The 72,089-nt window shown below is 31.7% G+C and overlaps 5 protein-coding genes across 5 annotated transcripts; 2 read left to right on the top strand and 3 right to left on the bottom strand.

Moving 5' to 3' along the window:
* Window positions 1-17,664: 17,664 nt before the first annotated feature.
* On the top strand, window positions 17,665-19,447 carry LOC133038429 (uncharacterized). The gene is made up of 2 exons (XM_061116581.1): window positions 17,665-18,520; window positions 18,732-19,447. Exons 1-2 carry the CDS (start codon window positions 17,665-17,667, stop codon window positions 19,445-19,447), a joined length of 1,572 nt encoding a protein of 523 aa, XP_060972564.1.
* On the top strand, window positions 19,015-20,210 carry LOC133037971 (uncharacterized). Its single transcript, XM_061115823.1, has 2 exons — window positions 19,015-19,522; window positions 19,610-20,210. The coding sequence occupies exons 1-2, from the start codon at window positions 19,505-19,507 to the stop codon at window positions 20,063-20,065; spliced, it is 474 nt and encodes a 157-aa protein (XP_060971806.1). The 5' UTR covers window positions 19,015-19,504; the 3' UTR covers window positions 20,066-20,210.
* A 309-nt stretch (window positions 20,211-20,519) lies between these two features.
* Window positions 20,520-22,355, bottom strand: LOC133037970 (uncharacterized). Its single transcript, XM_061115822.1, has 5 exons — window positions 22,282-22,355; window positions 22,068-22,178; window positions 21,610-21,969; window positions 20,994-21,514; window positions 20,520-20,896 (listed from the first exon to the last, which is right to left on the bottom strand). The coding sequence occupies exons 2-5, from the start codon at window positions 22,116-22,118 to the stop codon at window positions 20,710-20,712; spliced, it is 1,119 nt and encodes a 372-aa protein (XP_060971805.1). The 5' UTR covers window positions 22,119-22,178; window positions 22,282-22,355; the 3' UTR covers window positions 20,520-20,709.
* LOC133037972 (uncharacterized) lies at window positions 22,318-23,304 on the bottom strand. Its single transcript, XM_061115824.1, has 3 exons — window positions 23,157-23,304; window positions 22,840-23,028; window positions 22,318-22,734 (listed from the first exon to the last, which is right to left on the bottom strand). Exons 2-3 carry the CDS (start codon window positions 22,993-22,995, stop codon window positions 22,390-22,392), a joined length of 501 nt encoding a protein of 166 aa, XP_060971807.1. The 5' UTR covers window positions 22,996-23,028; window positions 23,157-23,304; the 3' UTR covers window positions 22,318-22,389.
* A 16,727-nt stretch (window positions 23,305-40,031) lies between these two features.
* On the bottom strand, window positions 40,032-41,114 carry LOC133038430 (uncharacterized). The gene has a single exon (XM_061116582.1). It carries the CDS (start codon window positions 41,112-41,114, stop codon window positions 40,032-40,034), a length of 1,083 nt encoding a protein of 360 aa, XP_060972565.1.
* Between the last annotated feature and the right edge of the window lie 30,975 nt (window positions 41,115-72,089).

Below are 72,089 nucleotides of genomic sequence, written 5' to 3' on the forward strand. Positions count from 1 at the left end.
TACCCAGAAAAACCTCAAATTTCAATTCTCCAACCAAAACGTTTCCAAACTCAACCAAACTTTCCAGACCTGCTAATTAGACCCTAATAAACATTTTCCAAGTGATAAAACAAAGCTTCATGCATAAAATCAAAATCCACCATTAAAGCTCCAAGCTTTGAGTTCAAAACTCAAACTTGGTTAAACAACACTAACTTGCATTCAAATCAATCCCAACCTACTTAAACATGCATAAAATCACCTCTGAAAACTACAGCAAACATCACAAAACAGCAGCAACAGATTTCAACAATTTTCTTTGAAAACGATAGTTTTGAGCCAAAATTCCATACTTGCTTAAAATCAATTAATCATGCTTTAAAAACCTATTCTATTTCACTCATTCAAACATGATTAAACTTCTGAAAACCACACATAAATCCAGCAGCAACAAGAACCAAAAACAAAGCATGCAAACTATCATTTTCTTCCAAAAATTGCAAGAGACTAAAAGAGAGTTGCTAGAGCCTTACCTTGAGTTAAAACCACAAAGAATTGCTTGAAAAATCCCTAGATGAAGTTGCAAAATCCACAACCCTAGCTGGGTTCTAAGGGAAAAACGAGAGAGAGAGTGTTTGAAGAGAGAGAGATGAATATCTTTTCAATTTTCTTATTTTTTAGAAAAAAGGATAAAATGGGATAAAATGATGGTTTTATTAAATCATTTCAGCCAAAATAAGCCTTAAAAATCTGATTTCTCATTAACATAAAATTCACTAAAAGACAAACATACAAATGGGCAAAAAGACCATTTTGCCATTTCCACCCTAAAAGGCATAAAAGGGTACTTAGGGGTATTTTGGGAAAACTCTAAATTCCCGACTAATCCCGACATTCCCAATGTCTAAATAAACCGTCCCACTATACTAAAATACTAATTTGTGATTCTACTGAGCCATACACCGAGTTCCATGTTGCCGGACACCGAAAATGCAAAATTATGAAATTTCACTATATGACATAAAAATGCATTCTGAATTCAAAAATAACAGCATAATAAATTATTTAAATGGCTATAAATAATTTCATAATTAATCATAATTAACTGCTAATTTCCAAATTAAACTAAGCGGGCTTTACAATGAGTCATCACATAAAGAGTTTATAATGCGAGATGAACAAAAGAAGTCCACATGGAGAACTACTAAACTAATTTGTGAGCAGCACAGTGTAGGAAGGATTCTAGGTGAAATTACAATTTGTTGGATAAATCCAAGTGACGGTTACTAGGCAGTTATGCATTTACCACATGCTGTAATTATATGAAACATGGGAATTATTCATGTTTCATGATTAATTATTAAGATAAGTCCAAAAAAAAATAATTAGCATATGCGAAACCGAATAAATAGGAGGGATAACCATTGTGCAGAGGACGGCCAAAGGATCAAGTAATCACCCTAAAAGAAATTCATCTTTTATTTTTTACATCTCTTGAATTCTACAGTACACTAGAAATAAGAATGACTTGTGAATTATGTAGATTTAACTACAAAATTATATAAATATTTTGTGTTTTTTATTCTATTATTTATTATTCCGCAAAAGCTTTATGAAAGTTATTATTTTTAATTTATAAAAATATCATATTTATTGTTATCATGTGTGTTTTTACTTTATTCACTTGATTATTTAAGAATCCAAGGACTTCAATGAGAAGTTCATTACAATTTTTTTTAAAAAAACATTACTACTTCATGACCTTATATATGTCATAAAATTTTAAATTACTTATTTTCACATATTATGAAGAAGTTACTAATTCTTATCTATTTTTTGTTATTTTGCAAAAGCTCTTGCTGTATTGGTAGGATTAATATGGGCTGAAGGTATCTTATTTTTAGACATTAAAACTTTATTATCTAGTTTTTCTAGAGTATTTCTCTCTCATATTACATGGTAACTTTAATGGTGTGACTCATGGGATTGGTAAGCATGTCCTTAAGATAAGTTACTAGCTTTCATGGATAAAAGAGACCTCTTTTCTTTCTTTGTAATGGTGCTTTCCTATTTTTCAATCAATTAAAGTTATTATAATAAAAAAAATATTATCGTAAATATATTAATAGAATTATTAATATAAATTCTTATTATTTTATATAAATTGAATATTTAGTTGATTGAAAAATATTTTTACTAATGGTTAATGTTATTGGATTTAATTAAGTTAGCAAATTTAAAATTTTAATTTAGTGTTAAAATATTTTTACAATTGATATAGCAGAAAGTTTTACCTATAAATATCAATATCAATATATATAAATGAAAGTTAAAAGAATATGTCAAGTATTTTCTTTCATTTTTTTCATTTTCTTTTAACTTTTTTCAATTATATCAATTTTTGTTATTTTTTTATTATTTAATCATCATTTAATAATAATGTAGCATTTAAAACAAAACCTTAGCTAGACAATATTTTAATTCTAATAATTATTTCTTAACTATTTCTCTTCTTTTATCTCAATTTTTTTATTATTATTCAATTTTAGTGTATAGATTTTTTATTTTACTATATTTGTATACTATAATATATATATAAAAAAAAAAAAAAAAAAAAAAAAAAAAAAACTCAATAAAGATAATTATCATTCCCAAAAAGCAGAAAATAGAAGGTATCTATTTATATCTATATGTCTATGATATATCTTTTATATGTATATAGGAGAACTTTAAAGAGGGTGATGTGGGATCAAATATGAAGTTTTTTTTTCTTTCTGTTATAAAATAATATAAAGTAGATGAGAGGAAAGAAGAAGAAGATGAAAAGAGAAAGAGAAAGTGAATGAGAATTTATGAGTTGTTTATTCCAATGGGGTGAACCCCTATTTATACAAATACAAGAGTGAGATATTAAGAAACTAAGAAAAATGGAAACTAAGAAAAAGAGGAATGTTGATTACAATTAATGGCAATAAATAAAAGATTTGGACATCCACATAATTATTAATATTTATAACACTCCCCCGTGGATGTCCATAATAACTGTCTTATTAAAAATCTTGCTGAAAACTTGATAAAAAAAAAAGAGTATAGTGTAAACTAACTCCCCCTCATTTAAGCATTTGTGGAGATCTTCTAATCGACGAATTTCGATCTTGTCTGCTGTCTTCTCAAATGTTGATGTTGGTAATAACTTTGTGAATAAGTTTATAAGATTGACACTCGATTGAATATGTTCAACACCAATATGCATTTTCTTGAAGCGTATAAAGAAGAATTTCGTGAAATGTGTTCCAACTCTATCTCCTTCAATGTACCATCCTTTTAGTTGAGCGATGCAAGCAGTATTATCCATAGAGAATTGCTTGGGTATATACTTCTTTATAGAGTGAAATCCATATGTTTCCCGAATATGCTATGTCAATGATCTCACTCACACACATTCTCTACTTGCTTCATAAAATGCAAGTATGTTAACATGATTTATTGCTGCCTCGTTAAAAACCTTCCCAGAAAAACCCAGTGGGACAAAATCTGAGCTAGGGAAAAAGAGTACAATGTATATTTCATATTCATAATTATTTGCAAGTTGCCTCGTTAAAAACCTTGCCAGGAAAACCCATTGGGACAAAACCTGAACTAAGGGAAAAAGAGTGCAACATGAATATGTCTCTCCCTCATGCACATATGATCCATAATTCTTTTGGTGATAATAGATCTCATAAGATTATTGTTATCACTTTTAAAATATCACCATATATATCTTTGATCATATATTTTCTATAACTCTTCCAGAGTATGTATGGACTTCTAAATTATAAATGAGGGGTTCGTGGAACATTAGTCTTTATCCAACTAATTGTATCATTCATGTGTATATACAATCTTGTTCATACTAAAATTTAACATTTCAAGTAGATATGAACATAACACATTAATGATAATATAAATTTTCATTTGTGACAATGATGGTACTCCAAGACCACGTATTTGTTCCATCTTGTTGTATGATCTTAATTTCCATATCAAATGATCATATATCTATAATTCTTAATACATATGAAGTACTTCAGGACTTCAATACTAATGAACAAACTTTATACATTTAATTAATATTTCTCGATATTCAAAAGAAATAAAAGTTTGTTTTGCAATACTAATGAACAAACTTTATACATTTAATATTTCTCGATATTCAAAAGAAATAAAAGTTTGTTTTGCAATTAATCAAAAACTCTTCAAGAGTCGATCACAACGTATAATTTACGTATTTATACTGCATAGACAACAATACGTATTTTTCAAACAATAATTTACTTACATGTCTTTATTTCATACAAAGATCTTTGTCATATAGTGCGCGCGACTTTGAATTTATATCACTTAAGACATGTATTAAATTCTTCTAGAATTTTTAGATAAGGCTTATTTCAAATTCTCACTATATTAGGAGCTCCAAATAAATAACCTTTTATTGCAACATTTATGTGACGCTTATAAATCCTCATAAAATATATTCTAGGCTATAATCAAATCATGATTATATTTTCTCAATATTTAAGCCTAACTTCAATCAATCTCATGTCTATGCAAACTTTGTACAACAATTCATTATGTATAAATACATATATGCAAATTTCTCATTAGAAATATTTATTTGCACACCCTACAGGTCTTACTTCACTTTATGTGAGTAAATTTGCCTGGACTGCGTCATAATATTTTGGCCAAAAATCAAAATGTATGTCGATAATTCTCGACAAATCTAATACAATGATCCTTGCTATCTCATGTTAGTTTATTGCATATGCACACATTCAATATTTATTGTCGACAAAAATTTCAATAAATGATAATTTCCTCCCATATTGACATAACTTATAGAGATCTCTTTAAATTACATATTTTCAAATATGTTTATCATTTATAGGTACATATAACGAATCACTTCAGGGATTCAATTATGATGAAATGTGTTATGTCTAACTTCTCTTGGGAGTCTCTTCGAGTACCGTTTTCATCACGGTTATCATTTTAATAATTTATAACATTAAGGTATCTCCATGAGTACCTCTAGATTTAACAACTTCAGGGCAAATCAAATGAACACTTACTAATAATTTCTATATTGTTCATTTACGCTTCAGGCGTTTTCAACTCATTCTATCTCAACTTTGAGTAATATTGATTTGCAGTTGGTATACATCATTTTGAACTATATTGTTCTTATATACTTTGTGCAAGGATCATTTTTCAAAAATTATCATCGATCCCAACTGCTTCTCTCTCCCTGATCGAGAGAATTTTTAAAAATTGTGATATCTAATAATATTAATATACCTGTAGGGATTTCAGTATATCACAATGAATCAATATTTGTTTAAACTCATATATACTATATGACATTGAACTTCAGGTTCAATAAACTTCAGTTTCAAGTTGAATCCTTATGAACTTAATTCATTTCTAAGAATGAGTCATACGTGTATAATTAGAAATACATACATTTTGTAAATGCATGATTATATAATCTTATCACATCGATAAGAAACTATGCAATAAAAATCTAATAATGGCTCAAGACTGTTAAAGAAATATAATTTAAATATTTTCTATGTGCAAATATATGCACATTCTTCTTTTGAGCCTTATAAATTAACATTGAGAAGAATCTTCTGGTTCTTCAACAAAATTTAATCAAATTTTTTGACAATTTATTGCATATGATTGATCATGTCAAAAAATTCAATTCATGAACTTCAGGTTCACTATAATTTGTATTTCAATGAAACTTTCAAAATGTAATGTAAATTCATTACAACATAATCATTACAAGTTTCATTTTTATGTACATGAATAATATAATTATATTATTCTCCAAAATATATACACTCTTCAGGAGTCACTATTATGTTTATCAAACTTTATATTTCTTCAGGAATCACTATCATCAATTCAATGATGTGTATAATTAAAAAAATACATGACAACTTCATCATGTTATTGTAATTGTCAAATAGATATAACCGTAATGTATCATTCATTTTTCCTGGTATCTTTTTAACAAGTCGTCTAATTTATTAATAGACTATTCATCAGTCTAATTATCATGACTTGATATATTATATATTTAAATGTACAATAAGTACATATAATAAGTTATTTCTTATCACTTTCATAACTAGATAAAAGTTATACATCTAGGTACATACAAAGATATTTTACTACTCAAAGTAGCAATTGTATGTAAGACTTCTTCAGGAAGCTTTTCAAATAATCATTTTGTGATTCTTTATCACTTTGATTATATTGGATCACTAACAAATATTAGTAAGTTATATATTCACTTCTTGGAATATGCAAACTGAATTATATAGTAACTATATATATACATATCATGTACCAACAATAGTTTGAAACTATTGATTTCAAGAAATAATAAAATATGTATATATTAATTTACTTCTGGCATTGCTAATATATGTGAAATCTATATTCTTTGAAATAGAATTTCATGTCTATTCATTCTCTTCAGGGAATGATATTTAAATATTCTAAATGTACAATAAATTTGTACAATTCACATTCTATTCAATAATCAAATATACTTTTATCTTGATTATAAGTGTGTCCGTACTACAGGTACGCGACTACTATTATTCAATTCCACACATGATATATAGATTTAATACACTTTGATTGTGTGCGGTATCTCATCTTTTGGTTGTTTCCACTTTCTTCTGGAAATTTTTGAGTAAATAATGTCATCGATTGTTTAAAATCATTACATTCACTTCGGAGAATGACGTTGAACAAGTAGAACATTATTATAAACTTCTTAAAAATTTATTACTTGTTCATATATAAAAAGAAATTACTCAGCAATTTCTTTAATAATATTTCAAAGAAGATATGAATACAATTTTTGCATAATCTCCAAGATGTATGCAAAATTTGATCTTTAATATATGTCACATGCAATAATTTCCAACATTGCAAGTAATAACAATGTATAGTAACATGACTAATACAAACAATCTTTAAAAGTAGTTGAATTCAATTCGTATCATTCTCTGTAGGGAATGATGAACAATAAATACATGTCTCATGTATTTAAATAACATTAGTCATGCTCACTGTTATTCTTATACTTTGATGTTTCAATGCAATTTTCTTAACATTCTTTTTAGGTATTCAAAACCTACTATAAAATTGCATCAATAATAATCATTTTTAATGATTCTTTAGTTGTATTCACATAAATACAATCATTTTTTTTGACAAATATAAAACATTTACTTCAGGAAATGTTTGTCAAAATCTATATCGATATTAGATTACTTTTCATTGTCCTCAAAGAATACAAGAACATATATATAAATATGTATTCATCTCTTTCATTATATATCCATCAACTATATAATGAATATTACGTTTGCATAATCTGTAGGATATATGCAAGATTTTATTGAGGACGCATAATCATCAGGATATATGCAATATTTTATCGAGGATGCATAATCTTCAGGATATATGCAATATTTTATCGATGATGCATAATCTTCAGGATATATGCAATATTTTATCGATGATGCATAATCTTCAGGATATATGCAATATTTTATCGATGATGCATAATCTTTAGGATATATGCAATATTTTATCAATGATACATAATCTTCTGGATATATGTATAATTTATATAGATTTTCTCTATCATATCATAGGCACGCATATATTGTAAATATTATGAATGATAAGAACATAATATATATATATATGAAATCAATAATAAATATATAAAAACATATACATACATATATAATATATAGATATATATATAAAAAGAAAAAAGAAACCAAATGATTCTTGAAATTGTTTCAGTCAGAGGAGTATATATATAAATATATATTTAGTGTATTTTGACTTTGAAACAATTCAAGAACTTTAACAAGATACTTACATTGGGACTTGGGCAGAGACTCATGCTTGAAGCTTGGGCAGAGACTCGTGCTGATAACGTGTTATAAAATAATATAAAGTAGATGAGAGGAAAGAAGAAGAAGATGAAAAGAGAAAGAGAAAGTGAATGAGAATTTATGAGTTGTTTATTCCAATGGGGTGAACCCCTATTTATACAAATACAAGAGTGAGATATTAAGAAACTAAGAAAAAGGGAAACTAAGAAAAAGAGGAATGTTGATTACAATTAATGGCAATAAATAAAAGATTTGGACATCCACATAATTATTAATATTTATAACACTTTCTAATTTTTCAATTTTTTTTTTATATATTTAGAGTTTCTATTATTACTTAAAACAAATATTTATAATCAAAAAATCTATTTGTATTCTTTGCATAACTCCTATATTTATGATTATATATTACTTTTATAATTAATTATTAAAACTATTTATATTCTTCAATATTAAATGAAAAAAAAAACTCTTTATATTCTAACTTTTATTCCTTTGTCTATATATATAGTGTCACATAAGTTAAAGTTTTGTAGACATTGGTGATTTTAAAATTTTTGTTATGTTTTTTTTTTCTTTCAAAATTTTTTTGTTTTACTTTCACATTCCTTGACAATGGCAATGAATTTTTGAAGATTTGTTATATTTTTTCTTTTCATTATTTTTTTTTTCTAGTTCTTAATGTTCTATTTTCAGGCTTTAATTTTATTGGCAAGTCTCTCAAGTGGATATTTTGCACCAAAACTATTAGGTAAATTTTTTCTTACTTTGAAAGATTATGACTAATTTTTATTGTTTTTATTTTCATCATATATCTCTCTTTCTATTAATTTCTTTTTTTTTTCTCTCTCTTTATTCTACTCTTTCTTATAAACTTGATTTTCATAAATATGAATTTTCTATTTTGATCTTCTATTTTAATTTTTTTTGTTTATATATATATATATAGATGTATATATATAGATATGGGTGACTATTTAATGGTTACATTTTTATTGTAACCATATGGTTACATTTTTTTTTAACCTGTAATAGCAGGTTACTAATAGGTAGACTTTCCTTTTTTAGATTTAATTAATTATAATTAACTATTTTTATAAAATAATTAATTAAATAGTAGACATTCCTTTTTTAGAATTATTTAATTATAATTAACTATTTTCTTAAAATAATTAATTAAATATTTAACAAGACCTCTTTTAGCAATTAATATTTATATTTAAATCCTTACTTGAATTATTTTAATAATTAAGCCATTTAATTATAATATTTACAATAAAATTTATTTTTTTACAAAGATTAAACTTCTTTTGACACAAATTAAAATTCTCTTCTTATAATAAATTTTCACATGATTAATTATTTTTAAATGATATTTAATTATTTTGTAGCAATTATATGAACTAAGTATGAGGTCTCAAGCTAATCAATCGATAACAAGCGCAGCCATTTTTTTTCTAAAAAATCCTTCAACTTATTTCATTTTTTACTTTTTAAATATTTAAATAAAAAAATTAAATAATTAAGTGTAATAATTTAAAATTAAGATTACAAGTATAATAAAATTTAAATTATGAAATTATATGTATATAATTTTAAATTATAAAAAATTTTGCTATAAAATTTTAAATAATTTCAGTATAAAAAAATAAATTGCTAAAAGATCCTTATATAGTAATAAATTGCAAAAAATTAATTAATAATTATAATTAATTTAATTTTAAAATATAATTAATCTTAATTAAAGTTTTATAAGGAAATAAATGATTAGGTCACTTTCAGGTTACAAGTTATTTATTATTTATTTTTATTTAATTTCCAAATTAATCACAACCATTTAATAGTAATCCAATGGCTTAAAAAAATGTAACCATGATGGTTACAATAAAAATGTAACCATTGAAACCTCTTCTATATAGATATATATATATATACTAGGTGATTGTTACGTGTCAAGCCACGTAGTGTTAGTTTTATTTAATATTTTAGTTTTTTATTTTAATTAATAATTAAAATAGTATAATTATTTGAATGATTTGTTTTATAAAAATAAAATATGTGTTAGTATATTTAGTAAGTAAAACATAATTGTGTTATAATAATGTATGTTATTAATAGTAAAATGTACATTAATCTTCTAATTGAAAAAAGTTTTATTATCTCATTTCATATCTAATAATAGCTATTTTATCTTCTTTCATCTTCTTCTTTTTTTTAAGCCGTTTTATCTTTTCTAGGTAACTAAAGTGCCATTTCATATCTAATAATAGCTATTGTTACAGCTCATTTCATCTTCTTTTTATTTTTTTAAGCCATTTTATCTTTTCTAGGTAATTACAAAGGGGCAACCCATATACTGTCTCACATTTATATTATCTTCTCTAGACATTTTATCTATATTTTTTTTAAAAAAAATAAATAAAAAAAATTATTAATATTCTTTTTTAAGATAGGTTTGTTAGAGAAATATGTGACTAAGATGATTTTTTTAATTTAAAAAGAAATTATTAATATTTAAAAGATTGTTTGATTTTTTGGGTTTAATTATTGGGTTTATTTATTAACGGGATCAAACCTAATGGTTAAATTTAACAGAATATTCTTTTATTTTTTAAGTATATTCTGTTAAACCAAGAAATGCCGTTAGATAGGCACTTTTAATATATAAAGATATAAACCATAGCATCTTTAATTTGGATAACTATTAAAAGTTGTATTACAAATTCTATTTAATTAGCTTTTGAGGAAAACTTTCAATTCTTCAAAAAATGTAAGTGTTTGAAATTATTAGTAAATTAATGAATTTTTTTAATTTAGTTTGCAGATACACTTTGAAAGCTACTGGAAGCTAGTTATGACCAAAGATTTTTGAAGATATTGAGGAAATTAGAGACTAATTTATTTGGTGGAGGAGTTCAATTAATTAATTGGATAGGATAAATTACTATCCTTCATGTTTTGAACTAGCTAGATTTGGTTGGAAATTTTTTATGATGAGTTGATAAATTATTTGTTTTACTTTATTTTATATCCTCATTACAAAAGTGTTTTATTTTATTCTATATCTTCATTACAAAATAAGTTTTCATGAAATATGTGAATTATTCTTTTTCCAATTCAATTTTGACATTATGTATATTTTAAAAAGTTATAGTTAACGATGTAGATTTTTTTTAAGCCATGCATTATATTGTATTCTATTTAAATATATATTTGTTATGTATAATCCAACATTTTTATCTTACCTCTTTTTTATAAATTTATTGATCGAAAACACACATCTTTTTTAGGATGAATCGAAAATATGCTCTTCAAAGGGTAATATTTGCATATTTATTGCATCAATTTGTATTCTATATTTTTAATTTTCTTATTATTGAATTTATTAGTTTTTTTTTTTAAAAAAAAAAGCAAAAAAAAATAACAATAAATTATTATATAACTCTTAGTTATATTTCATATTTATTTTATTCTCATCGTTAATAATAATAATTAAAACAAGAATTTATTCAATACAAAAATAACTCAGAAACAATTGTATAGAGATAGAGTGGATTTATCATGTAAAGACGTTTAATTCCCTATTTTGGTTGCAAAGAGTCTGAGGTGTAATTTATTCAAGAAATTACAAGTAGCTAATTACCAAAAAAATCAATTTCTTTATTTTCTATTGTTTAAACCAAGGAAAAAAATATTAAAATCTATATTTTATTATTTTGTTGCAATGATATATATTTTATTTTTCAAAATAAGAATATGAAAAGATGGCTATATATATTTTAAAACATATCATGAATAACAATACAAATTACTCACAACTATCTAATATTTAAGGGAATCACCTCATATACTATTTTTTAACTTTTTTTATTTTTATTTTTACGGTTTGTGTTGCTGTGTAGATTGTTATGTGAATTTGGGTTGCTATTTAGGTTACTACATGTATTTCCATATAAATACAAAACAAAAAAGCTGCTTTAAAATGTAAAAATAAAAACACCCTAATATAATATTTATACAAAAATTATATTTTAATTATAAGGAATCTATTAGTTTCACACTTTTATTAATATCATATAATTTTTTTTATTGTTAACAGATAAGTTCCTTTAGTTTATTTTATTTTGGAGAAGCTTATTCATTTTTTGTCATACAATTTGTTTAGTTATGTTTTATCCTCTAAAATAAAAATATGAAAAGATTGATGATATATACATTAAAACATTTACGTTTTTATTATCAAGAATTTATTAGCTTTAAAGTTATATTTATATAGTCATTAGCCTATATAAATCTTTTGCAAGTATATTTCATTATAAGTAAATAATATTGGAGTCTTGAAGTAAAAAAAAAAAATTATGAGATTTTACTTTTATTTTGTGATTAAAAAATTAAAAATAAAAGTATTACTAAACGACACTTATAATATATCAATTTATAATTTTTTTTAAATTATATCATAATAATAACTGGTGGATATGATTAATCAGATTACACTATTTTATTTATTTTATTTTTATTTAAATTTAGAATAATTAATTAATTGGAAGAGTAGTTATAACTAGAAGAAAATCAAATTAGTGATAAAAAAAAGTATAGTTGTGAAAATTAAGTAGTGTATAATTTTTGAAAATTACTTAAGTATATCACTTTTGCTTTTATTGTAAGGATGTCTTTTATATTCAAAAATTATATTTCAATTTTATATATAACAATGTACATTATAATTATATAATTTGGTATATTTTCGATTTTTAGGAAATTCTAAAATAATTCACCGTACTAAAAATTAATCAATGTATAATTTTATGTATATGTGTTCGTAATTTGCTATTTTAAACTTTATTTTTAAAATTGTAAATTATTTTTTTTAAAAAAAATTAATGTTTGTTATAACTACATTATACATTGTCATAAAAAGAATAAATATACAAATATTTTTGTATATGTTGAAAATAAAAAGAGCTCCTACAATAAAAGTAAAAATAATATCCTTACCCAAAAATCTCCTTATAATTTTTTATATATATTTAAACAACTACGCATAGCGCCTTTGTTTGCAAGTATAAATATAAAGTATTGGTCCCATGCTCCATTCATTCAGTTTATATATATATATATATTTTTTTTTTTGTAGGGTAACCGATACAGGTTAAAATAACAAATGTAACAAAGTTACACAACCAGAGGAGAATTTTCTTCCATCTATAGTAGTTTATTGTCTATCCTAAGAGCATGCAGAGATACCCTAGGAGAGCTAGACAATAAAACCATAATATCAGAAAAGAAAACCTCAAAACTGAGAGTTGTCACTTCCGAACCACTAGTAAAACACCTGCAAAATAAAGAAAAATTAATTAATACATAATAAATATTTAATAAAAAAATGAAATTTCCCTTATAAATAAAATAAAATATGAAATTTTATATAAATAGTCACATAGAATTCTCTGACGTAGATACTTATCTATTTTCATCTCCATTCCTGACGGTGATTACACTACATTTGATGTGTTATTATTATACCAAACTGACCTTACAAAATTAAACTAGCCATATAATAACTTTACAAAATCAAAACTAGTCATGTTAGCCTTACAAAACTAAAAATAGTCATACTGACCTTACAAAATTAAAACTAGCCATACTGGCCTTACAAAACTAAAAACTAGCCATACTAGCCTTACAAAACTAAAATAGCCATACTGGCCTTACAAAACCAAAACTAACCACATTGGCCGTACAAAAAAAACTAGCCACATTGGCCATACAAAAAAACTAGCCACATTGGCCTTACAAAATCAATAAAAACAAACCATTTACAAAACTAGATTTATTGCCTTACAAAAACCAAAAAACACGTGCCATAAAAATTAAAAAACCATATTAGTCATAATTAAAATAACAATATTGGTAATTCCAATACCTTTAAATTAATAAAGACAATTTGACTCATAAAAAGAGCAACTACAATAGAGAACTTTCTGTAATGTAAATAAAAGGAAAGAAAATCATGTAACTAAGATAATAAAAAATCATAAATAATCTAAATCATATTTAAAGGTCAATACAAAAAAGCCACCACTCAAGCAATTACATAAATTGTAATTAAAGACTTAACAGATAAAAATAATTAATAAATTAATGATAAAAAACTTATTGTAATGTAAATAAAAGAAATGAGAAAGTAAATAATAAAAATAATAAAGATCATAAATAAGGACTTAAAAGAAGAAAATATAATTAATAAATTAATGACCAAAAAATCCACTAACCTTAAATACAATAAAACAATAAAATTAAATCATTAATAGCTTTATGAAAAACAAAATCATACATTTTAAGTAAAAAATACTAGTAAGAAGATCTAAAATATTACACTGAATTATAAATGGTATGAAAAAATAAAGTGATAATGTAAAAATAAATTTCATTTAATGTAATTTAATGAGTTTCGTAAATCTTTTCCTAAAAAAGTATCATATATAATAATCAAGATCAATTAAGATATTGAAAATAAAATTGAAATCAATCACGAGATAAAATTGACTCAACCATTAAAATGCAATCAAATTCTTAAATTAAATATATCATTAAAGATAAAAAGTCAAAAACCTATTAAGTAAAATTAGCCTAGTAAAACCTAGTATATTATAAAAGCTATTAAATTACAAAAAAAGTAATTATACTCTTTAATTTGAAAGAAAGTCAAAAACAAACATAGGAAAAACGCCGTAAATAAAGAAAATATAATTACTATTTAAAAAATAAGAAAACAAATTAATCTTGATAAATTGACTTTTATCACATTAAAAGACTAAATAAATGAAAAAATAAAACTAATAATCTGACAATTAAAAACTAATTGTAAATATGCTTATAAATAGAAAATTTTAAATATGCTATAATTATAATTACCATAAAAGAAAAAAAGTCAAATTTATTTCTTGATTTGGAATAAAAGAGTCAAATTTAGGCCCAGCGTAGTGGGAATATAGAAAAGAGAGAAGATAATGGAGGTTGCAACTAGAGATAACATGAACACTTTGATACTCATTTTTACAGAAAAACAAAGATGAGTTTAAGTGGGAATATACAAGTCAGTAAGTTTGAGAATAATACTACAATACTAATATATAATAATAATAATACAAAAATAATAAAACCAAATATATATACAGATAGTAGAAGATAAATATATAATAACACCACAATTAATATTTACTCTAGGTACTAATGAGAATACAATCATCACACAGTGTTTTTTGGGCCATGTATCTCAACACCAAAACTACATTATTCTTTGATCTCTTTCATCACTTCCCCTGAATCCAAATACACTACTCAAGCTTTCAATAATTTTTCTAAGTCACAGTATTGAAAACCATCCAAATACAAATTCAGCCACGCATTTAATAAAATTGAAAATTAAAAACCACTTTGAATCTCTACATATATCAAATCGCATCACTGGAAAAAAAAAAAAAATTGATGCAAACTATATGCATACATCAATAACAGAGTGGCAAAAAAACTTGGAAGATCAAATCAAAAAAGAGAAAAACTCTTTGAAAAAATCATACCGAAAAATTGCATAATCCCCAAATTCAAAACCGATTCTCAGTTAACTTCGTAGTAGAGAGAGAGAGAGAGAGAGAGAGAGAGAGAGAGAGAGAGAGATACCTGGTTCAACAGAAGAAGGATGAAGATGTTAATTTTCCCTCAGTGTAAATTCCAGTTCCAGGCAAGGCTATCTTTGCCGGTTAGTCAAATACTTATTCTAGGAATCATGTATAATAGATTTTGATATATAATTTGACGTGATAATCATCAAAAGTTGTTGTTGTACCAAAAAATTCCTTTGTTATTGTTAGGAGAAGATTCATAATTTGGCTCAACATAAGCACACTCCTTAGCCTCTCTCCAGAGAGCTTTAATTATTGGAGTGTCATCAAAATAGTAGTACTCTCCCAATATGGGCTTCAGTTTATATATATTAAATTACCATGAAAGAAAGTAAGAGTTTGGAAGAACTATATGTTTCACTAATTCATTAATTTCTATTAAGGATCTATTTTATTCGTTTGGGATTACCTTATATAAACGGTTGAAAGTACACATATTCGATTTTCTATTTTTTTCTTTTCTATATTTTCTATATGTATAATTAATGTAGCGTTTTGCATTTTTATACCAATATTTATATATGTCTATAGATTAATTTTAATCTAAGATTATTATCTTTAAGGGTATTAATACAACATAAGGAACAGTCATATAATTGACCTTGATAAGATTAATAATGTGTGCTAGATTGGTGCACGTTAACTAGGTAATTTTCTACCCAAACCCGTCGCAAATAATAATAATAAATCTTATATTACAAAAGGATTACCACATTTTGTTAATTATTATATTTCATTTTTTATTTATTGACAAAAGTAAGGTGTGAACTTCCTAATTATTCTATTGGAATAATTCCTAAGCATGAGGACAACATAATATAATCAATAAACAAGACTACAACACAAAATTAATACTCAAATCCCCCCATGTGGTATGTCTAGGAATGTCTATTCCAATATTATTATAACAAATAAGATAATAAGGGGTTCATTGAGACATATAAAAGCTAATAATTAGCCTGCTAGTATATTTGTGTCTGTGCTATGTATACCCAGGCACAACCTCCTTTAAGATCCTAAAAGTAAAAACTCATTATATAGACACTACAGTTTGCTATGCATATATTACATTGATCATAGGGAAATTTTTATATATATACATTATATACATTAATATTACAGAAAAAACGTTAAATGAAAACAATCCACGTGTATGCCGTGACACGTCATCAAGCTTACCGTGATTAGCTTCAATAATTTTGGAACCACCGGCGATGAAGGAGACGCGCCCACAATTCCATATTTCTCGGCCATCTCTGCGCGTGGTTCTACTGTTTAAAACCAAAAGCTATAAATACCATAGGAATAATACACGAAAACGAAAAAACAGAAACCAAACCAACCTTGAACGAAAAAACACCATTGACGGAAAAATAGAGACCTCGACGAATCTGAAAATTAGAGAATCGATCATCATATCTCTCAAAACTGTTGCTGTATACAACAAGCAAATCATCGTCTCTCTAATTCGACCTACAATTCAATCGATCAATAAACCTATGAGCTGATCACAACAAACAAAAAAACGAAAACCAGAAATCGTTGCTTCGAGGAAGAAGAAGAAGTCCGTCCACTACAACATCGTAAACTAAATCTGAATAAGGTACCTATTATACATTACGATACATACTACTGCTTATAACACATTACACCTTCCAATTCCTGAAAACACCTAAAAATCCATCATGTTTGTTAATTCTGTTAAACATGATTATTTGACAATTAATCAGTACTAATCAGATAGTTTACCAGTTGTAATCATAACTGATAGTAAACTAATCAATACTAAGTACTTTAAAAAATACAGTACACTATAAACCTTCGTAATTGTAATCGCTCCAATATTATAGTTCAACATATAGTCATCTAATTAGTAAAACTGCATATAAACCTTACTATAATAAATATAAAATTTAGTTTATGAACATCACACCTATTACATGTTTATTATTTTTGTATATACATAATGTTTACTGTATACAATACTTAACATGATTAAACTAAACAAATCACGCAGGAATATGGATGTTAGAACAGTGATTCTTTTTTACAATGGAACTTGGGTTGACAAAACAACATACGTTGATTATGAAGTCGAAGGTATACTAATTCCAACAGATTGTTCACATTATGAGCTTTCTCACATAGTATACGAAGCTTTAAATTTGGACAGAAACAAATATACGATTGATCTTCAATTTCAAGTAACTGAAGGCATACCACCAATAAGAATCAAAGACGATAGTGGATGCAAGTTTTATGAACAAATACGAAGGAAAAATAATGATGAGACCAAATATCCTATCTGTGTTAACATCTCAACATCCACAACCGACAATGAACACAATGATAGAGTAAACTATACCTACAATGGGGAAACTAGTTTACAAACAAGGCAACTGCTACCAACAAGAACAGAATATGCAACAAAGATGGCAGATTATGTGATTGAACAAACTCAAAAATCGATGGAAGAAAGCTCCGAAGAAAATCAAATAATTTTAAATCCTCAAGTTGCTGAAATACACATTGGCCAAGTTTTTGCAAACAAGGAAACCCTCCAACAAGCAGTAAGCCTTCACTCAATAAGATACAATCAACCTTTCAAGGTAAAAAGATCATCAAAACTAGACTATAAACTAGTCTGTATTGATGATAACTGCAACTGGACATTCTTAGCATCAAAACATGGAAAGACTGACATGTTTATCATAAGAAAAATAGAGCATACTCATACATGTTCATTGGACATCACTTCTGGAGACCATCCTCAAGCTACAAGCAACCTCGTTGGAAAGGTTATAAAAAACAAGTTTGTAAACCCAAAAAGAGATTACACTCCAACAGAAATTGTGGATGACATGGCAGATGATTACAGTGTCTCTATATCTTACCAAAAGCATGGAGAGCTAGAGAAAAGGCAATTGTGGATGCTCGTCGCTGCCCACAAGAATCATACAGTGAGATACCATCAATTTTATACATGATGCAAATATCAAACCAGGTAATAAAATACTTCGTCAACATAAAGTACTAATATGCTATATAGGTATTTATACTATAAACTAATTGGTTACTTTTGAAACAGGAACAATCACAGACCTAGTAACAGATGAAGATAACAAATTCAAATATCTATACTTTGCAGTAGGTGCTTCAATAAAAGGTTGGCAACACTGTACACCAATAATAGTCACAGATGGAACCTTTTTGACAAACCAACATGGAGGCACTTTGTTGATAGCAAGTGCACAAAATGCAAATAGACATATATTCCCACTTGCATTTGCAGTAGTAGATTCCGAAAATGACAGCTCTTGGGAATGGTTTCTTCACAAAATAAAGGAAACTTATGGAGAAAGAGAAGGTCAATGCATCGTATCAGATAGACATGAGAGTATACTAAAAGCAGTAAAAGAGACCTTTCCAGATATAATGCATGGGGTATGTTGTTACCATTTGATGAAGAATATAAAAATGAAATTCAAGAAAGGAGGTGATGAGCTCAAGATTGCAGTTAATAGTGCATCTAAAGCTTACAACATAGAAGATTTTGAAAAGAGCATGCAAGACTTGGACAATATAGATGTAAGAATAAGAGATTACTTGGTGAATGAAATTGGTGTCGAAAAGTGGACAAGACTATATGGCATGAACAGGAGATACAAAACAATGACATCAAATATTGCCGAATCAGTCAATGCAGCCTTGAAAGCAGTAAGAGACCTACCCATCGCAACTCTACTAGAATGCCTACATTCATTGGTGCAAAGATGGTATTGGGAAAACAAGAATAGAGCCTAAAAAACTACAACAACACTGGCAAAAATACCTGAAAAAACATTAAAGAAACAAAGAGATATGAGTTTAAAGTACAAGGTAATTATGTATACAGAAAAATAAAAATTGCTTACAAACATATTTACTCTGTTGTAAACTTAATAATCGTTTACTTGATTAATACAGGTTGAAACAGCAAACCTTCTGGTATACCAAGTACACGACAACAACAGATCTCACATAGTAAACTTGGAGAATAAAACATGCAGCTGCCAACGATTTGAATATGATGAAATGCCTTGCTCTCATGCAATGGCTGTACTAAGCAAAAGGAACCTGTCTTGCTACAAATATTGCTCATACTACTACACGAAAGAAGCTTTTATGGCAACATATGAAGACAGTATACTCCCATTAGGTGAGGCAACATCATGGAATATACCAGATTTAATAAGAAATATTGTAGTCCTCCCACCTAAACATAAGAGAACTGCCGGAAGACCAAAGAAACAAAGATACAAAAATGGACTTGAAGGAAAAGCACAAGTGGTATGCGGTCAATGTCGCCAGAGAGGACACAACAAAAGATCATGTAAAAATGACCCAGTACTAAAACCACCAAGAAAAAGAAAAAGATCATAAGATCCTGAGGTAAAATGAATAAATGTTGGTAACCATCAAACATGGTTACTAAATAGACAGTATACAAAAACAATTTACAATGATAATTGTTAGTTGATAAAGCTTTTCAATGTATTAATACAAACTTTTAATAAAATGATTACAATTCGCTTAGATTCAAGTAAGTTTTTTTTTTGCCTCCTCTATATGAAATAAAATGTTAAAAATAACAAGTTACCAAATATATGTACAGTTACTAACTGTAATTTATTTACAACCATTTTAAAGGTTAATAAACCATCACATTGGTTTATACCACTTAGAATGGTATACAGAAATGTCATTGGTTTATAAGATCAAACAAAATTAAACAAAAATCACATAAAAAAAGCCAGAACACTAAAACTAATTTCTAAATCCAAAAAATTAACATATTGTCTCACAGAAATACATAACATAAAAACTGCAAACATACTGTGCCAGTAAACCAAAAGGTTACTTCAAAATTAAAATAGGCAAGAGTCTCCTAAAATATTACTGTTCCAAACAGTTTCTTAAACAAACACAAACATAAACCTAAAAACAAAACAACATGACATAAAAATACACATAAAGTTCAAAAAAATGTAAACTAGGTTTCCAACATGTTGTTCTATTACAGAAATCTATGGCATCCTTCCTGGATGCTCCGAAGTAGACTCGTACCCACCCAACTCCTTCTTCTTTGCATGAACAAACAGATCAACACACAACTTCTTACGAGTGAATGCAATGTCCAACTTCTTAGGAATCTTATCAATCAATCCATGCATAAAGAAATGAGCATACTTTATGATAAAAACACCACAATCACTACATCACAAAAATAAACCCATAGCAATTGTCAGATAACAAAAAATAAACAATAACATAGAATCATAAATATATAAAAAAAAACAAAGATAGTTACCTATCCTCTTGTTGTGGCAAATTATCAACCACGACAATATCAAACGCATCAGTATCTTTTTTACCTTGCCAGTGCTTACTACTCCTGTCAATATCTTTTCTCCCCTCATAGAAATTAACATGTGACAGTAAGATAGGAATTATTACAGCAAATGCACGAACAAAACTCTCTGAGTTGTTCTTGTACCTCCCAAACCTCATAGAATTCAACACTTTTAAGCATCTCATCTTAATGTCAAGAATACACAATATCCAATGAGCAAGAACAATCACGTTAACAGGCATTAGTACGAAATCAAGCTCAGCCCAGGGTTTATTGCATAACATATAAAAACCCGCTATGTATGCAGCTGCCTTAGAATCCTTCTTAATCGAATCAACATTTTCACCACTTGCAACAAACTCATTATATAATTCAAAAATTTGAGAAGCAAAGAAGCAATCAGTAGTATTACCAGAAATTTTCACAGACTGGTCATACTTTAACTTCTTTCTCAAATAGTAGAAACAAACATCAATATGCTGCAATAAACATAAAACAATCCAAAGTTATAAACAAATATACAGAAAAAGTATACAATAAACAAAAAAAAAAATATATATAATAACACACTAACCGAGCATGACAAGTTCTTCCCACCAGTAAGCAAATCATAGAACCACATCTTATCATCAATTTGACAAACCACAAAATCCAATGGAACCTTAAGCTTCCTATGACATTCTTTAAACTTCTTCACTTTGTTTTTATCATTAAACCCAATCTTAAACCACTGATCAAAAGATTTAGCTTGCACATCATCAATCACATTGAAAAAGCCAAATCCAAAAGCACATGATCCAGGACGTCCACCTTTTGGTTTACCAATACTACCTGAACCAAATTCTGTGGCATACGGACTGTTGTATACAGAACTAGGTTTCCTCTCTCTATTTCCAACTGTAGGAGTTTCTTCCTCCAATTTTATAGACTTTCCCTAGCATTCAAAACAATTACAAACAAATAAAAAAAAAAGTAAGTGAAAAGAAAAAAAAAAACAAACTACCAAATAACATAAACAAAATAAAAATAAACCTTTTTCAAACTGTCTTCATAGGAAACCAAATGATCATTAACAACCTCCATGGTAGATACAGAAAAGCTTTCTTGAGAACCATGCTTCTTCTCAACACCAACAACATCAGTCTTAAAATATCATGCAAAAAAAAAACAAAAAATATGTAAACATAGTAAACCAAAAATCAATACTCAGAACATAATCAAGAATAAAAAAAAAAAGTAAACAAACCTTGTCCAACCCATAGGTAGATAAAACATCAGCATTTGTTGCCTCTAATTTATTTAAATACTTATCCTAAAAACAAAAAATAAAAATAATTAAACATGACAAAATGATTCAAAATATAAAATAAACTAAATAAAAAAAAAAGTATACAGTAAACAAAAAATGACAAACCTTTTTAATGCTTCCCTCATAGGCATCAATCTTTTCATTTATAATCTCCAAAGCAGACACAGTGATACTATCCTCAGTGCCTTGACTATCAAACAACTTTCCCTTACTAGAAACACCTTCAACATCATTTACACTTGCATCTACATCAACTGCTCTGCCCTCAACATTATCTTTATTACTCCCATCTGCAACATCTTTTGCTTCTTCAGTATTCTTTCCCTCAACATTGTCTTTATTTGTCCCATCTGAACCAATAGCTTTAACAGCATCACCACCCCCCAAACCCTGTAAATATACAAAACAAACATAAAAAGCATTTGACAGAGACAACAAACAACATAGTAACAAATCATCTAAATAATGAAAAAACTAAAAAATAAATAAACTTGCCTGGTCATCACCACCATCATCTTCATCCTCCTTAGATTTTTTAACAACATCCTTAAATAGGCCATGATCATCAACAACCTGTTCTTCATCATTCAATTTATCAGTATTCTTTTTTTCTTCAGTAAACCAATCAGGTTTACTAGAAATAAAACTCATAATATCAAATGAAGGAGCATCATCATTAAAAACCTACAAAAAAATAAAAAAAAAACCCATTAAACAATAAAAACATTAATAACATAAAGAAAAAATATTCAAAAAACAAAAAATGTTCAATAAACAAAAAACAATATACTAGTTTACAAAACAAGAATAACCTGAGTATATTGAATATTCTCATCGAGTCCAACAGTTTCAATTGCATCTTGACTTTTCACATCAAAAACTTCAACATCATTTAAATCATCATTCTTGCAACAAAAAAAAAAAGAAAAAACCAACAAAATCAAAATAACATATGAAAAAACAAAGAAACATCTAATAAACTAATAAAATAAACATAATCAAACCTTGCCATTGCTCTCATCAGGACTATCATTTCCATCTTTAGAAATTTTTGCATTTTCAATAGCTTCCTTCAACTCATTAAACTTCAATTCCATAAAAAAAACCAAGCCTTCACTGATCTTTGAGTCAATATACGACTGAAGACTTAACTGCAACTCCTTGAATCTACCCTCCAACACATTATTCAATACTTCAATAGACTCATCAGTCTTCTTTTGCCTAGAAATAAACTCCTTCATCTTACGCATCACACCATCGACATCAAACCCACCAGTAAACTCCTTCTGTACACCAGAAGATCCAACTCTATCAACATTAAACTTTGAGAATGGAACATCATCAAAGTCATCATCTGACTCTTCTCGGCTAATAAACTCCATTCCAGTAAGCACCAATAAACCATTCCTTTCATTTTCAGTAGGCACAATATGTTTTCCTTTCAGCTAGCAAAACAAGAAAAAATAATTAGTTTACAAAATATAATAAAAACAACAAATAAACAATTTACAAAATATAAAAAATACCTTATTTGAAGATAGAACTTTCTTCTCAACTTCACTTGAATTAGGATTTCCAATACTCTTTCCATCTACAAAACCTATATGGTTTACCGGAATCATAGGAACAAAACTTTGCCTTCGAAGCACAAAGGAATGGTTTCATACAACCAAACCAAAAATGCAAAAGGTAAACCAGGAAGTTTATAAGATCGAGGACCCTTTTCCAAATGTTTCCCTTTAACCTTAGCAAGAGGCTTAGCAACACCTTTTCCCTTCATAACACCCCTCAGACCAATCTTTAAATTGTGCAAAGTTAATTCAAACACTGGTATACCCCATGGAAAACTACCATACTCATCGACCCCAATTATGTTCAAAATCTCAACAGGAACTTTTTTTGAGTAAACGCTACTAATCAAACAATTAGTAACAAGGTACAAAACAACCATCTTCACAGCATACTCATCTGACTTGAAATCACTATACATAAACCTATGCTCAACAGCACTAACAGTCACTGTCTGATCACAAAAATATCGATCAACAAAAGCATTTTCTCTGTGTGTATACTTACTCAAATCGGCATCACCAACACACGATAAACCGAAACAACGACAAACTCGGCTAAAGCCGAATCGAAATTCTCATCACCAAACTTAAACCACATTTCTTTTTCATTTTTCTGATATACCTCCCTATGTAAGGCATTATGAACTAATTGAGACTGAAAACCAACAGGATGGCTATCCAAAAAATAACCAAAACAAGTATCACGAAACAACTTACGTTGATCTTTAGTCAACTTGGAATTAATATTTTTGACAACAATGTTATCCTGATTAGGGAATAACATCACTTTTCCCTGAATCTTTTCACCAGGCTTGAAATATAAATCCCATTCCTGTAAAAAAAAATGATATACAAAGAAATCCACACATTAAACTAAAAATAAACATCAATAAACAACTTCACAGGATACAATAATCATTTAAATTTGTAAACCAATACTTTCCACTGTAAACAAAAAAAAAATACACATCAATACCTAAAAAACTATAATAAACCATAAACATACAAAAATAAACCAGTAAGCTTAAACATAAACCTAAATAAACAAAATCGAAAAAAAATTAACAAATAAACTAAAAAACCAATAACAATAACCTAAAAACAAATAATCAAACCTTATAATAAACAAAAACAGAAAATATATTTGTAAGCCAAAACTTTCCATAGTAAACAAGAAAAATACCCATCAAAAATCTAAAACACAAAAATAAACCATAACCATACAGAAATAAAACAAAATAAACTTAAACATAACCTAAATAAACAAAATCGAAACAAATTAACAAATAAACCAAAAAAACACATAAACAGTAACCTAAAAACAAATAATCAAACCTATAATCAACAAAATAGATTACAAACATCATGAAAAATAACAAAATAAAAACAACACCCAAAAAACCACAAATAAAAACCGACTACCATATAAACCAAAAAAAATATTACAAACAAACATCAAAAACATTTAAAAACATAAAACAATAAACTATAAAATCTAAAAATAAATTAAATCCCTAAAAATCGTAAACCAAATACAACCAAATAAAAAATTAAAAATCATAAAAATACCTTCAAATCATTACGAACTTCAACCTCCAAGTCTTCACTATCATAATCCTCAGGCAAATCTTCAGCAACTTGCTTCATCTTTTTCACATTTCGAACATCTTCTTTCTTCACTTTATCAACAACTCTTTTTCTCTTTTGCAATGCCGAGCCACGGCTACCATCCGATGATCCACCAGAACCACCAGAACGATCAGAATCATCACGATCTCCATCATCAGAGACATTTTCCATTTTCTTCTTATCAGCAGCTACCTTTACAGAATGCGAAGGAGAAATTGAAGAACGAGTTTTAACCATTTTTTAGGTTTACAGATGATAATAACAAGGCAATAAACGAAAATGATGCACTCAAACTGTAACACCCTAACTACCTTAGGCGTATTACGTGATTTTTAAACGTACTGTGCAGCTCGTTGCTAATCAACGAGGTTTATGGAAAAACGTGATTAATTAAAATTTTGCTTTTTGATTAAACTTGTAAAACATATTATAAAAGACTCGGGATCCCGATTATAAAAATATTTACAAAAAGTTTCACTGTTTAACTATTACATCAATATAAAAGTAGTCTAACGACAGTTACAAAAATCTCAGCCTTGCTGTCCCGAGGATCGTACGCTCCAGGCCTAACCGCCCCGACATGTACAATCTCATAAGCTCGCTCACGGTCCATCAGCTACAGCCTTGCCTTTACCTACACATGAACATAAACTGTGAGTCGACAGACTCAGTAAGAAAAGCATAATAATATCATACATAATACTAACTGCCGTGTCCAACACGATGCGGAGTCCTTGCCATTGCCATGTCCAACATGGTGCGAGCCACTACTTTGCCATGTCCAACATGGTGCGAGTTTTGAACGTTCGGGGGACGGTACTATTGACAAGTATCCTCCTGATCGGTCGAGCCGGTCATACTCCGCCTTGGTCATACTCCGGCTGTACCGACGGGATAGGTCAATAGCACCGAACCACCAACCAAGTGTCGGCTGATCGGTCGAGCCGGTCATACTCCGGCTGTGGTCATACTCCGGCTGTACCGACGTGACGGGGTTGGATGGTTCGAAGCCTAAATACATAACTAATGTAATCTAGCGGGCTTCCTACATGCACGCTAAACATGTAATCTACATATGCATGCTTGTTATACTAATCTTACGGATTAGATTTCGGGTGTGCGGTCAACTGGCGGCGAAGCCGACGGCGGATTGCGGCTCCTAAACCATAAAAATCACAACGCTATAAGTGACACGCTAAATCACTTCCCGGGGACTAAAACTTGGAACTAAAAGTTTACCTATCGATAAAAAGCATGGCAATACCCCTAAAAACCTAAAAACGAGGAAAACTAGGGTTCGGAAAAATTCCCCAACCGTGAATAGGTTGCCCAACCGGAATTCCGGTTAGGAATTATCGAACCCTCATCCAGAATTCCGGATGCACAACCGAATTAGGTTCCTCGCGAGCAGCCAACTAAAATTCTCATAACTCGACCAATTCAACCCCAATTGGTCCCAAACTTTCCAGACCTGTTCTAAACTATCCCTAGAACAAATCCAAGGCATCAAAACCACCCAGAAAACACATATACAAAAATCACCATTAAAGACCAAGCTTTGAGTTCCAAAAGTCAAACTTGGTTAAATCCACTAACATGCATCCCAACCTAGTTAATTCTACTCAACTAAGCAAGAATAAGCTTCTGAAAACACACAAGAACATCCAGCAACTTCACAGAAACAAAATGAACCATTTCTTTCAAAAATTCATAACTTTTTCACATAAGCATTTAACCAACTAGAACAAGGATTCAAGCATGCTATACAATCTCATTAAACCTAATTATTTCAACATTTAAACAAAGAACAACAACAATAATAATCAGCAGCAACAACATCAAAGATTCAAGCATGCAACACCCATTTTCATCATAAATTTCAAGAGAAACAAAGTAAGAAATTAAAGCCAAGAAATACCTCAATGAAAATTCACTTTGATCTAGCTAAACCACTTGAAATCACCAAGCAAAAACCCAGCCCTTGCACAGCCAAGCCTTGGCCGAAAAGAGGGAGAGAGAGAGAGCTTGAGTGTTTTGAAAATTCCTTTTAAATTTGACTAAGTGTTGAATTTTAAGAAAAGAAGAATATAAATCACATTACTCATTTTATTTCAGCTATGTAATAATAAAATAAACATTTATTTTTCCATTTCATAAAGCCACAAAAGACAAAACACTAATGGGGCAAAAAGACCATTTTGCCCCTCCACCATAAAATCACATAAATCATACTAAAGGGGTATTTTTGGGAAATTCTAAATTCCGGGCCATTCCCGACATTCTCAATGTCTAAAACCCGTCCCCAAATTACCAACATACTAAGTTGTGATTTCTACTGAGCCAAACGCCGAGTTCCAAAATACCGGACACCGGAAATGCGAAATATAAAAACTACTGATGACATAATCATGCATTTCTGAATTCCGTAAATAACAGTAATAAATTATTTAAATAGCTATAAATAATTTCATAATTAAACATAAACAACTGCTAATTTCCAAATTAACTAAGCGGGCTTTACACAAACTCTCTTGCTAACACAAAAATAAACCACCCCAAGAAGAAGAAACCCTAACCCCTATACTCTGTATAAAACGAAAACAGAGAAAAGAAAAGCTCAAAATGAAGATTTATAAAACAAACTTACTTTCCTTTTATACAAACACTTAAAAAACCATAAAAATGGTAAAATACAATATAAAAATAAAAAAAAAAATTACAATCCTCTAAAACCGTCCATAATTTGAATTACACATGCAAAAAAAGTGGCGCGTGAACAGTTGAACACTGCAACATGGAAGACGTGCAGGACGTGATGTGATGACGTCATCACACATCACACGTCCCATCCAGTTATTTAAAAAAAAAAAATTGAATTAAATTGATAACGGTATAAAAAACGGTACATTTTGATATATAAATGACAACACCATATTTTTGTAAAAAGAATGCAATTAAAGTACTGGAATGTAAATTTTCCTTGATCATATGACCATAATAATAACGTCAAATAGAGACGTGATTTAAGCACCCGGAGACTATATTATGTTTGAAGTGTGTCCAGCAAACCCAGCACAAGCAAGCTAAGTAAATTATACATGGATGAACTGAACAATCAATTATATATAACTAGGTAATCACACTTTGCGTATGTATAATAATTTTAATAATTATATATTTTAAATTATTACCTTTTTAAATAAAAAGTTATATTCGTTAATGTGTTTATAAAAATATAGATATCTAATATATATTATTGTACGAAAATTATTTAATTTTTTTAAATAGATACTACATCCCTCTTCTTCTTTTACTTAAATTTGGTATAAAGATTTAGATATAATGTATAAACATTTACCTTCTCTTAATTGAGTTATCATAAATATATAAAATTTAAAGCAATTAGAAAAATATATATATAATTTGTGTATTGTTTAGTTATTAAAAAAAATTATGTATTGCTTGATAAGTAAAAAAATTATGTATTTAGAACATTTAGACAAATTAATAAAGCATAAATATATAAAAATGTAATATATTAAAACATTAAAAGGCAGAGAACTTGTTCTTAGTTGAGCATTACTAAAAAAATTAAAAAAAAAAAAAACCACTACAAAAACCAAGATCTATAACGAGGACAAATATCCTCGTTAGAACTTCAGATGTCCTCGGTAAAAGGTCTCGCTAAAAAGTCCTCGTTAGAGCCTTGTCGTCAGAAATTGGTTTCTACTGAGGACAATAGTGGTGTTCTCGTTAAAGGGTCTACCGAGGACATTGTTGTCGGGACAAGCTTCGATATGTTGTCGGTAAAAACATTTATTTTGGCCTAACGAACCCATCGATACCGAGGACATTTGTCCTCGTTATAGAGTCTTTTACCGAGAACAAGTTCTTTTTTTTTTTTTTAATAAAGCACATTTTTTTATTCATTATTAATTTTCATAATAAATATATCACATTTTTTTTTATTTTCACATTAATATTGCTCAAATAATATTAAAAATAAAATTCATTAATAAAAATACCGTAAATTTACTTTTTTAAATTTTAAAGTTATAAGTTAAATTACCTAACATGCTAATAAAGTGGTTCGTGAAAAAAATAAACATTATATATAAACACAACTACTAACTCGCTCCTCCATCATCAGAATGATCAGATTGTTGAGGTGGATTCTGCGTTCTCGGAGTGACACCATTTGTCCTAACCGATTCCTCAAGCTGTCTAATCCGCTCTTACATATCAGCTATGACATCAGCTCTAGCATATGCACCAACCTGAGGTGGAGGAGGTTGGGTAAATGTAGGTGGGCCTGCTCTCTTGTGCTAATTAGACGCCCATAACCCTTTTGGTGCCCACGATGTCTTCCAAAAACAGATTGCACAAGTGATAAATCTTCGTCTTCTAGATTAATGACATTGCCTGACACTTCAGTATTTGGAATGGACTGTGTTTGTTGTGTCCCACGTACGGCAATCATTTTTTCCTATTAAACAATAATATTTAAATTAATTACAAAATTTATTTAGACAAAAAATATAAAGATAATATATGTTTAAAATATACCCATGTTTCTCTAGTAGTGTCGGTCACCCATCCTTTGCCCTGCTTATGGTGAGTGGCCTGCCAAGCATCTAGGATTATGCTTGTAAACATATTACAGTCAAATTTGTAATTTGCTGACCACTATGGAATTATAAATAATGACAGACAAGATCAAAAAAGGGGGACGAAAAAACTCATACGAGAGAGTTCCTACAAAACAATCAGAAATCTGAATAAGATTGACTCGTGGACTATGCAGAATTTTAACTACAAAACCACGTAAAAAATCCTGTGTTCATACTTTCATTTTTATAGCTTTTATTATTTTTGTGTGAAATCACTATTGTGAGGCTCAAATTTAGTTAACGAAAATCTGCGTTAACAGAACCTTAACCAAGCACTGCAACAAGGATTTTGGGAGCCAGTGGGACATTCAAATCGTGTCTTTTGGACGACAGTTTGTGGAAGGATATAGTCATCTCAGATTAATTTTACTTGATGTTCAGCAATGGTACTAAATACAAAAGGTCTCAACTTAAAAGCCCAGTCTCTCGGGTCATCACTCTCAACGATAGCTTTAAGAAGCTCAATTGCCATTACTTTCCCACCACACACCTGGTCTAAGTTCTTAGACTTTGGAACATTCAACTTAGCTCTATTGAATTGAGGCACGTGGGTTTCATATTTATCAGGAATTCTTCTGCTTCTCTTCATCTGAGGCATAATCACTTCAAAGGTCGATTACTAACAACTTAAGAGAGGTCTTTTAGCCTTGGAAAGGTAAATCCAAGTTATTACAAGGAAATTTTGGATAGTGGTTTAGAATTTTTAAGGTCTCTACAAGGGAGTTCAATGATTTTTGGGAGTTCTAGGATCCTTGGAGCAAGCTTAAAAAAGGAGAAGAAGATGCAAAAATTTTGAATGAAAAAATTTGCGCCGAAACAAAATCTACCTTGATGGATGAAGCGCACCTGAAGAACTGATGAAGATGAAAATCCAAGACTCTCAGTCAAAGACTTGGGTGCGGGAAACAAGAAGGAAATTATGAAAAATTTGATTTAAAGCTCTCTTATTTATAGGTGAGTTAAATACTTTAATCCTAATGCAGTTGGGAGTATAATAATTTTAAAGCTTAAAAGAAAAAGATAAAAAAGAAATTATCTTCTCCTATTTTCTTTGTAATTTCAAAATTTCTATGAAAATCAGAATAGGAATTCTAAATTTAAAAGGCAACAACAATTCCTTATGTTATTAAGATTAAGGTAAATCTAGAGTTTAAAAAGAAAAAGATAAATGATAGGGGTGTTCATCTGATCCAATCCGCACATTTTTAGTCAAACAACATCCAATCCGCACTAAGTGCGGATTTTATATTTTGGATCCAATCCGATTTGCATAACAATTTAAATCCAATCCAATCTGCAACAGTACGAATTAGATCGATTATTTTTTTTAATGATAAATTATTTAATATTTCGTAGAAAAAAAATTAAAAAAAGACTGTTATTTCTTAATCTCCAATAATAATCTATTTCCATCTCTATTTATATATAAATCAAACTAATATACATATATGTCAATATATATGTACTCATCTTTAGATTTACACTAAAATATATATGTATTCATTACTAAAATAAATAAGTTAGTACATATATTTAAATTTATGTTAATAAGAATAATTTTTTTGGTGTTTTTTATTATAAAATAAATAAAATACACCAACTCAATATATTACTAAAAAATATTAAGAAATTAGAAGTTTGTGTCTTTTTTTAATATTATTAGAAAATTAATATATATTATATATTATAATTTTTTAAAGATATATATATATATTATTAAGTGCAGATTGGATTGGATCGGTTAATTTTTGAGGTCAAACAACATCCAATCGCACAAGTGCGGATTTTTGATTTTTCAATCCAATCCAATCCGCGCAAGTGTGGGTATTCGCATTTTGCGGATTGAATTTGATTAGATCCTGCGGATTGGATTGGATTAGATACTTAGTGAACACCCCTAATAAATGATAAGCAAAAGATTAAAGATATTTCCTCTTCTTGTTTTTACTCTAATTTTTGAATGTCATGTTCAACAAGAATAGGATTCCAATCCAATTAATCCTAATGCCATAAGAAATACATAAAAATTTGAAGTTTTCAAAGATAAAGATAAAAGATAAGTGAAAAATATAAATTTTTTCTCTTTTTCTTGGCTTAATAATTTTCTAAAATTCTAAAATACAAGAGAAGGGGAATTCAAAGTCTTAATTCTATTGGGAATTATTTGAAAATAAAAACAATTATCTATGATTGTCAAAATTGACGGTCATCTGGTAGTTTCAGAGAAACGGGCTTGGTTCATGTCATCAAGTCAACTCCACACAAGTGTAAAGTTGACTTGGAGGTAAAATGTTAACCTAGAAACTTTCCTTGGTGAAGTGGACATCAATATTTGACACGTGGCAACAAAGAAAACGTATCGGAGTTAGGTAGTCCCGTGTCATAGCAGTCGACCTAGGAGGGCTCCCTAGCCCTGTGCCGAAGTTGACTCCAGGAACTCCAGAATGGAAGTTTGGATTCCATTAAATTGTTTCCAACTCACTTTGTTTTAGTATTTAGTACCATGAGGACATGGAGCAAACAAGTCAAGACTCGGAAGCTGAAAACACACGATACTGCACCTCAAAATCAACCCGAGCACCTAGGGTTTCACCCAGCACCCAGGTGGACAACCCAACTAGGATTTCAATTTTTGAGACCGTTTAAGTGAAAATGGAGAAAACTTTACATTAGGACATGAACTAGACATACCATGAACATATTTGATGCATCAGAATCAGAGTCGGAGAACTTTAATTTTTCAGCACCTGGACACTCAAGGAAGAAAACATCTCAGAGTTTTTTTGATAAGTCTTCTGGGCATGAACTTTTAAGCATCAGAACTAAAATCTGACTCCTGCATCTTGTTCATCTTCATCAAAAACAGGGAAATATGTACTTTCGGGGAAAAAACAACACATTTGGGTGCCAGAACAAGGGCCCAGGGCCCAGGTTGAAATTTTGTCAACCTAGGCCTATTCCAAGGAGTTTTATGAGAAGTCTTCCGTGAATACTCTACGTTTTCAACAAAGATTAAGTTTCAACTATTTCTAGGGACAAAATGAAACTTCCAAATGGCCAAAAACTGGACCCAGCGCCCAAGTTGACATATTGTGAACCTGAGCTATTTCCAATGAGTTTCACAAAAAAGTGTTCAGTGAATTATTTCCATCATCAGAAATAACAAAGATAAAAGAAAACTCAAGGAGAAAATCACAATTCTAAGGGCATGAAAACTGAGCCCAACACCGAAGTTGACCTAGTGCTGGGCCTAGCACCCAGGTTTACAACCAACCTGGTACGCTGGTTTCGATCATCCAAATGCCAATCATGGTACAAGAATTCTCTCCAAAATGGTCAAAAACTGGGTAGGAGACCTCGTCTTCAAGTTCAAGAACCTATGAAGTGGAAAAACATTCCGGAAGCTCTAAAATAAGCACGCATCGCCCAGGTTGACAAATGGCCTGGTGTGCTGGATTTTGCTTATTCGATTCTGATTCTGTTTTGACCATGTGTCTAGTTTTTCATAATAATTGAGAGCCATGAAGTCATAACAGTAATATTCTCTTCACATTTTCACTTTTCTGACAAGGTGATTTACTCGGAAACCAGGTAGTTTCGAGTCTCCTATTTCTACAGAACATCAACATCTCCGAGAACTGGTGACCAGTATCGCCAGATCACAGAAATGGAGTAAATGATGTCAAAATATCACTTAGGCATCAAAAAAAACATCCCCGGTACGTTTTCCCACTGACCCATTGTCCAAGTTGACATCACTTGTCAACCTGGGCACTGGGATGTGAACCTGGGTGTTGTGTCGAGAACAACCTTCTGTAAAATGGCCATAACTCACTCAATTTTATTTTGATTGACGTGATTCAACTCGCATTTTGAATTTAATTCAATACTTTATCAAGTTATGTCTCACAGTTCAATCGCAATTCTAAAGCTATCGAATCCAAATTTTATGGAGTTATGAATTTAACCTTCAGCTTACCCAGAGCGGATCCTGTCATTGCGACTCAAACTCCAAAAATTGACAATCAACCTTAGAAGTTAGTTTTTACCGTTAGATCATTATCTACAATCAAAAATATTCTAAATGTATTTTTTATTTGTTATTTTAGTTTTTTCACATTTAATAAGATCTCATTTACCTATAGAAGAAGAGTTCCACTAGCTTATTTTTCATATTCAAAAAAAGTAACTATAAGGTCAGAGAACTTCTCTGTAGTTTCTCTCTTTAGAAATTAGAGCATCCACACTTAGCCATTTTTCTGTAATCCATCTCATAAAAATCAAAAGCCGAAGTAGAGATAATTCTATTACTGTCGCGATACAGGGAGTGAACTACTATAAATTATTGTGTCTCTCTATTTATACTTATAACATATCTCTCATTCTCGCCAATCTAGCAAGCTGGCGTAGTTTAGGAGTCTGTGTCCAAATTTTTGAATCAACATATAGATTTATCGATAATCTTTTCTTTATTAGATTTCTATTTTTTGTGAGAATTTTTCAATTTTTATGATTAACAAATAATTATATTTTAAACAAAATCCTACTACATGTGAATGACTATTTGTTTTCTAATTTAGTATAAGATAAAAAATAAGAAATATATGTGAAATGAGTTTTAATTTGTATTGTAATACTTTTAAAAAATAACAATGCTTTCGGTTATATATCTACACTTAATATAACATAGAATAGATATTGATTTTACATCTATACGAATTTCATTTATTACTCCATAAAGTCTTCCTCACTTTGTACAAGTAATTAAAAGATAAAAATAATTATTAGAATATGGGAGTTTTAATAAGGGTTTTTTTAAGATATATATAAAAAAAGATAGCTATATTACTAAAAAACTTATAATCGGCGCTTTAAATATTTATACAACCCACATATTAAATATTACAATAATACTTCTTCTAAACTTTCAGTCGCACGGAACGAAGCAAAAAAACTCACCTACGCAAGCTTCAATCGATGAACCCAGCAAGCCAACCGAAATGAAATCTAACTAGGCGGAGAACTACCATTAATCCTGGTGACTTCACCTGAGAAGATGACCGGAATCAATCAAAACAAAGACTATTTTGAATTCATGAAAAAAAAAGTGCAGAAAACTATTTCAAAACTAAAATTCAACCAGAAATTCGGTTTAATTCGCATAAAACTAATATCATGACTTCAACTTTTAGATCCATTAAATGCAGATCTCAAAAAGTTGAACTGGAGTTCCCAAACAATACAGCTCAGGTATAATCCAAAAAAAATACATCAATACTGTAGTTAATGTTTATCCCAGTGTATTTTTGATGTTTTCTAGATTTCTAATAGTAAATTTGTTCATATGAAATCACGAATAGACATATAAATAGAGTTACGTACGTAAAAATACTGTTCTTATTTTTAATATTTCATAACAGTTGCATTACAGTTACATAAATATTTTGCTAACTCTTTAAAATTTGACATATCAACTATTAAAAATTAATAACGATACAATAGATTTTATCATATTTACAAGTGTTTCATATCGTCAATACAATATAAAGCTCTTTAAAGAAATTTTTCTAACATATTTAATTTTATTAATAAACTAAATTAGTTGATATAAAGTTAATTTACAGAGGTCCAACAGTTGTTTCTCCACATATTACTATTAAGGTACAATTAATTATCGATTAGTGACGAAAAAAATACTGATAAATAGTTTCTTATATATACACATTCACATTTTATATTTCTAGTTGCAATTAAATTGCACGTTAGTTGAATAATAATTTTGTTACCACAATATCATAGTACTATAAAAACAAGGCTCAGAATTGTCAAATACGGGACCTGAACAGATAAAACACAATTTTTGTAATATTTGTTTGTATTAAATATGTAGAATTATTCGTTGTTGTGTGGTTTTATGTTAGTTGGCTCGCAACAGATATAACTATTACATTACAGGTTCATCACAGTTGTCCTGAAGTTGACATTTTCTTACTGTTATGGCCATCAGAGTTGGAATTCTTTCAAGCAAAGACACCTTCGAATTTTTCTTCAGTGGGCGACGACCACCTTTAGCCACGGGGGGAGCGACATCGAAGTCATCATCATCGATGACTGGACGTTTTCCTTTAGCCTTGTTAGCAACTAATTTATGACCTATTTTTGAAGATTTTTTTTGGCAATGAAGATGGAGAAGCAGAGCCACAAATAATAGTCATTCCCTACAACAAAATTGGGTATTGCCGGGGGTATTATTACAGGCAGAAATTACCCGCTTCTATTAGTAGGGGTATTACCGGCAGAATAGGCATTCCGTCGGTAATAACTATTAAATAAATAAATATTATTTTATTTTAAATATATTAATACCGACGAATAGGTATTAATACCGTCGGAATCCCACCTCTAAAAAAGAGGGGGAGAATTTTACCGCCCAAACATTTCAAAAGATTATTAGAGGAGGATTAATATCGACGGGTCCCGCCGATATTAATTGTGATTTTGACTGTTGTGCAGTAATACCGATGGAACACAGTTAATATCGCCGGTATTAAAAATCTATAAAAATCCATTTCCATTTCAGAAAACACATTTTTCCCATTTCACCTCTCAAACTCTCTCCGCCTCCTTCATCATTTTCACCTCCTCTTCTCTAGCCATTCACTTCCCTGGCATTGCCTCTTGCACCTTCAATGAGTCATCTCCACCATTGCATCCACCAGTGCACCTCCAAGTAGTGTTATTGTTTATTTTTCTTTTTTTTTACATATTGTCATTTTATTTTCTCAATATTTATTTTTTTCTCCATCTTTAAATTTTGAGATAAAAAATCGGTGGGGAAAATAAGTCTCAGTAAAACGCCGGTCAGAGTATCACTATCGGGTATCTAAAAATTTACAGGTTAGTTCTTATAATATTTGTGTGTATATGTTCTCATAAAAAATGTATTTTTTTTTTCATTTTATATGTAAATATGTGATATATATTTATATGTATTATATGTAATATATATATATATTATATATTGATATAGAGATTTAGGATTTATAGTTTTGCATAATTTTAATTGTTAATTTGTGTATTTTTGAAAATATATATTGATATTATTAGTTTTGTTAGAAATAATATTGTTATGCTATTAATTTTTATAAAAAAATTTATAACTTTTTAATAAGTAAAAAATTCTCTCATTAACTTTTTAACAAATATAGTGTTAAAATGAACATAAAAATACATTAATTAATAGAAAAGTTAATTAAAATCAAAATATGATGAAAAAAAATTATGTAAATAAAATTATATATTATGTTCACTTATATAAAAAAAAAATATAAATGAGATCTCTCTCTAATGAAGTAAAAATAAAAATAAAATATATTGAATAATAAAAAAAAAGTTAATATTTGAAATAATAAAATATGTTTTTAGAATAAAAAAATATAAGCAATAATTAAAAAATAAATATAAAAATAAAGTTAATTAATTAATAATATAGTAACTTATAAATTAATAATGTTATTTTGTAATAATTAAATTCAATAGAAAAATGGCTAATTAGTAATTTTTCCCCCCGAACTTTGACATGTACCAAATCATGCCCTCTGAACTTTTTTGGCCGTTAAAAATTCCTCATGAACTATTGAAATTGTTAGATTTAAGAACTTTTGTCTAATTTTAGTAAAAAAATTCTCATATGGATGAAAGTTCAGGGGGAATGATTTAGTACATATCAAAGTTTAAGGGGCATTATTTGGTAGATATCAAAGTCTAGGGAGCATTACATAAACAATCACTGAAATAGTAAAATTGAATGAAATTAGACAAAAATCCTTAAATTTAACAATCTACATAGTTCGAGGGGAATTTTCAACGGCAAAAAAAGTTCAGGGGGCACGATTTGGTACTTGTCAAAGTTTAGGGGAAAAAATTACTAATTAGCCTAGAAAAATTTATAGGTAATAATTACTTGACAAATACACATATAAAATAAATTCAATTAATTATTAATGTAATATTTTATAAAAAAATTATAAGTAATAATTAATTGGAAGATTAATATAACAAATAAATATAATTAATTAATAATATAACAACTTATAAATAATTAAATAATTAATATTAAATTTAATATTGTAGTTTTTCTAATAATAAAAAAACTTATACGTAATATTTACTTGAAATATAAATTTATAAAATAAATTCAATTACATATTTATATAATTAATTTTTAAAAATTATTACTTTAATATTTTATTAATAAAAATTTATCTAAAAATTAACAAATTAAATTCAATTAATTATTAATATAATAATTTTTTAAAAAATTAATATTAAAGTTAATAATAAAATATGTAGTAATAATTAATTGAAAGATAAATATAAAAAAAATATATTTAATTTATTAGTAATTAAATAGCATAAAATTTTATCATTTAATTTTTTTTGAAAATTATAAAATCTTATATGCCTTTATAAAATTTTAGATGACAATCGACATGTCTTGGACCACATTGCGAAATCTTAGATGTCCACAATATTGGAATGACCTAAATGTATTTTAGTGATGACATCGAAATGTAAAGATTGTGATGGTCAATTTGGGTCATCCCAACAACAACCTGTGTACGGTCAATTTCGGTCAATGTTCCAGCAACAACCTGTGTATGGTCAAATGGAAGGATCTCCACAATAGCCTATGTATGGTCAAATTATCAGTGCGAAGAGTCAGCAACAACAGCAACCTATACTTTGGTTCGTCCGCAGACTCAACAATTTGTGGAGATCTTACCTACGCCGCAGACTTGACAACCTTATTACCCTACCTCGTCGGCTCCTTAATCTCGTGATAATCGTGAAGGTTCAAGACTTAGCTCGAATGCAGATGATTTTATGAAATTTACTGATCTGAACAATGATAATTAGGTTTCTATATGTAAATTTTTATGTTTTAGAGTTTATTTTAAGACAATTTTATAATATTAATTAAGATATTAGTGTATATTGTTATGGACAAATTTATATTAATGTTTATTTTCTTAAATTTAAATTTTAATTAATTATATATTTTGAAAATAATTATTACAATATATAATATTATATATATTAATAATATATATAATATTATAATTATAATTATTTTTATTATATAAATATTAAAAACAATAAAATCTTTTTTTATATAAAAAATTATTAATACCGGCGGAACACTAAATGTGGTCTGCCGGTATTAATGTGTCAGCGTGTAAAAACACAGAAAGTTATACCGGCGGACCCCACCGATGTTAATCTATCAGTATTAATATTATTATCGGCAGAAGTCTATTTTGGCCGTTAATACCCAATAATAGCGACCAATTAATACCAGCGAGTAATTACTGGCGAATTCCGCCGGTAATAATTAATACCGGAGGATGTCTCCTTCAGTAATGTGGAAAATTCTTGTAATGATTATATATGCTAAATGAAAGATATAAAAAAATGATAAAGAAGGCAGTTAGAAGAAGAAGATAGCAAAAATTATGGGTAGGAGGTGGTTTTTCGTAGATTTTGAATGTGGGTTTCGAAAGTAATAGCTGAAAGGTAGTTTGGAAATGAAAAACTGAGAAAGAAAATAAAAAAGAAATTGAATACTAAATTTGAAAATGAAAAATAAAAGGAAAAAAAAGTTAATATATTTGGGCTAAAATGAATGGATATGTGTAAGTGGTATTTTAGTAAATAAAAACTTATTAAAATAATTTTTGTTTTTTGAAATGAAAGCTGCAAAAGAGAACAGAACAACACAAGCAGCAGCGAACAGAGGAACTAAAAAAAGTTCCTCCTAATCTTCCTCTCGCAACCTAATGGCTTCCTTAGCAAGGGAGTGTGCGTTGGCATTAAATTGGCGAGGGAAGTACTTCAAAGAGGCATCAGGGAAGTTGGAGAAGGAATGTCTGATCTTCAAAACAAGGCTAGAAAGAGTCGATTGGTCCTTCCAATGTCCATTAACTTTGGATACAAGGTTTAGGCAGTCAGTGAACATAAACTCAAGCTTCAACTGAGAAGAGAGACACCAAGCGAGGCCATCTAAATGAGCTTGGCTTTCTGCAAAAATTGGTGTGGATGCTCCTGGTTTATGGATCTTTGTAGACGTAACAACTCGATGTAGGCCTATCTTGAAGACAAAACCTAGACCTGTAACGCAATTGTCATGATCTAAGGCTGCATCAACAGACAAAGCTGGGGTATCCTCTTGTATTATGCACGGAACTGAGGATTGAGAGGAAAAACTCTGTTGATGCGAAGTTGCTACTGAATCAGCAGCAGCATGTATTTTTTGTGCTTCCTTGTATTCCTGTAAATAATTAATGACATACTCTTCCACATTGTTAGAAACATAGGATTTTTGAAATAATATTGAATTTCTAGTATTCCAAATGTGCCAAATTGACCTAACAAAAAGAGGGAGATCCTCCTTTGGAATTAAGTGAATGCCTTGAAGATAAAACTCCTTGATATAAACCCTTCGGTGATCATTGTGGAAATTCTTAAATTTTGAGTGCTTCCAAACACGACGAGCTCTGGTACAATCAATAAGTACATGAGTTACCGATTCCGGATCACCTCCACAGAAATGGCAAAAGGGCTCATTTAGGATTTTCTTGTGGAACAGATTTAAAGCACAGGGTAAATTGTGATTGAAAGCTTTCCAAGTAAAGTGTTTTATTTTCGGGGGAATTGGAAGAGTCCAGAGAGTTTTCCACCATATCTTAAAAGGATTTGGGTCAGAGGATGAAGGAGATGTGACATTGGCAGCGGCAGAGGCAAGATGGTAAGCAGAATTAATAGTAATGATGCCTGATTGGTGAAAGCCCCAAATTAGAGAATCAACAGGGTTAGGGTCTATGGGGATTTGGAGAACCATTTTAGCCTGATACAAGGGAAGATAGTGGTTTAACTTTGCAACATTCCAAGTACTATCAGGATTGATGAAAAACGACACAGTAGTAAGAGAAGGGTCAATGGGGTGAAGAAGAGTAGAATGAGAGATTCCGGGAATCCAATTGGAAGCAGATAAAGGTATGTAATTGACATTACCTATCTTCCACACAAGCCCTTCTTAAGAAGCTGACGGCCCCAGAGGAGGCTTTTCCAGGTAAAGGAGGAGTTGTATCCGTTTGGAGCTAGCAAAAAATCAGAATTTTTAAAAGAACGAGCTTTAAGAATGGAATGAAGGAGAGAGTCTGGATTAGACCAAACCCTCCAAGCCTGCTTGGCAAGAAGAGCCTGATTATGATGAGTGAGAGTTCTAAAACCTAATCCTCCAAAAAATTTTGAGACCGAGAGAGCAGACCAATTCTTCCAATGGATCCTGCTAACATTAGAAGTAGAACCCCACCAGAATTTTGAAGTCAAGCGCTGGATGTTTTGACAAATAGATTTTGGGATCTTAAAATAGGACATTGCAAAAGAAGGAATAGGCTGGATGACAACTTTGATGAGGGTTTCCTTACCAGCCCTAGAGAAGAATTTATCATACTAGATATTTAGTTTAGAAGAGACACTCTGTATAAGGTAATGGAAAACAGAATTGGTAACCCTTCCCACACAATGAGGAACTCCCAGTTATTTGCTTATAAATCCTTCACCAGTGAGTTGCAAAGCAGTCCTGAACCTGATTTGCGAGTCCAGGGGAGTATTCGGGGAGAAAAGGATGGAAGATTTATCACGATTCACCAACTGGCCACCGGCCTGATGATAATTATGAAGAATATCATTAATGGCATCACTAGATTAAGAGGTGTCAGGAGTAAACAACATACTATCGTCAGTGAACAAGAGATTGGATAAGGAAGGAGCACCCCTACAAATTTTAATACCAGTAAAAGCATCAGCGTTCTCATAAAGACGAATGGCAGCAGAGAGACCTTCAGCATGTTGGGTTTTATGCCCTAAATAAAACTCTATTTCAATGTAATTCAATATCAATAAAGTAACAGAAGTATTCTTCATTCATTTGTGTATGTTTTGGTTCACTTAATCAATTGTTTGTCTGTTTGATTTATAAATTTATCCAAACCCCTTTCACATACTTAATCATGTTTATTGTGTTGTCAACACAGTGGAAAGTAAACATGACTATGTGAATAAAGGATTCCTAGATTTATCAGAACACTGGGTTTTACTGATATGACAATCTACAACAGAGTTTACTTGCATTTGGAGAAATGCTATGTTCTTTCCAGAACATTGGTTAAAGTAAAGCTCAGGTTGGATGCATGGAGTATGCATTGGAATGGACCGATATTGAACTTTGAAATAGATTTATAAAACTTACCGTAATATCTATTCAATTCAATATCACTAAGTTGATCCTAGATCACATGATCGAAATCTTGATATGGTTAGGCTCAATCTCAAGAGTGTTATTCGTTTTCTTTGATTTGTTAGTTAAGCCTACTTTTGGGTCAGGGTGATACGTGTTGGAAATTATTTTACCAGGATCTTAGATCTACTCACAAGTATGTTGATTAACACCCTAAATATGAACTTTCTAAAATGATGAAATAAACACATATAAAGTTTAGGAAACCTTACATTGGGTGCAGCGGAATAATATGACTCCTTCCGTTCAGATATCTAGCCCTTGATTCCTTTCTGTAGCAGAGCATTATCAATATCTGAACCTGGATCTCTTTCTCTGAATCTTTGATGCTGAATCCTCTTTCTTGCTGAAAGTCTTTCTTCACGATCTTCCTCACTATGATTGAGGTATCACTTGCTGTGTGTGGGTACTACTCATACACTAAGAATTTTGAAAATTTAAGGAAGAAGAAAGAGAGAGTGGGTTCGGCCAAAGATAGGGAGAAAGAAGGCTCAGGTTTTTCTGATTCAGAAACTGTCAGAAGAAAAGTGTAATTTTCCTGAAGCCTTCACTATCTATTTATAGCATTCCACTAGGGTTAGGTTTGAATTATTTGGCATTAAAATAATGAAAATATCAGTTTAAATTTCCTACAAAAGTGGCCGGCCCTATACAAGTGGATTTGGGCCTCACTTTTTGCAATTTTGCAGTTTTATCTTTTCTGCATCTGATTTTCTCAAAAACGCCAATTTTCTAATTCAACCATTTAAATGCCAATTCTAACTATTTAATAACTATAAATAATTATTAAATAATATTTTCATTTATCATATTTATTAATTGAACCATACAAAGTATCATAATTAACAAATATGCCCCTATAAACTCTTTCTTTACAATTTCACCCTTAGTGAAAATTTCACAAATAGACATAGTCTAATTTGAGAATTATAATTGATTAATCAAAACCAATTATATGAGTCTTACAAGCAATATTATCTCAACTAGTGCGGGGACCATGGGTCTATATAACCGAGCTTCCAATAAGTAGATCAAGAATTTATTACTAAAATTCACTAACTTATTAATTCTTCGTTGAATCCACGCATAGAACTTAGAATTGCACTCTCAGTATATAGAATGCTCTATATGTTCCACCATATAGACACATCATTAGTTATCCATTGTTATAATCCTAATGTGATCACTGATCCTCTATATGAATGATCTACACTTTAAAGGGATTAGATTACCGTTACACCCTACAATGTATTTATTCCTTAAAACACTTGACCCCGTATAAATGATATTTCAGCTTATGTGAAATGAGTACTCCACCATTTATGTTCGTTTGGTCAAGCTCGAAGGAGATCATCCTTTACTTACTATTCGCCAGATAGAAGCTATAGATTCCATGTTTATGATAGCGCTCCCACTCAATTGCACTACCGTGTTCCCAAAATGTACGTATCACCCTGAACTAAAAGTAGGCTTAACTAACAAATCAAAGAACACGAATAGCCTTTCAAGATTGAGCCTAATCATAACAGGATTAAGAACATTTGATCTAGGATCAACTAGGCGATATTGACTTGAATAGATATTACGGTAAGTTTAAATAATCTAAGTCAAAGTTCAATATCGGTCCCTTCCGATGCATACTCCATGCATCCATCCTGAGCTTTACTTTAACCTATGCTCTGGAAAGAACATAGCACTTCTCCAAATGCAAGTAAACTCTGTTGTAGATTATCATATCAGTAAAACCCTATGTCTGATAAATCTAGGAAACTTTATTCACATAGTCATGTTTACTTTCCAATGTGTTGACGGCACAATAAACAGGATCAAGTATGTGAAAAGGGTTTCAGATGAATTTATACATTATGTACATATAATCATGAAATAAATCATGTGAACCATGCAACATTAAATGTTATTTCTGATCTATATTAATAAGTAAATCTGTTTATATTGAAATTAGTTTTATTTAGGGCATAAAACCCAACAAACTCCCACTTGCACTAATATAAAATAAAAAGTGCGTTTCAAATAATCTCAACACCTTGATATACAAATCAAGTGTAGTAGTAGTAAACTCCTGGTAATAGGATCTGAAAGGTTGAATTAAACACAACCTTTTCTCCACCATTACTCTTCCTTAATCACAAAATCATTGATAATGTGAAATTCCTCTCTATATGTCTACTCTCTTGGGATACTGGATTCTATATCTTTGGCAACTACTTTTGGTTAATCAGGAAATTAACACTAGTAGTTTAAGGCAATTTGGAATGATGCCAAAAATGTATAGGACTTTCCTTAGACTGAATAAGTACCTTTCCTGCAACCTTAACATTCAGTCCCTCTCTAGTAGACCTAGAGACTTCAGATAAGTTTTTACACTTCTCCAAAATCACTATTCCACCCCCAGAGTAACCACCATCTTATCAGAAAGATTTACTAGCACAAAGGCAAATTTCGAAATCTGACATGGTGTAGTCTAAGAGTTTTAAACACACCCTTATAGACTAACATATAGTTCCTCTTCTTAATCTTAAGATTTACTTGATTGTCTTCCAATGTTCTTCTCCTGGATTAATCTGATACCTACTCATTACTCCCACTCAACAGTAGGTGTCTGGTCTAAGGCATACAAAAGCATATCTAAGACCTCTCACTGTTGATATAAGAAATTCTTTCATGGCTTTATCTTTTCTGGAATAGTTGAGACTTTTCCTTAGATAAATAAAATCTATGTCTAAGAAGTTGTGAAGCTTCTATAGATTGCCATTAGAAAGAAAATGCTTCAGCATCTTACTAAAGTAAGTTGCTTGCATTAGAGTAAGTAATTACCAGGTATACCACAAGCCATAGGTTTAGATAAACTCAAACCTATAATACTAGCAACAAGAAGTTTGTTAACTCCATAGAATAGACTTATTAACTAAAATTTCCTTTTATGTCCTTGTAATAGAAAACTTTAGGTTATTCCATGTGAATGGATTAAACCATAGTTCTATTGGCTTTCTTCTTAGTTTCTTATCTTGACTATCCATTACTTGTTTAAACTCACAATGGATTTTAATCACTAGTGTCTCCCAAGTCATGAGAAGGTGAGTTCCTAGAAACTCTCCCACTACGACAAGGTACCGTGAATTATGTCTAAGAAAACTAAATGGTATTAACCTCTTTGGTTGTGACAAGACAACAGAGGCAGCGGGATCATCATATGTCAAATAAGATGATAGAACACTTTTGGAATCAAGAAAAATATCTCCTTTATTTGCTACTTGTTTTCAGACTTAGTCATTATCCTAGAAAAGTAGTATTTGTTTGAACAAACACTTTCTTATCTATTGACAATGGGATGGTCCACCCCTAATCACTTAGAATAGCTAACAAACCATGGTTAACAGTTCTAGCTTTTCTTAAGATTTTGATTAGGTCATCCATGAATCTAGTAATGATTTACATTAAGTATACAACAATTACATCATCCTGAAATTGTATTACCATAGAAGGAATTAGGCAACGACTAGTAACCAATCATCAACATGCAACTCGAAATTTCTGGGGAGGTGAGTTTGGATATAATTCAAAAATCAATTTAATGATCTTTGAACTGCATATCTACTAACTATTTCTCCACCCCTATCAGTTAGCAAGATCTTTAACCACTTACCTTAATGGTTTTAACCATTGCTAGAAATTAATGAAAATTTTCAAACATTTCAAATTTCTTGCTAAAAGGTATAATCTAGAGTTATCGTTTTAAGAATACAACGAAAAACTCATATCCACCCCTGAATGTACATCCATCTGCGAATGAGATGAACTACTTTTAGTGGATATAGGCATATTAACTCTTTGCAGAGATTGATCTTGTCAAATCCACTATTAACAAGATACAAATGCCATAGATTAAAAAAAATGTGGTAGTGTCTTTTGATGACATAGGTTTAGTTACATCAAAGAGTTCTTAGAATACTGCAAGAGGATCCTGGTCACAGAATACCTAACTCATATTCCATACAGTTTTAATCCATTAATAGAAGATGGATATTAAACACTTGAGAAAGTGTAACTGTATTGTATTCTGGAATTAGAAATATAAGAAAATTTCTATTTGGAATCTAAAATTAAAGTCAAAGACTTAAATTTATACCAAATATTATGAGTAATTCTTTTTGGACCACCACTACTAATACAAACTCTAAGTCAGATTTGCCCATACAAGTAGGAGATTTCTAAGATTGAGGATTTATATCAATTGGGAATAGAATTTCGGGATTATAATCATATGGTCATTTAATTTCTTAAGAGAAAATATAATGACATGAAATGATTTATAGACCATTCATCCAATGATATATTATTGAGCTAATTCGAAATGAATAAGCTAAGAGGAATTAGGATAATTTTGTCTATAAATAAGAATCCAACGATGCTTCGATTAGCGAAAGACAAAGTAATCTTATTTATGTAATCTTCTTGTTTCATATTGTAAAAATACTAGTCTAAGGTGTCATCAATTGATGAACAACTAGATGTTGCATATACAATATTTATCTTTCGAGATCTTACACTATTATGTATGTCTAATGGTAAAAATCCATTAGGGATTTATCTCATTAGAAAAACAAACATGTTAGACCAACAATGAAGATTCGAAATTAAACTACAATTTAATAACAGAAAATAACATGGTTCAATATAAATTCATACACAATTCAGAAATTATTAAACATATAGCAAGTCGGAATTACAAGTGAAAATACTAAAACAGACAATCCTAAATAATTTCCAAGGTTTCCAACAAACTGATACAGTGTCCCGGTAGGCGAGAGTCAAAGTATCATTTATTGAATAGAGTTGTCAGCTCATCTAAAATAGAAACCATCCTAGCAACCTTTTATTCGATCAAAATAAGAATCCAACGTTGTCCCGGTAGGCGAGAGTCAAGGTTATTCTCATTTTATGAGCTTCCACCATTGTTTCATGTTTTATAAGTTTATCTCTAAGTAGTCACCGTAGGGGAGAGTCTAATAAAGACAAAAACTTACAAAACACTTATCAAATGAGATCTTACGGTGTTAAATGCGTTCAACGAATAACCATCCATAGGGGGACAAAGTCTAGCATCTCGAGGTTATATTGAAAACATTTAACTATTGTAAAACCAACAATGGAGATCGAATATTTTAATAATAATAAAGCTCATTATTTAAAGTGAGTTGTATTTTCTTTGATTCTCTTTATTTAATCTATTTATTTTAAATATATATTTATTTAATTAAAATTTCCAATTTAGAATAAAAACTTCTAAATGTAAATTTTAATTTAATATTTATAAATTTTACTTAGATGGATATGAAAATAATATGAATTATTTCCATCTTACTAATAATTTCCAATAAATATTTAGAAAAATATTCAATTTAAGTTGTTACAAAATTAATTTAAATTAACTTACAACTCAAATTTAATTTTCTATAAATATATATTGCATTTCGAAAAAATTAAAGTATTTAAGAATACAATTTTCGAAATTGCATATTAAAATAAAAAATAAATCCTGGAAAAATTATTCTAATTTAATGTTGGCCCAAAATTAATTAATAAAATTAATTTATAACAAAAAATATAATTTTCCTATTTAATTAAATATGTATAAGAAAAATTTAAAATATTTAAGTATGATGATGAAAATCAACTTAAATATTAATTTTCTATTTAATTAAATACACTAGAAAAATACTTCAAGCAAAAATATCATCTATCTAGATTTTCCTTTGACTAATTAATTCAATTTCTAATAATATACTTTAATTCAATTTATTTTAATTAATCATTAAATGAAAAAATTATTGATTTAAGTTGGTCCAAAATTAAAATAAATAATTTACAACTTTAATCTATTTTTCAAATAAAATTCGAAATTCCAGCATTTAAGAAATTCAATTTCGAAATTTGATTAATAAAATAAAGAAAAAATATATTTTGAAAATTATTTAAATTTAGTTGAAAAAATAAATTTCAACTAAAAATAATTTTCTATTTAACTAAGTGTCATGAAAAAGAAATATTTAAGTATGATGATGAGAATCAACTTAGATATTTAATTTTCAAGTTAATTAAATTCAAGAAATAAATAATTAAGTGTAGAGAAGGCTTAATTATTAATCTCTAGTTTAATACTAAGAAAAATATACTTAAAATAAATTGTACCAAAATTAATTATATGAATAATTAATTTCACAATGTATAATATTTTCCTTTTAAACATTAGAAATAATAAGTAGTCTAGAAATAACTATCTAGAAAATATCTTATTTGACTAAGTATCTTTTCCACAAAATTTGAAAAAATATCTAATTTAGGTTGTATTAGAAAAAATCTAGAACCTAAATATTTTTCAAATTTAAATTTAATTAAATATCAAAAATTAAGTTGTAACCAATTAATTTGAAAATATTCCATTTTAAGTTAATATTTGAAAGGATATTAACTTAAAAAATATCTAAAATATTCCATTTTAAGTTAATATTCGAAAAGATATTAACTTAAAAAATATCTGAAGAATCTTAATAACCAATACCTAAAATTTTTAAACTTAATTTTGAAATTTTAAATCCAAAAGATATTCAGATTTAAGTTGATTAGTTAGAGATAACTAAATAACAACTTAAATAGGAATATTTAATGAAAAATTTAAATTAAGCTTCAGAAAGAATCTAGATGGTTATAATTCTATCTTTAATTAAATACAAGAAAATACATATAGTTTAGCTTAGAATAAAAAATTCTTTAAACTATAATTTTCTTAAATTAATTTCAAAATAAATGAAATTAATTATGTTGCTAATCAATTTTATTAGGTTAAACTAGTTTAATTAACCTAGTACAGTTATTCAAATCAGGCAAATGGGCCTTCACAATTGGGGTGGTTCATGTGAGGGGGTGCTGGGTTCAGTATGTCGTATCCACTTCTATGGCTCCCAACTCTCACACAAGGCCCAAAAGAGAGGAATTTAACCTTAAAATGAACAACTGTTATTAATTGAATAAGCCCAAAACTAAATGGGCCTAAATAAAATCTATCAAGAACTATGATAATTTATTTAGCAACATTAACCTATATGCATCTATAATGAAATTAAACACATAGGCTCACACAGGCACACTTTGGATGGGTCCTATCATGTTGCTAGGTCATACACAGATGAAAGGAGATTGTAAATATACCTGTTACAAATTATTTACTTGACCAAAGGAGCCATCAGATCATTAGATCTGGCAAAAAGTAACCATGGCTATTTGCAATCAAGTAATAATAGGTTTTGAAAACTTACAAACAAGCTAAAACACATACTCCTGCAACAAGGTTAGTTGGATAGTTGGATGTAGGATTTATTTAATTTTAAATTAAATAATTAATTTTGAAAATAATTAATTAAAAAAATGCAAAAATTTAAAAAAATTTGAAAAATTCGAAAATTTTAAAAAAATTTAAATTTAAAATTAAGCCTACAATTTTGAAATATTAGGTTTCAACCAACCTAAATATCATTTCAAAAATTTGCTAACTACTTTTAAAATTCAAATGTTATTTTATAAATAAAAATTAAATAAAAAATTAGAAAAGATAAATGAATATATTTTTCAGATTTTAAATGTAATTTAAATAAATAAAATAATAAAATTTAAAAGTTAGCAAAATATCTTACATCTTTTTAAAATTACATGATTATAGTTATCTTATTTTAAATTTAAATAAGGTCAAATTATTTTAAAAAAAAATTAATATAAAATATTTAAAATCTGACCTTAAATTTAAAAATAAGATAAGATATAATCAAATTTAAAAATAAGATAGATTATTAAGCAAATAAGATAGATACTAACTATTTTTAAATTCAAATTACACTAATATCTTGAATTAAATTTAAAAAATATTAAATTAATTCATAATGATAATTAGAATTGAATTAGGAATAGTAATAGTATAAATACAGAACTACACAAAAAATCGGAAGTTAATTCCATGAAAAAGCATGAAAAAACGAAGAAAAACGAAAAAATTGTGAGTTGTACGGACAGTTTTCGCGATCGCAGGAAAATTTCAACACAACTCTGATTTTTTTGAATCTTCAAAAAATCATAACTAATTCAAATTAAATCGAAATTGAGTTCTGTAAAAAGGTAACTTGCTTAATTTTTTCCATACTATCCAATAAAAATAATTCTAGAAACAAAAATTCAATTATTTTTAACGAAAATTCACAAACACCAATCAATCATCAAATAACACTCAATACAATATGATACCATCCAAAAACAAACAAACAATCGTTTTTAAAGTCCAAATTTCTTGCAAGTAAATCAATTGCCATGGCTCTGATACCAGTTGTTAGAAATTATTTTACCAGGATCTTAGATCTACTCACAAGTATGTTGATTAACACCCTAAATATGAACTTTCGAAAACGATGAAATAAACACATATAAAGTTTAGGAAACCTTACATTGGGTGCAGCGGAATAATATGAATCCTTCCGTTCAGATATCTAGCCCTTAATTCCTTTACGCGCGAGCATTATCAATATCTGAACCTGGATCTCTTTCTCTGAATCTTTGATGCTGAAACCTCCTTCTTGCTGAAAGTCTTTCTTCACGATCTTCCTCACTATGATTGAGGTATCACTTGCTGTGTGTGGGCACTACTCATACACTAAGAATTTCGAAAATTTAAGGAAGAAGAAAGAGAGAGTGGGTTCGGCCAAAGATAGGGAGAGAGAAGGCTCAGGTTTTTCTGATTCAGAAACTGTCAGAAGAAAAGTGTAATTTTCCTGAAGCCTTCACTATCTATTTATAGCATTCAACTAGGGTTAGGTTTGAATTATTTGGCATTAAAATAATGAAAATATCAGTTTAAATTTCCTACAAAAGTGGCCGGCCCTATACAAGTGGATTTGGGCCTCACTTTTTGCAATTTTGCAGTTTTATCTTTTCTGCATCTGATTTTCTCAAAAACGCCAATTTTCTAATTCAACCATTTAAATGCCAATTCTAACTATTTAATAACTATAAATAATTATTAAATAATATTGTCATTTATCATATTTATTAATTGAACCATACAAAGTATCATAATTAACAAATATGCCCCTATAAACTCTTTCTTTACAATTTCACCCTTACTTAGTGAAAATTTCACAAATAGGCATAGTCTAATTTGAGAATTATAATTGATTAATCAAAACCAATTATATGAGTCTTACAAGCAATATTATCTCAACTAGTGCGGGGACCATGGGTCTATATAACCGAGCTTCCAATAAGTAGATCAAGAATTTATTACTAAAATTCACTAACTTATTAATTCTTCGTTGAATCCACGCAGAGAACTTAGAATTGCACTCTCAGTATATAGAATGCTCTATATGTTCCACCATATAGACACATCATTAGTTATCCATTGTTATAATCCTAATGTGATCACTGATCCTCTATATGAATGATCTACACTGTAAAGGGATTAGATTACCGTTACACCCTACAATGTATTTATTCCTTAAAACACTTGACCCCGTATAAATGATATTTCAGTTTATGTGAAATGAGTACTCCACCATTTATGTTCGTTTGGTCAAGCTCGAAGGAGATCATCCTTTACTTACTATTCGCCAGATAGAAGCCATAGATTCCATGTTTATGATAGCGCTCCCACTCAATTGCACTACCGTGTTCCCATAATGTACGTATCACCCTGACCTAAAAGTAGGCTTAACTAACAAATCAAAGAACACGAATAGCCTTTCAAGATTGAGCCTAATCATAACAGGATTAAGAACATTTGATCTAGGATCAACTAGGCGATATTGACTTTAATAGATATTACAGTAAGTTTAATAAATCTAAGTCAAAGTTCAATATCGGTCCCTTCCGATGCATACTCCATGCATCCAACCTGAGCTTTACTTTAACCAATGCTCTAGAAAGAACATAGCACTTCTCCAAATGCAAGTAAACTCTGTTGTAGATTATCATATCAGTGAAACCCTATGTCTGATAAATTTAGGAAACTTTATTCACATAGTCATGTTTACTTTCCAATGTGTTAACGGCACAATAAACAGGATCAAGTATGTGAAAAGGGTTTCAGATGAATTTATACATTATGTACATATAATCATGAAATAAATCATGTGAACCATGCAACATTAAATGTTATTTCTGATCTATATTAATAAGTAAATCTGATTATATTGAAATGAGTTTTATTTAGGGCATAAAACCCAACAATACGAACATTTTGGGAACACGGTAGTGCGATTGAGTGGGAGCGCTAACATAAATATGGAATCTATAGCTTCTATCTGGCGAATAGTAAGCAAAGTGTAACACCCTAACTAGCATAGGCGTATTACGTGATTTTTAAACATACTGTGCAGCTCGTTGCTAATCAACGAGGTTTATGGAAAACGTGATTAATTAAAATTTTTGCTTTTTAATTAAACTTGTAAAATATTTATATAAAATACTCGGGATCCCGATTACAAAACCATTTACAAAAGTTTACTGTCTATACAAAATACTTGTCGCCTAGCGACTAATTACAAAAATCGCCTCGCTGTCCTGATGATGGTACGCTCCAGGCCAAACCGCCCTGACATGTACAATCTTCACCGGCTCGCTCACGGTCCATCAGTCCTAGCCTTGCCCTGACCTACACATAAACATAGCACTGTGAGTCGACAGACTCAGTAAGAAAAGCATAAAAATAATCATACATAAATCCCGATCATGATCAGACGCCCATACCCCTGACGATAACCCTAACTGCCGTGTCCAACACGATACTGAGTCCTGAACGTTCATACTGAGTCCTGAACGTTCATGACGGTACTATTGACAAGCAACAGCCTATACTCGGTCAAAATGGTCATACTCCAGCTGCTGGGCATACTCCAGCCTGTACCGATGCGTTAAAGTATCAGCCTATACTCGGTCGAACTGGTCATACTCCAGCTGCTAGTCATACTCTAGCCTGTACCGATGTGATACGTCAAATAGTACGGAACCACCAACCTAAGTATCAGGCTATACTCGGACACTGGTCATACTCCAGCTGCTAGTCATACTCTAGCCTGTGCCGATGTGATACAGTGTCAGCCTATACTCGGTCAAACTGGTCATACTCCAGCTGCTAGTCATACTCTAGCCTGGACCGATGTGACACATTCAGATGGTTCGAAGCCAACATACATATCTAATGTAATCTAGCAGGCCTCCTAACATGCACGCTAAACATGTAATCTACATATGCATACTGTTATACTAATCTTACTTCAATTCCGAATTCAGGTGTGCCGGTCAACCTGACTGGAACTATCTGCGCGGCGGATTACAAGCTCCTAAACCATAAAAATCACAACACTATAAGTGATACCCTAAATCACTTCCCGGGGACTTAAACTAGGAACTAAAAGTTTCCTTGTCGATAAAAAGCATGGCAATACCCCAAATAACATAGAAACGAGGAAAACTAGGGTTTCTGAAAATCACCCAACCGGCAGACCGGTTGTCCAACCGGAATTCCGGTTCTGAGAATTTTCAAAACCCATCCGGAATTCCGGATGCACAACCGGAATTCCTGTTCCTCGCAGGCAGAAATTCAAAAATTCATAACTCAACCGAATCAAATCCAAATCACACAAAACCTTCCAGACCTGTTCTAAACCTCCTATAGAACAATTCTAAAGCATCAATACAGCCCAGAAAGCACAGAATTAAAAATCACCATGTGAGCTCCAAACTTTGAGTTGAAACTCAAATTTGGCTAAAGCTCACTTACAAGCCTCAAAACTAGCTTAGAACAACATATCAAACATAAAAACACTGCAGAAAACAAACCCTAATTCATGCAATTACTACAGCCACCAAATCCTCAATTTTCACTTTGAAAACCATAGCTTTTTAACAAGAAAATTATACAACTAAAGCAAGAACAACTAGCATGCATTTCAACCTAACTAAACATATTTAATTGAACATTTTAAACATAGAAACAACAACAACAACTAGCAGCAGCAAAATCATCAAAATCATTCATGCATTACTCATTTTTTTCATCATTTTTCAAGAAGACAAAAGTAAAGAAGTTAGACAAGAATTACCTCAACTAGAATCAGTCTAACTTGCTGAAAATCACTTGAAATTGAAGAGGAAAATCCACTTTTCTTGCTGCCTCGAATGGCCAAAAAAGAGAGAGGAAAAGAGAGAGAGAGTTTTCCAACTTTTTTCTTATTTTCTAACTTTGTAATTTTTAAACTTTGGAAAATGAAATTAAATGCATATAAACCATTTACTTCAGCCAACAAAACATAATACAACACATATAATTAACCAAATAAAAGTCCACTAAAGGACAAATTAATAATGGGGCAAAATGACCATTTTTTCCCTTCACACTAAAATCACATAAATAACACTAAAAGGGGGGTATTTTTGGGAAATTCTAAATTCCCGGCCATTCCCGACATTCCCAATGTCTAATAAACCGTCCCAATCTACTAACATACTAAGTTGTGATTTTACTGAGCCAAACACCGAGTTCCATGTTACCGGGCACCGGAAATGCAAAATTATGAAAACTACTAAATGACATAAAATGCATCTCAGAATTCAACAATAACAGTATAAATAATTATTTAAATAGCTATAAATAATTTTCATAATTAAACATGATTAACTACTAATTTCCAAATTAAACTAAGCGGTCTTTACACAAAGGGTGATTTCCTTCGAGCTTAACCAAACGAGATAAATGATGGAGTACTCATTTTACTCAGCTGAAATATCATTTATACAGGGTTAAGTGTTTTAAGGATAAAATACATTGTAGGGTGTTACGGTAATTAAGTCCCTTTACAGTGTAAATCATCCATATAGAGGATCATTGATCACATTAGAATTATAACAATGGATAACTAATGATGTGTCTATATGGTGGAACATATAGAGCATTCTATATACTGAGAGTGCAATTGTAAGTTCTATGCGTGGATTCAACGAAGAATTAATAAGTCACTGAATTTAAGTAGTAAATTCTAGATCTGCTTATTGGAAGCTCGGATATATAGACCCATGGTCCCCCCACTAGTTGAGATAATATTAATTCTAACACTCATTTAATTGATTTTAATTAATCAATTATAATTCTCAAGTTAGACTGTGTCTATTTGAGAATTTTTCACTTATTAAGGGCAAAAAAGTAAATAGAGATTTCGAAGGGCATATTTATTAATTAGGAAACTTTGATTATGTAACACCCTAACTAGCATAGGCGTATTACGTGATTTTTAAACATACTGTGCAGCTCGTTGTAATAAACGAGGTTTATGGAAAACATGATTAATTAAAATTTTTGCTTTTTAATTAAACTTGTAAAATATTTATACAAAATACTCGGGATCCCGATTACAAAACCATTTACAAAAGTTTACTGTCTATACAAAATACTTGTCGCCTAGAGACTAATTACAAAAAAAAAAAGCCTCGATGTCCCGATGATCGTACGCTCCAGGCCTAACCGCCCCGACATGTACAATCTTCACCGGCTCGTTCACGGTCCATCAGCTCTAGCCTTGCCCTTACCTACACATAAACATAGCACTGTGAGTCGACAGACTCAGTAAGAAAAGCATAATAATACTCATACATAAATCCCGGTCATGATCAGACGCCCATACCCCTGACCATAACCCTAACTGCCGTGTCCAACACGATACTGAGTCTTGAACGTTCATAGGGACGGTACTATTGACAAGTAACAACCTATACTCGGTCGAACTGGTCATACTCCAGCTGCTGGTCATACTCCAGCCTGTACCGATGTGTTACAGTATCAGCCTATACTCGGTCGAACTGGTCATACTCTAGCTGCTAGTCATACTCTAGCCTATACCGATGTGATACGTCAAATAGTACGGAACCACCAACCTAAGTATCAGCCTATACTCGGTCATACTGGTCATACTCCAGCTGCTGGTCATACTCCAGCCTTTACCGATGTGATACAGTGTCAGCCTATACTCGGTCATACTGGTCATACTCCAGCCTATACCGATGTGACACAGTCGGATGGTTCGAAGCCAACATACATATCTAATGTAATCTAACAGGCTTCCTAACATGCACGCTAAAAATGTTATCTACATATGCATACTGTTATACTAATCTTACCTGAATTCCGAATTAAGGTGTGTCGGTCAACCTGATTGAAACTATCTGCGCGGCGGATTACAGGCTCCTAAACCATAAAAATCACAACACTATAAGTGATACGCTAAATCACTTCCTGGGGACTTAAACTAGGAACTAAAAGTTTCCCTATCGATAAAAAGCATGGCAATACCCCAAATAACATAAAAACAAGGAAAACTAGGGTTTCGGAAAATCACCCAACCGGCAGACCGGTTGTCCAACCGGAATTCCGGTTCTGAGAATTTTCAAAACCCATCCGGAATTTTGGATGCACAACCGGAATTCCGGTTCCTCGCAGGTAGAAATTCAAAAATTCATAACTCAATCAAATCAAATCCAAACAACCTCAAACCTTCCAGACCTGTTCTATAGGACCCAAATAACAGTTCTAAAGCAACAAAACCATCCAGAACTCACAGAATCAAAAATCACCATTAAAGCATCAAGCTTTGAGTTTTAAACTCAAACTTGATCAAACACTACCAACATGCAATCAAGCCAGTCCAAACCTACTTAAACATGCATAAAATAGCCTCTGAAAACTACTACAAACATCAACAAAATCACAGCAACAGATTTTAACCATTTCTCTTTGAAAACCATAGATTTGAGCTAAAAACTTCCAAGCTTGAAATCAAAGCAAATATCATGCATTACACTAACTCTAATCTACTTAAAACAACAAGATTCATCCACTGTAAATCACAACAAAATCACAGCCACAACAACAACCAATTCAAGCATGCATACATCATCTTTTTCCTCAAAATTCAAGAAATTAAAAGAACAAGGTATAAAGATCTTACCTAACACTTGAAGAACACTAAGATTGAAAGGAAAAGAGCTTGAAAATCAAAGAAATCTCAGCCCTAAAGTACCATACCAGCCGAGAGAGAGAGAGAGAGGAAAAGAGAGAGCTTTTGAGAGTTTTTTGTAATTTTTTTCTAAGTTTTGAAAAATAGAAATGAAATGCCACTTAACCCCTTTTTACTTCAGCCAACATAAAGCATAATTAAACATATATTTTCCAAATATTAAGCCACAAAAGACAAACTAACAATGGGGCAAAATGACCATTTTGCCCCTTCACACTAAAATCACATAAATAACACTAAAGGGTATTTTTGGGAAATTCTAAATTCTCGGCAACTCCTGACATTCCCAATGTCTAATAAACCGTCCCACACTACTAACATACTAAGTTGTGATTTTTCTGAGCCAAACACCGAGTTCCATGTTACTGGGCACCGAAAATGCAAAATTATGAAAACTACTAAATGACATAAAATGCATCTCAGAATTCAATAATAAGAGTATAAATAATGATTTAAATAGCTATAAATAATTTCATAATTAAACATGATTAACTGCTAATTTCCAAATTAAACTAAGCGGTCTTTACAACTATTCCCCCCTTAAAAGGATTTCGTCCTCGAAATCTAACCTGAATAACTCTGGATATTGAGCTCTCATATCTGACTCTAGCTCCCAAGTGGCTTCCTCCACCTTACTGTTTCTCTAGAGAACTTTGACCAACGCTATGGTCTTATTCCGAAGGACTATATCCTTTCTATCCAGGATCTGCACTGGCTGTTCTTCGTAAGACATATCTGGCTGCAATTGAAGGCTCTCATAACTGAGTATATGAAAGGGATCTGAAACGTATTTTCTCAACATCGAGACATGGAATACGTTGTGAACTGCTGATAAAGCTGGAGGCAATGCTAACCGGTATGCCACTTGACCTATCTTCTCGAGAATCTCGAAAGGTCCTGTAAATCTAGGGCATAACTTGCCTCTTTTCCCGAAACGTTTGATCCCTTTCATTGGAGATACCCGTAAGAACACATGGTCCCCTACTTGGAACTCAACATCTCTGCGTTTCGGATCTGCGTAACTTTTCTGTCTACTCTGTGAGGCAAGCATTCTAGCTTTTATCTTTTCTATTGCCTCATTGGTCCGCTGTACTTACTCCGAACCTAAGTACTTCCTGTCCCCTGTCTCATCCGAGTGGATGGGAGATCTACACTTCCTACCATATAACAGTTCATAGGGAGCCATCCCTATCGTACTCTGATAACTGTTGTTGTAAGAAAATTCTATCAACGGTAGGTATTTATTCCAAGAGCCTTCAAAATCCATAACACAGGCTCGCAACATGTCCTCCAATATCTGAATTGTCCTTTCGGACTGACCATCTGTCTGAGGATAGAATGCTGTACTAAATTTCAGTTTTGTACCCATTGCTCGTTGCAAACTCTGCCAAAACTTGGAGGTGAACTTCAGATCCCTATCCGAAACTATAGACTTCGGTACCCCGTGAACTCTTACAATCTCTCTGACATACAATTTTGCCAACTGATCCACTATAAATGTTGTTCTAACAGGCAGAAAATGAGCAGATTTCGTGAATCGATCCACCACTACCCAGATGGAATCAAACAAACTCGTGGTTCTAGGTAACCCAACCACAAAATCCATCGTGATATCTTCCCACTTCCATTCAGGTAGGGTTTGAGGCTGCAACAACCCTGCCGGTCTCTGATGTTCAGCTTTAATCTGTTGACAAGTGAGGCATCTCAATACGAATTCTACCAAATTCTTCTTCATACCGCTCCACCAGAAGTACGGTTTAAGATCTTGGTACATCTTAGTGGTGCCGGGATGCAGAGAATACGTGGTAGAATGAGCCTCCTCAAAGATCTCATTCCTGAGTTCCACACTATTCGGAACACAAACCCTAGCTTTATACAGAAGCATCCCGTTGTCTGACACCGAAAAGTCCCTGGCTTGACCAGCCAAAACCTCATCTTTGATCTTCACTAACTCTGGATCGGTCATCTGAGCGGCTTTAATTCTTTCCAACAGATAAGATTGCAGCGTTAAGTTGTGAAGCTGACCTACCACAAACACAATGCTGGATCTAACCATATCCTCTGCTAGCTGAGGTGAGATCTGAACCATGCTAGCTACTTGCCCGGGACCCTTCCTGCTCAAGGCATCGACCACTACATTGGCCTTCCCAGGGTGATAAAGAATCTCACAGTCGTAATCTTTCACTAATTCCAACCAACGTCTCTGTCTCATGTTCAAATCTTTCTGAGTAAAGAAGTACTTGAGACTTTTATGGTCGGTATAGATTTCACACCTTTCTCCATAAAGGTAATGTCGCCAGATCTTCAATGCAAAAACCACCGCGGCCAACTCTAGATCATGAGTCGGGTATCGCTGTTCATAATCCTTTAACTGACGGGAAGCATAAGCGATGACCCGATCGGCCTGCATCAGCACACACCCCAGACCCTGTCTGGATGCATCGCAATAAACTACGAATTTCTCGTTGTCTGAAGGCAAAGCTAGCACTGGAGCGGTGATCAACCTCTGCTTCAGCTCCTGAAAACTAGCTTCGCACTTATCTGACCAGATAAACCGCTGATTCTTCTTTGTAAGTTCGGTTAAGGGCGCTGAAATTTTTGAAAACCCTTCCACGAACCTACGATAGTATCCAGCTAAACCCAAGAAGCTTCTAATCTCTGTCACTGTCTTCGGTCTCGGCCAATCCCTGACGGATTCGATCTTCCCGGGATCCACCTTGATCCCATCTTTACTGACAATGTGCCCTAAGAAGGACACCTGAGATAGCCAAAATTCACATTTCTTGAACTTGGCATAAAGCTTGTGTTCCCGAAGCCGTTGCAATACCATCTGGAGATGTAACTCATGCTCCTCTTCTGACTGAGAGTACACAAGGATGTCGTCGATAAACACAATCACACAGATATCGAGGAAATCCTTGAATACTCTATTCATCAAATCCATAAACGCTGCAGGAGCATTGGTTATTCCAAACGACATAACCAGAAATTCATAATGTCCATACCTAGTGCGGAAAGCCGTCTTCAGAATGTCCTCCTCTCGGATTTTCAACTGATGATAACCCGAGCGGAGATCAACCTTAGAAAAGACCGTCTTCCCCTGAAGTTGATCAAACAGATCATCGATTCTAGGTAGTGGATATTTATTCTTCACTGTTAGCTTGTTCAATTCTCTGTAATCGATGCACATCCTCATAGTTCCATCTTTCTTCTTGACGAATAAAACCAGGGCTCCCCAGGGTTACACACTAGGCAGAATAAACCTGATGTCAAGCAACCCCTGGAGCTGAATCTTTAATTCCTTAAGTTCAGCAGGAGCCATTCTATATGGGGCTTTGGAAACCGGTTCCACCCCTGGTGCCAAATCTATTACGAAGTCTATCTCCCGCTGAGGTGGTAACCCTGGAAGTTCTTCGAGAAAAACATCTAAAAATTCCCGAACCACCTTGATGTCCTCTGGCCGAATGGTATCTGGCCGAGTGGTGTCCACCACCACGGCCAGAAACCCTAAGCATCCACCATGCAATAATTCCCTAGCTGACATGGCCGAAATCACCGAGATCCGAGATCCCCGAGCTGAACGAACAAACACAAATGGTTCTTCACTTTTAGGTTGGAAGATCACCATCTTCCTTTTGTAATCAATACTAGCCGAATATTTCGATAGGAAATCCATTCCTAAAATAATATCGAACTCTACTAGGCTCATCTCTATCAAGTCAGCACTTAACTCTCTACCATCTATTTTGATCGGCATAGACCTAATCCACCTTTTGGAGATAACTAACTCTCCGCCAGGTAATAGGGTTCCAAACCCTGATTCATATCTATCATACGGTCTATCCAATTTACTAAAGATTCTGGCTGCCACATAAGAATGTGTAGCCCCAGAATCAAACAGCACTGAGTAATATGAGTTATTAACTGAAAGCTGACCTGTTACAACTGAGGGGTTGGCATCTGCATCAGGCTGAGTGATGGCGAACACCCTAGCTGAAGTGGGTATCGCCGGAGCCCTCGGTGCCTCTGGTCGGAGCTGGGGACAATCCCTCTTGAAGTGTTCAGGCATGCCACAGTGAAAGCATCCCTGACCTTTGCATTCACCCCGATGGTGCCTTTTGCAGCTGGGGCCATCGGGATAGGAGAACCGGATCTCTACACCACTAGAACGACTACCTCTATTCTGGTTCCCCCGGAACCTCTTGTTCTAACTCGAGCCACCGGATGCAGTGGATGCTCTCCTCTTCTGGTCCATGGCCGAACCACTACTCCCCCTACTAAAGCCTGATGCAGGAGGGGTAGGAGCTCCGCCACTCGCCGGAGTACTAGCTGACTTCGACATACATCCAACTGCGCCCTCAGCTCGCAGTGCCTTCTCCACCATCTCAGCATAGGTGGTCTTGTCGTCAGTGGTGATCATCAAGTCATGCTTAATCTTCGCATTTAACCCGTCCAGGTACTTCTCTTTCTTGCTGAAGTCGGTTGGCACTATACCCGAGGCTAACCTCGCCAACTGGTCGAACTGAGTAGTATACTCTGTCACGCTCATATTCTCTCGCTGGGTCAGGTGAGTGAACTCTTTCCTCTTGGCGCTTCTGACTACCTCGTTATAATACTTGGCGTTGAAGAGTTCCTGGAACCTTTCCCAGGTCATGGTGGTGACGTCGTGAATCTGAGACACCATGTCCCACCAGACAAGAGCGTCTTCCTGGAACTGGAAGGTGGCACACACCACTCTGTCATTACCGGTGACACCCATAAAATTCAGAATTTTGGTGATCACCGTCAGCCACTGTTCGGCCTTCATCACATCTGGACCTCCCAGAAAGACCGGAGGTGCTTGCTTCCGAAACCTTTCATACAAAGGTTCCATTCTATTAGCCGCCACAACTATTTCGGCCTGAGCAGCAGGGGCGGGTGCCATTGGAACTACTGGCACAGGCACTACAGGAGCCCCCTGCTGCCTCAATCTCTGAATCTCTAAGTCTTGTTCTTCAATTCTGGCTTGCATTTCAGCAAACCTAACCTCCCCATTCTGGGCTCCCTGATCGGCTTGGGGAGCCTGGGCAGCCTGTGGCGGGTTCTCATCACCCCGACCACGAGCCCTGCCCCTGGGACCTCTACCTCGGGCCCTAGCTGGCGAGGGAAACTGAGCTCCCTAACCTTGATTCGACCCTACCGAATTGCCCTTGCTCCTGGTAGTCCGCCTGGCGTCCATCTAGTCGGAACCGCCTGCGAAACCAAGAGTTGGCATATCCGGTCGTATTCAAGGAGAGCTTACTAATGCCGCTTAATTTGGAAATTATAAACGAAACATGCGCCTATTCTACTATCAGGCTACTAACATGCTTCCTATTAGGCTTTTCTTATTTTAAAATAAATAAATAAACTACTAAAGCAATAAAAGCTTACTGAACCATAGAACGAGCTAACTGCTGATGATGATTGTACATGTCGTGACGATCTTCGGAAGACAACCTGGCGGCTCTGATACCAAATTGTAACACCCTAACTAGCATAGGCGTATTACTGTGCAGCTCGTTGCTAATCAACGAGGTTTATGGAAAACGTGATTAATTAAAATTTTTGCTTGTTAATTAAACTTGTAAAATATTTATACAAAATACTCGCGATCCCGATTACAAAACCATTTACAAAAGTATACTGTCTATACAAAATACTTGTCGCCTAGCGACTAATTACAAAAAAAAAGCCTCGCTGTCCCGATGATCGTACGCTCCAGGCCTAACGGCCCCGACTTGTACAATCATAACCGGCTCGTTCACGGTCCATCAGCTCTAGCCATGCCCTTACCTACACATAAACATAGCACTGTGAGTCGACAGACTCAGTAACAAAAGCATAATAATACTCATACATAAATCCCGGTCATGATCAGACGCCCATACCCCTGACCATAACCCTAACTGTCGTGTCCAACACGATACCGAGTCCTGAACGTTCATAGGGACGGTACTATTGACAAGTAACAACCTATACTCGGTCGAACTGGTCATACTCTAGCTGCTGGTCATACTCCAGCCTGTACTGATGTGTTACAGTATCAGCCTATACTCGGTCGAACTGGTCATACTCCAGCTGCTAGTCATACTCTAGCCTGTACCGATGTGATACGTCAAATAGTACGGAACCACCAACCTCAGTATCAGCCTATACTCGGTCATACTGGTCATACTCGAGCTGCTGGTCATACTCTAGCCTTTACCGATGTGATACAGTGTCAGCCTATACTCGGTCATACTGGTCATACTCCAGCTGCTGGTCATACTCCAGCCTATACCGATGTGACACAGTCGGATGGTTCGAGGCCAACATACATATCTAATGTAATCTAACAGGCTTCCTAACATGCACGCTAAACATGTAATCTACATATGCATACTGTTATACTAATCTTACCTGAATTCCGAATTCAGGTGTGCCGGTCAACCTGACTAGAACTATCTGCGCGGCGGATTACAGGCTCCTAAACCATAAAAATCACAACACTATAAGTGATACGCTAAATCACTTCCCGGGGACTTAAACTAGGAACTAAAAGTTTCCATATCGATAAAAAGCATGGAAATACCCCAAATAACATAAAAACAAGGAAAACTAGGGTTTCTGAAAATCACCCAACCGGCAGACCGGTCTTCCAACCGGAATTCCGGTTCTGAGAATTTTCAAAACCCATCCGGTGTTCCAGATGCACAACCCCGGAATTCCGGTTCCTCGCAGGGAGAAATTCAAAAATTCATAACTCAACCAAATCAAATCCAAACAACCTCAAACCTTCCAGACCTGTTCTATAGCACCCAAATAACAATTCTAAAGCAACAAAACCACCCAGAACTCACAGAATCAAAAATCACCATTAAAGCATCAAGCTTTGAGTTTTAAACTCAAACTTGATCAAACACTACCAACATGCAATCAAACCAGTCCAAACCTACTTAAACATGCATAAAATAGCCTCTGAAAACTACTACAAACATCAACAAAATCACAGCAACAGATTTTAACCATTTCTCTTTGAAAACCATAGATTTGAGCTAAAAACTTCCAAGCTTGAAATCAAAGCAATTATCATGCATTACACTAACTCTAATCTACTTAAAACAACAAGACTAATCCACTGTAAATCACAACAAAATCACAGCCACAACAACAACCAATTCAAGCATGCATACATCATCTTTTTCCTCAAAATTCAAGAAATTAAAAGAAGAAGGTATAAAGATCTTACCTAACACTTGAAGAACACTAAGATTGAAAGGAAAAGGGCTTGAAAATCAAAGAAATCTTAGCCCTAAAGCACCATACCAGCCGAGAGAGAGAGAGAGAGAGGAAAAGAGTGAGCTTTTGAGAGTTTTTTGTAATTTTTTTCTAAATTTTGAAAAATAGAAATGAAATGCCACTTAACCCCTTTTTACTTCAGCCAACATAAAGCATAATTAAACATATATTTTCCAAATATTAAGCCACAAAAGACAAACTAACAATGGGGCAAAATGACCATTTTGTCCATTCACACTAAAATCACATAAATAACACTAAAGGGTATTTTTGGGAAATTCTAAATTCCCGGCCACTCCCGACATTCCCAATGTCTAATAAACCGTCCCACACTACTAACATACTAAGTTGTGATTTTTCTGAGCCAAACACCGAGTTCCATGTTACCGGGCACCGGAAATGCAAAATTATGAAAACTACTAAATGACATAAAATGCATCTCAGAATTCAATAATAACAGTATAAATAATTATTTAAATAGCTATAAATAATTTCATAATTAAACATGATTAACTGCTAATTTCCAAATTAAACTAAGCGGTCTTTACAGATTAGTTTTATTATTAATAAATAAATGATAATATATTATTTGATAATTAATTTTAATTTTTAAATAATTAGATTTGAAATTTATGTGGTTGAACAAAGGAATTGGCAGTTTTTGACAAAACAGGAAACTATCAATGTAGGAAAAGGAAAGTTGGAAAAGTGGCAAGCTTTGTTTCCACAATGCCTAAGGTCTGCCACTAAGCTTCCCTTTTCTCATTGATTTTTCAATTTTTAAATGTCTATTAATTCAACCATAGCCCTTGGTGGTCTTCTATAAATAGAAGGCAAAGGCTTCAATTTTTGAATACACATAATTGTGACAGAATTTTCTCACTCAAAAAACTCTCCGAGCCACCAACCTCTCTCTCTCTATTCCTTCACTGTTTCAAAATCTATAAGTGGTAGAGTAGTGCCCACACACATCAAGTAATACCTCAATCATAGTGAGGAAGGCTATGTAGAATTCAGAAACAACAAAGAAGGACTATCGGGCTAGATCTTGATTATACTCTGCGACAGAAAGGAATCAAGGGTTAGAGATCTGAGTGGGAGGAGACATATATTCCGCTGCATTCAATGTAAGATTTCTGATACTTTTATGTGTTTAATTTTCCATCGTTTTAGAAGTTCATATTTAGGTTGTTAAATCAACATACTTGTGAGTATATCTAAGTTCTGGTAAAATAACTTCCAACACAACAATCAGGAGAAAGCGATAAGGGGATAAATGATCCCCTTGACGAATTCCACGAGAGGAGGAAAAAGTATCAGACAGATTACCGTTAAGGGATAAACGGTAAGTTACCGTGGAAAGACAATTCATGACAAGAGAGATAAAATGGCTAGGGAAACCAACATAAACAAGAAGGTGTCTGATAAATTGCCATTCGACATGATCAAAATCCTTTTTCATATCAAGCTTTATAGCAGCCTAGCCAATTTGACCTATTTTTCGAGAATGGATAGCATGAATGGTTTCATTAGCAATGAGTATGTTGTCTATTATTTGTCGACCCTTGAGAAAAGCACTTTTATTAGGACTAATGATGGAATGGAGGATACTTTTAATACGATTGGCAAGGACTTTTGAAAGACATTTGTATAGGGTGTTACAAAGGCTTATAGGTCGGAAATCAAGCACAGTTTTGGGGTTTTTCTTCTTGGGGATGAGAACAAGGCTAGTGTCATTGATCAAAGAAATATCCCCATGATGATTGAGAATATGGAGAAGAGCAAAACAAAGCTTAAAACAGAGAATTCAACCCATCAGGACGAGGAGCTTTATCCCCGGGAATACTAAACATAGCCTGTTTAATCTCATCTTCAGTGAACTCCTCAGCGAGGAAAGCAGTTTGAACTGGGGAAAGATTGGTGGTAATCCCCTAGAGGATAGAGTTGATAGCCATTTGGTTGACTCCCTGGGTATGGAAAAGATTGGTGTAGAAGTTAAAAAACTGAGAGAGGATAGTGGGAGAATCATGAGCAACCGATCCATCAGGAAGAGTTATATTACGAATGAAGTTATTATTATTCCTAATGGAGGCTTTATGATGGAAAATTTTTGTATTTTTATCTCCAACACGAAGCCAGTCAACTCTAGCTCGTTGCTTCCAATAGATTTCATCTTTCTGAGGTAACCCATCCAATTCAGATTGGAGATAAGTGGCCTGTTGTAAAGACTGGGAAGTAGGCTCAGCATTGTTAAGGATCCCCTGGTGAAGTTCAGCTTGGGTTCTCGCAATTTGGAACTTAAGGGGATATTGGGAAGTACTCCAAACTTTCATTTCAGAGAGACAATAAGATTGTTTATCAAGAAAAGTTTGAAGGGGAGAAGAAGAAGAAGTTGTAGGAAGACACCAGGAGGATTGAATAGTGGTAGAGAAAGATGGGTCATTTAGCCAATAATTTTCTATATGGAAACGTGTGGGCCTGCGGGTGTTTGAAGAAATGTATTCCAATTGGATTTTGAGAGCCCAATGATCAGACCCGTAAAAACCCAAGTGGAAGAGAGAAACATGGGGAAATAGATTCTGCCAAGATGGATTGATAGTACACCAGTCCAGGCGTTCCAAAGTTAGTCCATGTCTCCAAGTGTATTTGTTACCCGAGTAATTGAGAGGGAGAAGGTTGCATTTATTCAAAAAAGAATGGAAATGATGCATAGCATGTGTAGGGGGAGTAGTAGTCGAATTTTTATCACTAATTGAAAGGTAGTCATTGAAATCACCTATAACCAGGGCAAAAGAGGGGCAGTATCATACAATCGGTTAAGAAGAGTCCAAGTAACAGATTTATGGTCAGGATAGGGAGAACCATAGTACCCAGTAAAGTGCCATTGCATATCATTATAATAATTTATAATACAATCAACATGATTAAGAGAGTAAGAAATAACAGTTACATCAATGCAATTGTTCCGAAAAAGTAAAATCCCTCTCCCTAAACCTTGCCGCAATTGTTCCGAAAAAGTAAAATCCCTCTCCCTAAACCTTGCCTAGGCACCTCTAAAACATTGCCAAAATGGAGCTTGCGCGTGAGATACATTCCACGGCCAGGCGGCAGTTTAGTCTCCATAACAAAAAATAACAAAGGTTGATGGTGTTTGACCAGCAGGGAGAGATTTCGGAATGCTCGAGGACTCCCTAAACCTCGAGCATTCCAACTGCAGATACTCATTTTTCTTGGCGGGGTCGCGACGCAACACCCGCCGTTGGGACATCATCAGACAATGAAGGAACCACGGCGTCATCACTTGAAACAGCTCTTGCTCTTTTGAGCATGCTACGAACTGAATCACCAACTTGAGCAGTTTGGCGAGTGAAAGGGCGCCTGGTTCCAGAGGAGAGGACAGGGGAAGGAACTGAACGTGGTTCATTTATGACGAGGCTTGTGCTTCTGTTGCAATGAGAACGAGGTGGGCTGGAAATAGTCACAGCAATTCCTTTACCTTTGTCAGTATGGGTGATAACAGAGGTGGTCATGATAGGTGGGGGAATAGTAGTGTGAGTAAACAGCGGAGGGAATGAGACCGGTGAGTGAGTAAAACATGTGGTTGAAATATCAGGACGAGAAACTGGATGCGGAGAAACTGATCGACCGCTTGTTGCAAACCTTGATCATTGGCAGTACTATGGGGGAAATACTCCTTAAAAGAAGTGGAATTGGAAATTTCAAATGGGTTCTTCTTGAGATGGGCAGGGGTGGTGGCACGAAGGGTTTCTTTGTATTCTAGGGAAGGAGGACCGGGAAAGTTGTCACAACGCAGAAGGTATTTAGCACATTTGTTATAGGTGTGATCCATAAGACCACAGAAGTAGCAAAAGCTTGGGAGACCTTCAAATTTAAAACTGATCCATTAAGGATCATTGATCACACGAAACCGGATAGTCATGCCCCTTCGCAGGGGCTTGGAGATATCAAGAAATACCCGAATACGGAGATAGGGACCAAAGCTCTCAAGCAAAGACAAAGGATAAATTTCTATCAGCTCACCAATCTCATCAGCAATAAACTGAGCAAGTTGGGGACTTTTGCGCCCAAAAGGAATGTTGTGGGCTTGAACCCAGAACGGAACATAACGGACAGTAGCAGGAGTGGGTGTAGGAGAGACATCAGGATGAGTGAAAACTATAAGAAACTTGTCAAAATGCCATGGTTGTTCTTCAAGAACACGACGACGATCACCATCACATTGGAAAGTTGCCAAAAATAAACCAGAGTGGTACTCAGAAATATGATAAGGGAAACAAAGAGTCCAAGCATTAGTCATGGCCTTCTCAATCCAAGCAGGATTGACGGTTTTGGAAGTAAGCAGTTTAAATATTAAGCAGAAAGTGTTTGAATCATTTGGGTGATTTAAGGATATATGGTCAAATTCATGAACCACGCTTTCCTCATCAGCAAGAGCGGTAAGAGAGTTTGGGGTATGTGAAGACGACGTCATGAGAGGAAAAGGGAGTACAACAGGTAAGAACAAAGAGAAAAGAAGTGGATGTGGTGGTAGGGAATGTGGATGGTGGTTTAAATAAACAAGCAGGGAAAGGGAAAAGTTTAGAAAGTACCTGGAACGTAAAGGTCGCCTCGAGGATTGAATCGGTCTCTACAACATCTCTTCGATTCCTACAAGGGGTGTCTGAAGATGAAGAAGGGAAGTAATGATTAATCTGATGCTTAAGCTGGAGGAGGGAAAAACGACGGAGATTAATTTGATGCTTAAATGTAGTTGTGAGAGAGAGAGAGAGCATTAAATAGCGTATGGGCTCGAGAGATTAGGGAGATTTTCATAATGATTAAGGGTGACGTCTGGTTAATAAATGCAAATAGGTACAAAAATCCAAAGAAAAGAAGATGAAGATTAGGGCTTGGAGAAGAAGAAAGAGGGAGGCAACAAGAACACTTGCAAACTGTACCAGAGCCGAGCCTGCAAGAAGCTTCAAGAAGAAGAGTAAGAAAGATGTAAGTCTTGTACGAAAATAAAATTATTGTCCGTACCTTATAAAAATATTTTTATAAATAAAATATCAATTTATATTTTTCATATAAAAATTTCTTTTAATAAATCATCATTTCCACCGAATAACAAAATTATTTATATGTGTTAGATTATTAAATACTCATAATGCTGAAAGGTCGACATGTTTCGATCATATTTGAAACCATACTTCAGCATCAGCTGGTGCCATGAATATAAGTGTACGTACAGTGGGTTCTCTTGATGAATGTCTTTCGTGGGACTATTATATATTTATATGAATTTTGTTTGTTATGAACTCATAATATGGCTGGATTTGGCTTCCCAAAATTTGATATCATATTATATTGTGTACATTTTGAATATTATGATTATTATTTGACCAAATACATGGACTTCTATTTGTAATATATATATGTACTAGTAAAAAGTTACGTGCGCATACTAAATTTTATGCTAGTTTGTTTTTATATTATTTGAAAGTGATACAATTAAAAATTAAAGAAAAAATATTATTAGTTATTAGGTGAGATTATTACTATGTGTATACAAATTAATTAATCTTATAATCTTAACTTTAATCAAATAGGGTTCTAGATATATGAACAATAAATAATCACATTAAAATAAAAAATAATTATTTGAATAAAGAATTCAATATACATAGTTATATATATATGAATCTCAGTAATCAAAAATAATTATTCAATATATGAACAATAATTTATCACGCTATATGTTTCTCAATAAAGAAATCCACCTCCTTATAGTCAAAAATAAATAATACATGTAATACAGATCTTTGTGATAGAGTATCTAAAAAAAACAAAACTTCAGTTATCATAATCGGAAAGGTTTAAGTGAACTAAATAATGACTAAGAAGATCTAAATTACAAAATGAAAATAACATGTCTATATGAGTATGATTTTTTTGCTATATGAGCATGATTGATCTAAGAGAAAATAGATAAACCTATAAACATATAAATATACTTAATATAAATTTTGACAAAGAAACAATTCAATTATAAATAATTCTAAATATCAGCTTGACAATTTCAACACACTAATTACTCATTAAATAACCATAATGTATACATCATGATAATTTTATTGTATTTGATATCAAATGATAGAGATTATTGAGGTTTTCAGCCATGAAAAACACACTATGATCAAAAAGTAATGCTCATTAATTGTATATTTCAAAGAAACCTAAATTTCTATGAATGTCCCTAATAAGATATAAACAATAAAGCTGTAAATTAAAAAAAAAAAGTAGCAAAATTTCAGGTAATATAAGAAATAGAACAAATTGAAGATTTATACAATACTGGAATTTGAACTCTTAGAGGCCATTAGAGAAGGAGCGAAACTCGTTAGATCCCCTAGTAGAACACTACCTTAATGGTCTGAACACAAAAATTGTAGAAATCAAAATATTAATAAATTAGCATCATCAACAAAAGGAAAATTAAAGGAAAAAGGCTTAATAATTACGTGATAAATAATTATTAATTGAATTAAAAAGTTAAGATTATAAGATTAATTCAAATTATTGTTCATATATTGATTAAGGAACAATAATTTGAATTAATTTTATAATCTTAACTTTAATCAAATAGGGTTTAAAAAAGTGGCATAAATAATCAAATAGGGTTAGAAATACGGTAATTAAAGAAAATCTAGAAACCTATTTTTTTTTTTTTTGGATTTAATGAGATTTATTTTATTTTTATTTTATTATATATAAATAAATAGTGACCCATGAATTTCTCATACACCATTTTATTTTTAATAATAAACCATAGGGTTAGAAATACGGTAATTAAAGAAAATCTAGAACCCTATATTTTTTTGTTGGATTTAATGGAATTTATTTTATTTGTATTTTATTATATATAAATAAAAAGTGACCCATGAATTTCTCATAAACCATTTTATTTTTAATAATAAACCATCTTATTTTTAATATAAATAAAAAGTCACCCATGAATTTTTCAAAAACCAAGAATTCTGTTATATAGGTGTTGGAAATATTTTACCAGGATCTAGAATTACTACCATGT

This window comes from Cannabis sativa, chromosome 5, assembly GCF_029168945.1.
Source record: "Cannabis sativa cultivar Pink pepper isolate KNU-18-1 chromosome 5, ASM2916894v1, whole genome shotgun sequence".
Classification (NCBI taxonomy): Eukaryota; Viridiplantae; Streptophyta; class Magnoliopsida; order Rosales; family Cannabaceae; genus Cannabis; species Cannabis sativa.

Excerpts from the sequence above, each read along its gene's own strand:
- LOC133037970 (XM_061115822.1), bottom strand. The coding sequence starts at position 22,118 with ATGGAGGTTGTTAATGATCATTTGGTTTCCTATGAAGACAGTTTGAAA. Across the intron at positions 21,970-22,067 it reads ATGAAGACAGTTTGAAAAAG|GGAAAGTCTATAAAATTGGA; the intron begins GTTTATTTTTAT and ends TTTGAATGCTAG. Across the intron at positions 20,897-20,993 it reads TTGCCACAACAAGAGGATAG|TGATTGTGGTGTTTTTATCA; the intron begins GTAACTATCTTT and ends TTTGTGATGTAG.
- LOC133038429 (XM_061116581.1), top strand. The coding sequence starts at position 17,665 with ATGGATGTTAGAACAGTGATTCTTTTTTACAATGGAACTTGGGTTGAC. Across the intron at positions 18,521-18,731 it reads TGACATGGCAGATGATTACA|GAACAATCACAGACCTAGTA; the intron begins GTGTCTCTATAT and ends CTTTTGAAACAG.
- LOC133038430 (XM_061116582.1), bottom strand. The coding sequence starts at position 41,114 with ATGGTTCTCCAAATCCCCATAGACCCTAACCCTGTTGATTCTCTAATT.
- LOC133037972 (XM_061115824.1), bottom strand. The coding sequence starts at position 22,995 with ATGAGTTTTATTTCTAGTAAACCTGATTGGTTTACTGAAGAAAAAAAG. Across the intron at positions 22,735-22,839 it reads ATGATGGTGGTGATGACCAG|GGTTTGGGGGGTGGTGATGC; the intron begins GCAAGTTTATTT and ends GTATATTTACAG.